The sequence below is a fragment of the Orcinus orca genome, chromosome 4 (assembly GCF_937001465.1).
Source record: "Orcinus orca chromosome 4, mOrcOrc1.1, whole genome shotgun sequence".
NCBI classification, from domain to species: Eukaryota; Metazoa; Chordata; class Mammalia; order Artiodactyla; family Delphinidae; genus Orcinus; species Orcinus orca.
In genome coordinates this window covers 134,440,013-134,512,101 of record NC_064562.1, presented here as the reverse complement: position 1 = coordinate 134,512,101, position 72,089 = coordinate 134,440,013, and the positions used below count along the sequence as shown (strand labels likewise).

The 72,089-nt window shown below is 40.1% G+C and overlaps 1 protein-coding gene across 1 annotated transcript; it reads left to right on the top strand.

Moving 5' to 3' along the window:
• The first annotated feature begins 13,462 nt into the window (after positions 1–13,462).
• NDNF (neuron derived neurotrophic factor) lies at positions 13,463–58,678 on the top strand. Its single transcript, XM_004265092.3, has 4 exons — positions 13,463–14,007; positions 41,917–42,105; positions 47,950–48,074; positions 49,746–58,678. Exons 2-4 carry the CDS (start codon positions 41,918–41,920, stop codon positions 51,137–51,139), a joined length of 1,707 nt encoding a protein of 568 aa, XP_004265140.1. The 5' UTR covers positions 13,463–14,007; position 41,917; the 3' UTR covers positions 51,140–58,678.
• Positions 58,679–72,089: the final 13,411 nt, after the last annotated feature.

Sequence of the window (72,089 nt, the reverse complement as noted above, 5' to 3'; positions counted from 1 at the left end):
CCACATGCTGCAACGAAGATCCTGCACATAGCAACGAAGATCCCATGTGCCACAACTAAGACCCAGCGCAGCCAAATAAATAAATATTAAAAAAAAAAAAAAGTGGAGTCTACTTCCTCACCTCTTGAATCTGGGCTGGCTCTGTGAGTTTCTTTCATCAATAGAATGAGGCAGAAGTAACATTGTGTGACCTCCATGCCAGACCTCAAGGGGCTATTTCCTCATCTCTCCCCCTTTCTTGCAGGCCTTGGGGGCTCACTGCCCATTGCTCTCCTGTATTTCCTACTTCTTTAGGGTCTTTCAAGAGCTTCCCACTGCTGTGGATCAGACAAGAGTCCTTCCTGCCTTCCTCATAGCCTAGGACTATCTCACTTTCCATGCATGCAAAGCAGCAACGGCATGAGATATTATTTTAAGTGGTTCCATAGCAAATATTTTATTTATTTTAATGTGTATGAGGAAAAAAACATAACTAGCATGTGAAACAGATATTACTGTTTAGGTTGTTAATTTCCTTTTTAAATAAGCTATTTAGTAAAAAAAAAAAAGAAGGTCTACAGTTTAAACAGATCAAGTAAGTAATAGTAAAGTCTGTGTTTAAATATGGAAAACTTTTGGGAAATTCTACTGTAAGGCATATTGGCTCAAATCTCACTCAGTGAAAATACACAATCCAGTTTAGTTTCTCTCCTTTTACCAGTAGGACCCCTCTAACTTCAAAATCCTCCCCACTTCAGTTTTCTATCTTCCTTCTTTTCACTCAAATTGCCCATGAAAATGAAGCAGCTCTTTGAAGCTTCTCTAACTGATAGTGAGATGCAAAATCTTGAAATATGCTACTCTGCCTCCCAGTAAATGTAGGTGTACGTTTTTGTTTTCTCATTACGTAAGTATTGACTCTGTGATGTTACCTCTAGATTTGGTGCTAAGTCACATACCTTTCCTTTTTTCTTGGGCTTCTCGACTCCTCTGATGCACTCTGTATTTTCCGGCCCCCATGCTCACTACTGACTAACCTTAACCTAATCACTTTATTACGTGTCTTTATTTTCTCATCACTCTCTATTTTAAGTTCTTAACTACTATTTTGTCTTCTCTTCACTTTTTTCTCTCCTTTTTATCTCTACTTCCCATCACCTTTATTCTTCATTTTATTGTGTTTCTCCCCCTACATGTGTTTTGCTAGACTTGCCTTGAAATACAGAGGAAGAGCAAGTAGGGGATTTGTAAATGTATTTGCTCATGTAAAGATGAAGAGAATCAAACATTTTTGCACTTCTGAAGTTCTTTCTGCACTTGGATCCTGCTTGATTTGTATCACCTATTCCCTTAAGAACATTCTCACTAGAAATAAATTACAAAATTTCTGGTCTAGAATTGATCGGATATAAGATTATCTTTAGTTCTTGAATGAGACTTTGTGTTTAACACAAATTACATATTCCTCATAGGTTGGTGTGCAATTTCCCACACAGATAAGGTCTTTGAAAAGTTCTTTCAAACTCAGAATGATTTTTCTATGTTTTGACAGATGTACAAATGAGTTCTTTGGAGTTTAGTGTTTCAAATGACCACTGAGTTTCCAACCTATTTGAATTTTCATGATGTTATTCTCTTTTAATTGCAGAAAAATGTCCAGCCCCTAAGTTTTGTTTCTTCACCATAGGAATTCCCTCAGATTTTGACTGAGTAGTCTAAGGTTTGGAGATTGGAAGTGATATGATACCAGTATGATTAGCACATTCATAGAAATTTATAGACTTAGAAATATAGACAGTTACTGATAAAACGCTAGGAAGACAAAAGAGAAAAATTCAAGGTTCTAAATAGGCAATATTTATGGAGAGAATATGTCATATAAGGATCGATCTGAAGAAATGAAGCAGGTTTAGACTAGATAATCTAAGTTTACATTAACAAAAATCAAAATTTTCCTTTGTAACACCAAGAGTTTTCAGATTCACATCAGACTCTACCAGAATGAAAGCTGTTTTCCCAAAATACTTTCAGTGGTTCATTTACAATTTATTATCTAGAAAAATGGCTTTATTCCTTTTAAATGACTCAAAATAATGCAATAGTTTCCTTCAACAGAGCATAAGATTGTTGAGAAGTTATTCTCAGGGAACAAGAACCACCTATGTTTCTTATTACCTTGCACATACAGATTTTGAATTTTACAGGGTAGTGATTCATATTTGATGTAGTTTTATAATAGAATCTGATTTGGCACAATGGATTAAATATTAATACATTTGTTTCATAAATGCTGCAGAGGGTATGGAGAAAAGGGAACCCTCTTGCACTGTTGGTGGGAATGTAAATTGATATAGCCACTATGGAGAACAGTATGGAGGTTCCTTAAAAAACTAAAAATAGGGGCTTCCCTGGTGGTGCAGTGGTTGAGAATCTGCCTGCCAATGCAGGGGACACAGGTTCGAGCCCTGGTCTGGGAAGATCCCACATGCCGCGGAGCAACTGGGCCCGTGAGCCACAACTACTGAGTCTGCACGTCTGGAGCCCGTGCTCCGCAACAAGAGAGGCTGCGATAGTGAGAGGCCCGTGCACCGCGATGAAGAGTGGCCCCCACTCGCCGCAACTAGAGAAAGACCTCACACAGAAACGAACACACAACACAGCCAAAAATAAATAAATAAATTTATATTTAAAAAAAACTAAAAATAGAACTACCATATGACCCAGCAATCCCACTACTGGGCATATACCCTTAGAAAACCATAATTCAAAAAAAGTCATGTACCACAGTGTTCACTGCAGCACTATTTACAATAGCCAGGACATGGAAGCAACCTAAGTGTCCATCGACAGGTGAATGGATGAAGAGGATGTAGCACATATATACAATGGAATATTACTCAGCCATAAAAAGAAATGAAATTGAGTTATTTGTAGTGAGGTAGATGGACCTAGAGTCTGTCCTACAGAGTGAAGTAAGTCAAAAAGAGAAAAACAAATACCGTATGCTAACACATATATATGGAATCTAAAAAAAAAAAAAAAAAGGTTCTGAAGAACCTAGGGGCAGGACAGGAATAAAGACACAGACGTAGAGAATGGACTTGAGGACACAGGGAGGGGGAAGGGTAAGCTGGGACGAAGTGAGAGAGTGGCATGGACATATATACACTACCAAAGGTAAAATAGATAGCTAGTGGGAAGCAGCCGCATAGCACAGGGAGATCAGCTCGGTGCTTTGTGACCACCTAGAGGGGTGGGATAGGGAGGGTGGGAGGGAGGGAGATGCAAGAGGGAGGAGATATGGGGATATAGGTATATGTATAGCTGATTCACTTTGTTATAAAGCAGAAAGTAACACACCATTGTAAAGCAATTATACTCCAATAAAGATGTTTTAAAAAAAATACATTTGTTTCCTAGATGTGGCATTTAAAAGTAGAAATGTGACAAAATCCAGTGTTAACTGGTCTAATCCAATGAGGAATTTAATGTTTGAGTCTGTTACTGCACACTGAGAAACTTAACAGATTTTTTAACATTATGTTATTCTATCCAAGAAAAGTTTCATTTTCTCAAAGGGAACTTTGGATATGCCACACTACTAAAAACTAGTTAAAATGGATGTTGATGTGACTGGACTTGGCTTGTTCTGAATTCTTTAGTTCATTCCCCACATTTGTAAGGGACTACCTTGAATCGATTCCAAAAGGGGGCCAAGAGGGTGTCATAGCCAATAGCACTGCCTGGGTTCAAATTTCTTCTTGGCAAGAAACAGGACAAGTTCTGACAGCCTCAGTAGCCTCATCTCTAAAATGGGCATCATAACAATACCTACTGATGCTGGCTCTTGCGGGGACTAGTGAGCAGTAACAGTAGAGGTGTGTAGAAACCACCTAACAACAGGGATTAGACGGACAAAAGGTTAATGCGGGGATGCCTTTTTCTTTTTTTTTTTCCAGTAATTGACGTCTAGGGTTAACAAGATCCTTGTAATGGAAACTGGTTGAATCAAAGGTATATATACTCATGTCTGCTTTTTATGAGCTGCACATGTGAAGATTTTTAAAAATTATGTTAGCCCTCCTAGCCACACTGTTTTTCATGGACAAGCCAGTTTGTCAAGTACCATTAGGGAAGTACCCATACTGTGTCAACTGGAGGGAGTTTAAATGGTTTTCAAGTAAAAGACTCAGGCAGCTAAATCAGGTTGGACTAGTCCACTTCCCTCTGGTTTAATCTTCCAGACTTGTGACCTGAGAAGTTTGTGGCTAGAATTCGTACACTTTGTGAAAACAGTATGTGTGATTAAATTTGCTCTTATAGAGTGCCAAGGAGCCACCAACTCAAATTCTGTGGTAAAATCTTTTTTTTATTATTGTCTATTAACATGACAGAACCAAAAAGAGAAATGAATATGTGAAAACAGTTGATAGAGAGGTTCCAAGTAATATACCTGGACAGTCTGGGGAGCTGGTTAAGAGCAGAGGATTTGGGGTCAGACAGAATGAGGTTCAGGTCACTTGTGTCCCTAAACCTCAGTTTCCTCATCAGTGAAATGTGGAAAATAATGTTTTTCAGTCTTTGTTTTAAGGAATAAAGTAGATAAAAATTTGTAAAGGGAGGAGTATTCATTTTATAAACCTGAAGTTGCTCATTTTGGTCATCCTAATGCCCAGGTTCTCGATGATTCCATTCATTTCATTTTTTTTCACTTACAAATGGCCTTCTGATTAGGCAGGGGCAAATGTTTTATGCGTTTTCAGGCAAGTTGAAGCCAGGGAATAAGAATGGGCAGTTATTTAGTGCCTATTTATATATCCGGCACTTTACATATTCAAAACTGTTTAATTCTGACAATAAAATTCCTCTCAGGGAAATTTTATTATTCCCATTTTACAGATGATAAAACAGAGCTTGAGAGAGATTAAACAACTTTCCAAGTCACCCAGTCTCCAAGTCGTTAAGGGGCAATGTAGGAAACTGTACACAAGACCTCTGATTCAGAAGCCTGTGTTCCTTCCACTCTATCGATGCCATTCAGCTTCAAAACATTAAAAAAATAACTGGGCTTTGTGACCACATAGAGGGGTGGGAGGGAGACGCTAGAGGGAGGGGATATGGGGATGTATGTATACATATAGCTGATTCACTTTGTCATACAGCAGAAACTAACACAACATTGTAAACCAATTATACTCCAATAAAGATGTTAAAAAAAAAAAAGAAGAAAAAAATAGAGGGCTCTGGAGAAAAATCAAAGAGAATAAAAGCTGATTCTTTGATATAAATATAATTGATAAATCTAAAAAAAATAAAATAAAATAACCGGGCTTTGTGTCTGAGTGGCCTTAAGGTAGTATGACATCACTGGCATGTAGCTATCAGGCGCTTGGGCCAATCTTCCTACGTGAAAGAATTTTCTTTTTAACTGTGTCTAAACAAGCCATGCGAGGTAGAAAATAAAGCAATTTTTAAATTATCCCAAATTATAAGAACATATTAATCACACAATCCTGGACTCACTGTTATATCTAAGAATACCTCCCCACCCCTATTCCTTTCAGCCCTTTTTCTGCCCCGGACTGGCCTAGTGTTTTCGCGTCTCTTTTTGTGGGTGTGCACATATCATCAGTACCCTCACTACAGTGCTGCTAGTTTGTCTTGCATGGTCTGCTCTTTCTACATAATTGACACAGTGCAGGCTACTGAAAATGGCAATCCATGTCGATTTGGTCAACCAGCCTGGATCAAAGTACAGTGGTGGAATACCACAGGCTGAGACTCAATGTCACCAGTGGATTCCTTCTTCTAGAACATAGGATGCACTCAGGAAATGTTTTTCTGGATTGACATTAAAAAATACTTTAGTGTTTCTATCACATAACTGATAAAGTGTAGTATGTCAACTAGAAAAATTGTTCACAGGAAATGCAATGAACGAGCAGATATATACAGTGGACCCTTGAACAACACGAGCTTGAACTGTGCAGGTCCACTTATACGTGGATTGTGGATTTTTTTTAATAAATACTACAGCGCCACATGAACCTAGGTTGGTTGAATCAACGGATGAGGAATCACGGATACGAAAGGCCGACTATGGGACTTGAGCATCGGAGGATTTCAATATTCACAGCGGGTCCTGGAACTAATCCCCCAAGGATACCAAGGAAGACTGCACTTTGAAGTGAAACAATAGGGAATTTTATGTAAGAGGAGCCTATTTATTATAATCAAAAGAATGCCTCTTTTACAAACCAGGAGTGTCCTTCTTAAGTGTGGCAAACAATGCTTGCTTTAATGTTTTATTTGTTTAGGTTATACTCCTTGCCAAGAGGAATGAAGCCCAAACCTCATCTTATAACGTGGTCACTCCAATCTACCCAACCTACGTATCCGATTTCTTTTTCTATATTAATTCCATTAATTCCATTATCAAACCCATCCCAGCTAAACTAGTCTATTTTCTGCCTCTTAATGCATCTTGGTATCTCCTTCCTCTGAACCTCTTCCAATGACACTTCTGTGGCTTTGATGTTCTCAGTCTCCTCTCCCTTAATTCAAACTTTTCCCAATGGTGAAAAAGTTACGTCCTGCAATTTTTACTACTCCCTTGGAACTATCACTTGGTGTCTGATGTTGGGACCAATATTTGAAAGCCAACTGACTTGTCGCTATTGTGCTATACGCTCTCTGAGGGCAGGGGTGACATCTGTCTTTTTAATAATACATCCTCAGGATCAGTCAGGCAATAGGCACTCAATAAATATTTATTGAATGTCTAAAGGAAGGAAAGAAAATATGTCTGAACTCATCTTACAGACTTTTCCTGGGCAAACGCTATGCTTTAGATTTTTTTTTTATCTCTTTAGCATTGAGTTCAGTGCCTTGAACAAGGTAACAATAAAAACATTCTTTTTTGATGCACTAAGTTAATCTTTGGAAAGCCACGCAAAATTGCGTTTGAGGTTTCTAATAAAATTTTTAATCTTTTTTTTAATCCAGTGTTTCTTTTGTAAGATAATGGTAATTCTGATTTAAATTAAATGTATTTAAATGTACTATAATGGTTTTAAAATATCCCATTCTAGTTCTCACACAAACTAAAACTCAAGAAAAATATGTTGATCTTATCTATACCTTTAAAATTAAGGTAATTTCCTATAGTAGTGGGTTTCTTGGTAACACTTTCTGAATATGTCATAGACTATGCTGTTCCCTCTTGCTTCAAACCCTCATTGACTCCACTCCGCCATCCTTTAACCCAAGATGACTGACACGTTCTCTGGGTCTCTATATTTTAGATGTTACTTCTCCCAAGAATCTTCCCCTGACACTCCACTCCAATTTCTCATGGATTTGCACAGCACCTCACTACTCACTTATTACATTACATGGTAATTACCTAACTCTCCACTAGACTAGATTCCTGAGAGCAAGTGCCCTGCTTATCCTTTTCTTCCCAGCAGCTAGCATAGTGCCAGAAATATAGTAGGTGCTCAACAAGTATTTATTAAGTGAATAAATGCCCTCATGAAGAATGAGGGGTAACTCAGGCTTAAGGTTTCCACTTAACATTGGTTCTGTGTGTAAGTGTCATCAGATTAGAGGTAATCATTAATTTTGAAGGAAATTTAGAGTCCTACTTCAAGGAATTGTGTAACAGCCTCTGCCATGTAGAGGGTGGAGTAGGGAAGGGATTGAAAACTGAGCCAACAAACAAAAGAATGCCTGAAACTGATTCAGTAGAATGCCCAGGCATGGCATGATACTGTTTTATCCAAACTTGTATTTGTATGATGGTTTCCACCAGTTCTTTTGTTCCAGTCCCCAGTGTAGAAATGTCCACCACAACACTCTATAGAGTTAAGTATATGTATAGAAGGGTCTACGTATATTTGTGTAAAATAAGAAATATGTTGGACAAAAAAATGCATGTGAGGTGTTGGCCAATCATTAGGCAGAATACTATGATAAGGCTTTGATGACCTTTCAATCTATTTTCATGATTAGGCCTGTTCTATAAGGCAGTGGTTCTCCAGAACCACTAAGAATCACTGAGGATCTTAGAATCGTTGAGGATCCCAAGCAGTTTTTGTTTATGTGGATTATTTCTATCAGTATTCAACATATTAGGAATTAAAACAGAAAATTTTTTTAATTTATTTTAAAATAACTATAGCATGTCTACTATGTTAGCATAAATAGCATCATGTTTTTCTGAAAATAACGTATATTTTCCAAAGAAAGTAATCTAGTAAGAAAAGTGGCATTGTTTTATATTTTTTGCAAGTCTCTTTAATGTTCGGCTTAGTAGAAGACAGCTGGATTCTCCTATCGCTTCTGTATTCAATCTGTTGCGATATGCTGTTTTGTTTGAAGCAAATGAGGAATACCCGGTTTCACACAGATATGTAGTTGGAAAATGAAATAACAGTTTAATAACATTTTCAAATAATTCTGGATATTTTTCTTTGGTGCTATACGAAAACTCAACAAGTGGTAGTTTCTTAAACTTTATAATTGCAATTTGGAATGTGAAACGACATCAGTTAACGTTTCATACTCTTATATTAAAATTCATTGGTCTGTCTTGGGCTTTGAATGGATCTGTAACTAATGCATGATTTTAGAACATCACACATTATTGGTCATTTGGAAAATACTGGTGCACTGCATAAGCAGACTTCCAAATATCAAGACATTTCATTGTACAATATCAAAAAACCACATTAATTAAAAAGGCCACAATCCTATTAGAAAAGAGTTTATGTTTATGAGCCTGTCAAGCTCATGGTAGCAGATACAAGTTTTCTAATTTCTATATATTTTTTTTCCTTGAAAGCTCAAATTTTTCATTGAAAATAAATACTGTCAGTTGTTTACCTTGAAGTGACAGGCTCACTTAATTTGTTTTGAAAAAAAGTGTCTGCCAAACATCAACTGTGAATAACCATAGCTTGTCTGTCAGTTGTTCTTTCAAGGAAAAATATGTTTCATGAAAAAAAACAACAAATAGTTTAGCTCACAACTCAATTACACAAGGGTCTTAATTCAGGACAAACACTGTATGCAGCAGAAAAGCTTTATGTGTGTCTCTCACTTTGCTATACAGAATATTAAAAAGACAAAGTCAAGGGTTAAAATTTAATGAAATGAATAATTTCTACTGCATCAAAGGCATTCTTAGGAGAAACTGACATTTGTAGCAGTGGAGACGACAGTAACTACTAGTACGGTTTGGTGCCACTGCCTTGATTCATGCTAAGATGTTAGCAGTTTTACCCGCTATTGCTTTTGTACTATTGATATTAGCGCAAATGTCAACACAGTAAAAAAGGCAAATTACCATCTTCGAGCTAATATGATAGTACCTTGGCCTTACAGATCTCCCTGAAAGGGTCTCATGCCCCACCCCTCCACGGTTCTGGGGACCACACTCTGAGGACTGCTGCCTTAAGACAAGGGCTTGAACTAGGACTTCTCTTAAATAGACTTAAATTACACTCTTAAGTTTATAATAGTCTTGGACTTTTAATTTTTTCCCAATTGACTGAATATTTATGAATTTCATAGTTTAAAGGTAAATTGAGGGCTTCCATGGTGGCACAGTGGTTAAGAATCTGCCTGCCAATGCAGGAGACATGGGTTTGAGCCCTCCAGGAAGATCCCACATGCCGTGGAGCAATTAAGCCCGTGCGCCACAACTACTGAGCCTGCACTCTAGAGCCCACGAGCCACAACTACTGAGCCCACGTGCCTAGAGCCTGTGCTCTACAACAAGAGAAGCCGCTGCAATGAGAAGCCCGCACACCGCAACGAAGAGTAGTCCCCACATGCTGCAACTAAAGAAAGCCCACGTGCAGCAACACCCAATGCAGCCAGAAATAAATAAATAAATTTATTTTAAAAAAGTAAGTTGAAATATAAGTAATCAAATATCTGCCAAACACTTGAATACAGTATAGTACCTAATCCTCACAAAACATCTGTATGTCAGCTATAATTTGTTCCATTTCTATATTGGAAAAAAACAACACTGAAGCTCAGTGAGATTAACCTATTTGTCCCACAGCAAATAATTCTCAGGGTTTAGAATTAAATGCAAGTCTGTCTGACTAAATAACGCATGTTCTAACTGATATGGTACATCTCCCAAGTCTCTCAAAACACACTGAGGATCCGTACATGTATAAATATAAATACCCACAATGCCATTGGCTTTACCAATGACACATTTTTTGAGAAGACAGCTATATTGATATATGCAAATCCTGATGTTCAAAATTAGGAATATTTGGGGGAACTTTCATAAAAATACCTTTCGGGGCTTCCCTGGTGGCGCAGTGGTTGAGAGTCCGCCTGCCGATGCAGGGGACACGGGTTCGTGCCCCGGTCTGGGAGGATCCCACATGCCGCGGAGTGGCTGGGCCCGTGAGCCATGGCCGCTGAGCCTGCGCGTCCGGAGCCTGTGCTCTGCAACGGGAGAGGCCACAACAGTGAGAGGCCCGCATACCGCAAAAAAAAAAACCAAAAAAAACCTTTCACAGAGTTTTTATAGAACTTTCCCCATAGACTCCTCAGTCTGTCATTAATTGGCTGATTTAATAAGTCACTTTAACATCTTTCGGACTCAGTTTCTCCCCAATGGCAATTTTAAATCACTATCTTAATGCCTGGTTTATCTGAACTCCCATCAACACTGTGAGATTCACCAGGGAGATACTGGTGCCACCACTGCACTGAGGCGGGAACAGATCCTCAGAGAACTTCATAGACTATTCTGCCTTTCTCTCTCCACCTGCTTTCGCCTCAGCACTGTGCAATTAAGACCAGGTATATCAAATCAGGAAAACAAACAGAAGTACAACTACAAAAATGCTTTTCTCATCATCTCTCTCCTTCCCTCCAGGGCCAAAGTACCAGGGAAATGAGCTATGTTCTCTGTCCCCATGATCTCACCTTCTCTACCTGCTATTATCTGGATCCATTACACACATACAACAGAAACTACAATTGCTTAGGTCAAGATCACTGAGACATTCTGAAAAGAGTAGCAGTTGCTTTTTAGCCCGGTTGTATTGTTCACCCTGCCGCCTTCCACCTTGGTCACCAGTCCTTTCCTTCCTCGGCTTCATCAATGCCGCTCCCTCCTTGGTCTCCTCTTCCCTCTCTGGTCTCCATCTGTTTCTTTCAAAGGCTCCTCTTTCCCCATCCAGCCCTAGAACACTGGTGTTCTGCCATGTTCCATCCTAGGTCTTCTCTCCCTGGCTGCCTTCCCCCTGTCCCTGGCTTCAGGAAATATCTGAATGCTGATAATTCCTGATGGATCCTGCAGCTTGGATCTTCTCTCCTAGGAACTTTGTTTGTCTGGCTGCTTACAAGGTACTGCACTCAGGTGTCCCAAATGCACCCCCTACTCAACAAGTTTAAGACAGAACTCATCCCATTCCTCCTAAAATTCCTCCTCTCTATACATTGTTTCTCTTGACAAATGGCACAGTCCCCTGCCTGCTTGCCCCAGCCAGAAATCTGGGAGGCAGTCTAGACTACTCCTCCTCTGCATTACCCTCCATGTGCAATCGACCACTAGGTCCTGCTTTACTATTTCCTAAATATCTCTAGAGCTGTCCCGATCTTCCAACTGGTACTTTCACTGCCCTAGTTAGGGCCTACTTTTTCCTCTGGAAATAACCTCTTCACTGTTATCTATTTGTCTTCCACCATGATTCCAGAGGTAACTTTCCAAAACTCGTATGTGATGACATTTGAAAACCTTAAACTCTGTCCTTGCTTAAAACCCTTAATAGTTTCCCAACCACGTACCACCTCCAGAAAGTTCTGGCTCTCTGGGCCTGTAGTGTGTGGTGTGGCCTGGCCTTGCTTGCTTCAGCGGCAATTCAGCCACATCTAACTTCTCCCAGTTCCCAGGACACACCGTGTACTTTGAAACTTTTCTAACCTTTTCACTTGCTTCTTTCTGTTTGTGGAAGTCCTTTCCTCCCCCATCCTTGTTTGCCTGGCATTCTCTTCCTCATGCTTCAGAACTCTACACTAAAATCTCTACCAAGAGTAACTTCTAAAGGGGAATTAGCTGCTTCCCTTTCCATGCTCCTACAGGAACAGGTACAAACACATATTATAGCACTAATCACATTTTCATTGATGCCTCTGTCTCCCCACAAGGCTATAAACTTCTTAAAGGCCCAGCACTATGTCTTACCTTGAAATCTTGGCACCGAGACATGTATGGTACACAGCAGGCGCTTAATGTTTGCTAATGAGTTCTCCAATGACCTGTTTGGGGCCATACCTCAGAAGTGCAGAAGCCACTCTTCCAGAACTTCTGAGCAGAGATTCAGAGATCCCTTTTTCCTACCTCATTGTCTCATCTGCTAAAAACGTTTGCACAGTGATCTCAACGTCGCTTTTAGCGCTTAAAAATTCTAAGGCTTTTATAAAGCGATTTTGTGGAGTAAATCGGTTTCATAAATCCACCTACTGCAGTGTTCTCATCCAGGAGCCACAAAACTTAAGGAGCTGCATTGGGCTGCCCTCTGTGACCAGGTATTTAACAAGAATATCACCTCGGTAAGGTTGATTTTCATCTTGTCTTCATTTTTCTGTGGCAACGAGAAGCGGGCAAGTATTTTTCCTGCTTTCATTCCTGACACTATATCTTAATAAACTATATGTTCTGAGAACTTAAAGTGCAAGGGTCTACAAACCAGGTTAGCCGAAAACTAGGTTCGAAGTTGCCAAAGTGAGGTCACTAAATCACTTAGTCCCGCCCCGCCCCCCCCCCCCCCCCCCCGCCCTCCCGCAGCCTTTTCCTGCGCCCAGGCCAGGTTGCAAATTAGGTAACTTCTTATCATAATTACCTAGTCAGCCTTAATGGCTTCACACACTCCGCTCAGTCTCTCTGGTCCTGCAGGGCCGCTTTTCAATTGTTAAAACAGCTGCTGAGTTTCAAACCCGAGGAGGCTCGGAGTGCGCAGAGGGGGAAGCGCTCTCCGGCTGAAGGCTGTGGTAGGCAGGCGGCCGGGTGAAAAGTGGGACAGGAATGCACAGTTTGCACACTCTGCTTCCGCCTCCAACCTCTCCATTTAGCTCGTCTCCCCACCCCGCCCTCAAATCAACCCGAGTTCCCCCTTATTGTGCACCCAGGTCTCCCAGACAGGGCGATGGTCCCGTTATGCGTCTCTCTTGGTTTCGTAGCTTTGAGGGGGTCTCGGTGGGCCTCCCTCTGCTTCCCCGCGGCTGTCTGGGAGGTACGGAGGGGAGTACGCCCCCCGCGACGCCGCCCGCGAGGGTCCGTTTGGGAGGGGGGGGAGGGTGTGTGTGTGCGTGTGTGTGTAGGCGCGCGCGCGCGGTGGCGCGCAGCGGGAGGGAGGGAGGAACAGAGCGGGAGGCAGCGGGCAGAGAGGGAGGGGGCGGGCGGGCAGCGGTGGGGCGGGAGGGGAGCGGCTCCGGGCTTCAGCAGTGACACTCGGGAGAGATCACACACTCCCAGCTCCGAGCCGCGAGAGAGCGGAGCGAACCGAGCCGCTCACACGCCGCCGCCCCGTGCGCCCAGCTCTCCCCGCGCGGCGCTCCAGCCTGGAGCCGGTGCCCAGAGCGGCCGCCCGTTGAGCCCGCGCCGGCTCCCCTCTCAGCTGCAGCATCCTCCCGCCGCCCGGCCCCCGCACTCTCCCTGCCTTTTAAAAGGACCTTCTGCCGCTCCCTCGCTCTGCCCCGGAATCCCCCCAGTTCTGCGCTTCTCCCCGCGCCACTTCGCAGCAACTTCGGCGGCCGCGCGCCGCCAGCCCTCGCCCGCCTTTGAAGTTTGCAGCGCCGGCCGCAAAGTTGGGACACTTCGGCCCATTTCATTTTTCTCCTTTATCCGCTTCCTCCTCCACCCACCTCCCCCAAGTCCCTTTGGTTCCTGAGTACTGGTGCTTAGCATCTTGGCCGGAGCCGGGGACGTGGCCCCATCACACCTCGGGAAGGGATATTTCCTCTTCCCCGCAGGAAAACATTTTTTGTAAGGTAAGTTGCGAAAGAAAAACCCCCGACGTCCGACGCCTTAGCCCGCCACCCGAGACCTGGCGCAAGAAGCGTTCGCACCCGAGGGCTCGTTTGGGATGGGGGGTGGAGGCGCGCGTCTCCTCACTTGGTGGGGCCCCGCTAGGTTCTCGGTCACAGCAGGGCGAGGGCGCCGGCTCCCAAGGAGCCGAGGGCGTGAGGGGTGTGGAGCAGGTCTCCCTCAGTTCTCCAGGCTGGCTTCGTGGCTGGGCGGCCCCAGCGGTGCTGGGAGGAGACGCAGAGAGTGCATAGGCCGGGGGCACGGGGTCCGGTGCCCAGGGGGCGGCGGAGTCCGGGGAGCCGCCCCCGAGCCCTTATCCCCGACTCAGCCTGGACACTTTCTTTGCCCGCCCGCCGGGAGGGCTGCTGCCTCCCTCCCCTGGTTCATGCCCTCCGCCGGCCGCTGGAGAAAGCCTGCGGGGCTGGTGGGGTCTTGCAGGGCGCGTCTGTGTGTGAGGCGAAAAGCGAGAAGTCAGGACAGCGCGCGGGGCTCGCCCGCCGGCGGGGCGGCGCAGGTTCCTGGCGGGCGGTCCGGAGCCGCGCAGCCCCCGGGGGCGTTGGGATCTCGCCGGCCTCGCCCGGCGGACCCCCCACCGCTCTGGCTCCTCCTTTGCCCTCTGCGTGGTAGGCGAGCATCGTTAGAGAAACTTCCTGGAGCTCAGCGGGGTGGCCTGGGACCCGATCCTACTTTTACCGGGAAAGCAGAGCGGCCACCGAGGGGACGCTCCTTCCCGCCCCAGCTGGAGCGACAGGGCATCCGGCCGTAGCACCGTCTATGAGGGAGTCTGGCGCTGCCTTCAGGACTGCAGGCGGGGCAGCTCCGACCCTCAGGAATCCGAACGATTGGCTCTAGGCCCCAGCTGTTCTCTTGGGGGCACTTCGCAAACTTCTGAATTTGGGGTGCTGTTTCGTTTCCTCGTGCGCCCTTCTTACCCCTTCCTCGCTGCACACTCCCGCCCCCAGAGGTCGAGGCGGGAGAATTCCCCGCAGCCCCCAGCCCCCGCTCCGCGCGGGTCGCCAAGGCCCCTGGAGCTCACCGCGGGCACCTCGGCGCTGCCGCTGAGCTGTCCTTCGGGTCAGGTCGCGGTTCCTCTCCCGGTCCCCTTCGGGGCGCTGTCCATCTCCTGCTCTGTAAAAGCAGTTCCCTGAAACCACCAAGACCTTGAGCGGGAAATGAACCTGAGAAAATGTTTCTGGGTTGGTTTGTTTGTGTGTTTTTAACAAAGTTCTTTTCAGCAACTTAGTTGGGTTGTAAATGTTTATTCCTCATCCCTCGATCCCGCTAAATCACGCAAAATGCATATGTGTATATATTCATTTCGTTGCTGATCGCTCCGAACACGCTACCCTCTCTTCCCCCCGCACCCCTCCTCCTCCTGCCTCGTTTCCTGAACCCTTTTTCTTTTCTGAAGGAGGGAATCTCCGCACCTCCTCCTCTCTTCCTCCCACCCGATCCCTGAGCGCCTGTGAGAACCAGGGGAGTTATCAATGGAAATAAATAGGACCCCGCTCCATTCTCCGCCCCCTTCAAACAAGTAAAATCCTCCCTGGGCTTGCAGAAGTAGAGATAAAACATCCCTCCCGAGGGAGCGGTTTTGAGGATTTGATGGGATTGAATTGTGTTATTATCCTGAAAGACGTGATGGATGGATGCGAGAGCAAATATGCGTGCAGAGCAGAGGGTACTGAGGGCGATCAGTATTTATTATTACTCATTATCGTTTATTAAGAGTGATAATAAGGCCGTAACCCTGGCTGAAGACTATGTTTATATTTGGTTTTAATTTTACGTCAGTCTCTTATTACAGTGGTTTCAGAAAGTGAAAACACCAAAAGGGTATTAATTCCTCACACTCATGCTGCACATGGAATTAATCAATGTCAAAAAGATACTGTCGTTTTACCAAAGTTTTAACCCATGAACTTTATAAGGTTGCAGTCTTATAAATGTCCTCATTTGCCTCAATCTGTCTCCTTAAAGTTCAAAAAACTTGGCAACATAATTAATTATGGTCCCAATTCCCATTTTCAATCTAAACCTATATTCAGGATTATATTAAACTATCCCATCATTTATCCTTTAAAAGTGACTCTGATGAGTTTAAATTCTTGGATGGGGAGCTGGGAATGAGGGCCCCAGAAGTTAGAGAAATTAATACTATTTCAGATTTCTCTCAAAAATCCTTCACTAATTCCTTAAAAAAAAAAAAGAAAAAAGAAATTACAAGTTTTTTTCTCTGCACAGTTCTTAACTTCAGCAAATCTACTTAATCTTTACCACACACTGGGAACATAACAGCTTGCAGCTCTGTCTGTATCATTGTTTTCATTTTTATGTCAGGCTGTTTTATTCATTAACCTGTATGTCGAAGTCACAGGCTCAGCGTGACAGTAACACTCTGTTTTAATTAGTAGCTATCATAAAAAAAGAAGCTAGAACTCTGTAATGGGCCTAAATTGGTATGAATTATGTGTGGTTTAAATTACGCATTTATTTCAGCAGAAATGAAACCATGAATATAAAACATCTTTTAATCACTTGCAGATACAGCTTTTATCTCTTTAAAATGTAGCAAAATATATAATTGAAAAATACCCTTGTAAGAATGAGGGAAGCCCCCGCCCTCAGTTTATTTGTCCTGGGTTTATTGAACATCCGTGTGGTGAAGTATGAATGTTAAAGAGTAAAGAATAATGGCATGCTGAGGGAACACTACATTCGAAGTAGCCACAGTGGGTCAGTCTTCAGATAACTTAATGCAGCAACTTTTTCAGTCGGCTTCATGAGCCTGGTGATTCAGATTTTAGTTTCCTCACTTGGATTTACTGACCAGGCTCTCTGTGTGATAGTGGGGGAAATGTGTTGTAAAGCTCTGACAAATTATTTGAAATAAAGGGGGGAAAGGTAGAAATAAAGCATAAACTGTCTGTTATCTTCCTATGTTCATTTTTCTATTCAGTCTATCTAGACGTCAGAATTTTTATTTTAAAACCGACTGTGTTTTTGTTGTCATTGTTAGGACAGAACTTATTTTGCATTTTGCTACGATGGATGAGTAGATATTGGAAATGGAACGGTTGTGCCTGAACTAACAGATAGTGTGGGAGTAGTGTGATTCCACATAATTTGCATTGATTGAAATTATTTTAATCCCTCTTCCTTAGTTTTCCCAATGATTATGTGGTTGATTCTAGTAACCAAGCAGGGTTCTCTGACACTTACTTGTTCGTTGTCTTCTTGTCAGGCGTTGCTTTGGGCACCAGCGCATCCGTAGTAGCAGCCTTGTATTAATGAAACTTGCCAGGGTCAGTTGCCATCAGCCATTCACCAGAAAGAAGGCATTTCCTATGATCTGTACTGGGTCAAAGGCAAGCGTAACCTGCAAGAATCATTCAGAGTATTCATTTGACCTTGAAATGATATCGAATACCTCTAAATATTTATTTTGGAACGATTATTCTGAAGAATGTAATTTACTCTTCCGCATTGGTTCACAATCATTTAGCAGAAGCAATAGCTTTAAAAGTTACGGTTGAATAGTCAGTCACACCAAGTCTGTGCCTTGAAGACTTTTAAAATTAAAGTCCTCCAGTATTTAAATACCCCATTTAAAAATACTTTGCAATTTAAGTCCTGAATTTAGGCTAAATTCTGCTCTATTTTCCCACTGTATTACAATGCAAATTGACACCTAGGATACACAGTTATGTTTCCACATTGTCAATTTCTACCTAGGAAGAAAAGTAAATACTGCTGTTGTTATTGTGGTTAAAGAAAAAAAAAGAGAATCGTATAGTATGACATGGAAAAACAGAATTGCTAATATTTTATTGAATTACACAGTGGTATATTGACCATAAATTCAATTATATTGCTGGGAAAACCAGCACCCTTTTAGTGTGAATCTGTGTGTGTTTGGTTGTGCGTACAGACTTATGTATCTATTGCCACTTCTGAGATGACACCTGAGATTTGCTGTTCTATATCCCACCAATGCCCAAACCAGTATAGGAAGCAGGTGGTTTCGTGGCTGCTTATTTCCTAAACACGCTTCTTAAACCCAAAGATGCTATATCTGCACCTTTCCCCTTCATTTTGGTATTTTACCAAAAACTGCAAACCAACAAATCCACACATTTTAGTCTTTTGAGATATTTGGAACACGTGAAATATATAATTTTAATTCACCCCAAATAAAAAAGGCATTGCTTGCTTTGCATTTTAAAAAGTAAGAGTGAAGCATTTGATCAGTATGGAATAAAAGCAAACTAGCAGTATATTTCTGCAGACTTTTCCCTTTGGGATGAAGAATCAGATTTGACTACAGAACAGCTGGATATTGGGTCCTGTTACAATGTCAATTTTTTAAAGAACTCATCAAGCTAGATTTGATTTAAAATTAACTTTAAAGTCTGCAGACCTCAAGTTTATAAGTATAGAAACTTCCAAAATTACATGTTATTACTCCTTCAATAAGTTCCGGATCCTTTGGAAACTGATTTATTTTAGTAAGTTGGTGAATAGTTTTTGGTTTTCATTTGTTAATTTTTTCCTGTAGCAAATTTGGACATGACATATATTTACTGTTTCATATATCTCTCTGAAGTATTTATTTTTAGTTTCACTTGTAAAAACTCTGAAATGAATCTTTTCTTTGAAAAAGAAAAATGTGGCAGAATGCATATGGTTATCAAATATCTCTTTAAATTATTCTTTTGAAAGAATTTGCTGCCTTTTATATAGTTATGAGAAAAGAAAAAACATTTTTAGAAGTAACGGGGTTATATAAAGTTTGGAAGGAACACAACAAAAAACATGATTACACATGATTGAAAATCAGTTCATTTGAGTGGAACTCTTACACACTGCCTCTGCAGTGTGGAGATTTTATATATAATAACCAAATAACAAAAAAATCAAGTTATGCACTCGTGTCTGTTTTCTAGTTGGAATGATTTCACACAATAGCACAAGTAGGGGAGACCGACTGAAGTAAATGGTGACTACGTAAGATTTTTGTCTGTTAGTGTTTCTTCTCCCTAACATGAAATCAGGGTAAACGCCCTCTTCTTCCAGCTGTGTGATCAAAGAGCCTATATTCCACAATCTAAAGACATAGCCAAAAAATATGGGCTATATTCAAATGGGTGTTTTACCAACAACAAAAGATTATCATAAGTACATCTTGTTCGCTGAGGCATGTCCTTATATACACAGATCTAAGTAAAGTATAAGACTGAAATTTATCATTTTCTAAAATAATTAGTAAAAACTGAACCCATAATTAGAAAGATCTGTGAGGTGTGACACCTTTTTGAAATTACCATGATTATTTTTAAAGTTATAGAAACTATGAACAAGTGTTTATATGCAAAGATAGATAATACCATATCTAGACAGTTGACAAAATGATAAACATTGTGGTAGTTACTTGGAGATATTATGTTTAAAAGGGAAAAATCTAATGTAAAAGGGCTTGATTTATTTAGGATTAATTCCTCCAATATAGGTGCCTCTTGGAGTATAGATGGTTACAATTTATAGCACATCGCCGTGAAAAGTAAACCCTAGCAATGCATGTGAACCTAGGAGATGGCTTTGATTACTCTCTTTTGTTCAGGTCATATGTACTCTAAGCCCATAGGCCTTGCCAAGTGTAACATTATGCATTTTATTCCAGTAATAAAATGTGTTTCTGATTAAATTATCAGTCATACCAAACACACACACATACACACACACGAACATAAATGTACTTGATCCTTCTTAGTTATCTTGTTTAAAATACATTTAAAGGTAAATAATAAATACTAGTATATCTATCATGATTTAAATCTAAATATTGTTCATATGTTGATAGCACTCAGTAAATGTTGTAATTTCATATTAGATTACAGCATTCACTAAAATTCACTGATATTATCAAAAGCTTCAAATAGAGATTGATTCAGAAGTAACTGGATCCTGTAATTGAAGAGATATTTGTTGCCAACAGTGGTGACAGAGATCAGAAACAGCAGTGCTGGCTAAAACACCTGGCAAACTGAGAAGAGACAGCAATCACTTACCTCTTGGCCTCTCCAAGTCTCAGTTCTGGGGCTGATCCTTCAAAATTTGCTAAAATTGCTATGAGGGACTTCCCTGGCAGTCCAGTGGTTAAGACTTCGCCTTCCAATGCAGGTGGGTGCAGGTTCATTCCCTACTGGGGGAGCTAAGATCCCACATGCCTCACAGCCAAAAAACCAAAACAAAACAGAAGCAACATTGTAACAAATTCAATAAAGACTTTAAAAATGTTCCACATCAAAAAAATTCTTTAAAAAAATTGCTATGAAAATATATTACTTTTTAATGGAAAAATAAAACTGCCTTTTAAATAGGAGATACAAATTTAACACTCTAACAATTGCAGTAGCAGGATTAGGTACTAGTAGATGAACCAACAGACGGGTCTCCTGAGAGATGGCCTGAGAGGGACCCTGCCCCAAATGTCAGTATGGTCTCTCATGGTACTAAAACACCACCTAAAAAAAGATGATTTTTCATTTTTAAAGTAATTTTGTTTTTCAGCATCCCCTATAAATATGAAAATATCCCCAAGATGGGAAACAGGGTAAGCTGCAATTGGCCAACATCTTCCAAAGATGTTAATGGCTAGATAAAGCCAGATTGAAATGAGGCTAGTTTTAGACAGAATTTTAGAGAGGAATGATGTATATCTTGGGCTGTCTTAGCCTCTCCTTCTGTAGACAACCTACCCTTAGTATGTACCTGTTCTATGGTCTCTTCCTCTGGTAATCGATTCTCAGTTTCTTATACTCTAGTATAAGTTATACTCAGGGCCAGCTTCATGGGCTGCAGTTAGGAGGAACCCCTGTGCTCAGTTGAGTAGTCTGCTGTTGTCATCTTGAAATTCTTAATTTACGAACAAGAAATCTTGCATTGTGTCCCACAAATCATGGAAGTCACCTTCATTCTCCTTTGGTGTGAATTTAAGACAGAGTCTTAATGTCAAGGAATTGGAAAGGACATTTGAGATTATTTTTGCAAGGTTAGGTCCAGTGAATATTTGATTTAAAAACATGTCTTTAACTAAAATGAAAGAGACAGGATACTTCTTTAAACAATTGAGGTAAAGGTTTCCCATTGCCTCCAAAATTATACTGAGTAGTTATCCAGCTTCCAATAGTGTCAGTCTTGTAAAGCAAAATTCCCTAAAACAGAGTGTCCTTTTCCCCTCATTACAGAACACACGGTGTCTCATTATGATGAAAGGAGAAAATATCAGATGCTTTATTTATATTTACTTTTATGTATAAAGAAGGAAAATGTTAATATTATTTTCAATATATCTATTGAAAAAGTCACTCTCAGCATATCAGATGGTCATTGAACAATAAAAACAACATGGCAGAGGTGACAGCTTCTATGACGTAAAAAGACAAAGTAAAAATGACATTCTAATCAACTTTTACGGGAAGTCAGCCCTCGCCACAGATTAACTAGAAAAAAATTTTAAATATACAATTTCATCCACTATAATTAATTATGATACTTATTCCAGTATAGAATACCTTAAGTTATTTTATGTAAATGAAATATATCTATATATTTTAATCAGAATTCTAAGAGATTTGGAGACAACCCATTACAGAGCCAGAGGTCTTGAAAGGAGGTGGACAGGTAGCTGGAAGAACCCTCAATTAAATTAGCCACCATTATCTTCAAAGGTATTCTTAGTTATTTGTACAAACATTTCATAAGTCCTCTGTTATCGATAATTAGATATTATACTCCATTGTATTCTGAAATTTCAGTATTTTAAGAGCTAAAAAAAGTTATCTAACCTTCTTAATGCTCTCATAAAAATGTATATTGTGTTACCTTTTGAAATTTTTATTTGAAATTTTATTAGTTTTCAGTATGGTTAGTTATTAACTGTGTTAAAGTTGTTTCTGTGCTTTGGATTTCACAGAGTGAATGGAAAAGATTCTGTTTACTAATAATATTATAGCCCTTGACTGTTTACAAGGTGCTTCCACATCCATCGTTTTCTTTCATCTTCACAGGAACTCAGTGAGGAAGTTATTATATCCTCTTTCTCCTGAGAAATCTGAGGTTTCGGATTAAAAGACTTACCGAAACACACACTTTTAAAATAAAGTGATGACTCTTTGATTTTAGAAGGAAAGTTGATAGAAATGTCTAAAATTTTTTAATTTAGATTAATTGCCAAATTAATTTGCAAGGACACAATTTGCTTAGAATTTTTTTAAATATAATGATTCAAAAATATCATTAATTTAGTCTAAATCCACAAGACTTTAATCGTAAGCTTTTTATGTGCTACATGTTTGTTTGTTTTGATATTAGTTAACTTATTACGGAATCTTTTAGGGGAAAATGATTACGTTTTCCAGTTTTAAATCATTATTTAAGGTCATGCCTAAACAACTTTTCTTTGAGAATAAACACATTCTAGTTGAAAATAACACAAAGGTCCAGCAAGGATAAATAGAAAAACAATGCCCCACACCTGTCCTTCTAGAAGGTTAAAGACTTTTTTTTTAATAAGGAGAATTTTTGAAAGTGAAATGGGGTATCGATTTCTGACTATATGTGTAAGTTCTGGTGTAAACCTGCCCCGCCTCCCCACAATCCCAACCTCTGTTTGCACAGATTCTACCCCAATCACAAAAGGCAAAGGAGTTCATCACTTTGCTTTATTAAATCTACATATAGCCATGGAATCAATTCTTGAAGGCAAATCTCTTTTCCTTTCTTCAGCTCTCCTCTTATGGTCTCACTGACCAGCCATCCAACCCTTGGTGTTAAAATGCCCTAAGATACGCTATTGGTTGCATCTGATGTGTGTGTGTGTGTGTCTGTGTGTAAGTGTGTGTGTATAACAGACAAAGTCTTTAACATACTTTAGAGACAAGTTGTCTGGAAAAGGAAACAATAAAACATTTTCCTCAGAAAGTGGAGACTAATAAGAAAATTAGGGATTAAAATTGAGTTATAAGTGTATTAGAGGCATATAACCTATGATTTTGACACATATTCCAAGTATATGTGGCAGGTATAGTACTGAAAAATCAATAAGCTACAGAATCCCTTTTAAAATTAGTAGTAATTAATAGTAATTAGTAGTAATTAATAGTAATTAGTAGTAATTAATAGTAATTCACACTACAGTTACTCCATTAATAATGTGACATTTTTGAGAGGTAAGATTTCAAGTTAGTTCAGTGCTAAGATTGTTTTAAACAGTGATTTCCCAAAAACTTGGATGAAATTTTATTTTTCAATGGAATAATGAGAGCTATTATAGACATATATGATAAGATATTCCAAATATCCAAAAAGTTTAAAGCCCTTTAAAACACAGTGAGGAATAAGTAAGTTCAGACAATGAAAGTATTTATACACACCCCCATATTAACACTTCAGCCACCAGATTCAGTCTATAATTGAAAAAATGTCTCTACATTTAAAGTTTATTCACACTTACAAAGCAACGACCACAAAGAGGCAGTTTGGAAACATCTTTTCTCTTGGCAGGTTCTGTCTTGTAATGAGCACTGAACACTGTTGACCCCCAACACTCACCAGCTGCAACCTTTCCTCAATGTTTCCCTTAAAAAGTTTTTAATAAGAATAAAAACCACACCTACCTATACCTCTTACTTTTCGGGGAGGAAAGGAATGAAGTAATTGTGGGTCTGAATACCCATATTGGGTCAGTGTTTTGTGATTTGTCATCTCGCTAATTGTTTCAGGCTTATATGTTTGTATTATTTCATCATAATTTGCTATAGACTCTTTATTAAAAGTGACTGTGAGATCAGTCCACATCGTCTGCCTTTTGACTGTCCTGTTCTTCAATCATCTCTTAATCCAGGAATAATAATGCAGAACATCGCAGGGACTGAGCCTAACCCTCAACTCTCTAATCTCAGCACATGCATCTTAAATCCTTTGCTGGATCTAGTGCCTAAAAAGCTGGCGCACACTCACCTTTGAATCAGTTTTAATCCAGCTTTGTTTTTATTAAACAGTACTGATGTCCTCAGATAAGGCATACCAAGGATAACAAAAAGAATATTAAGAGTTTCTACTGTCTGTGTGGTTGTTTTTAAAAACCCAACATCTTGGCCTTTCCTCCGTGTTTCTAGTCAGTCTCTTATTAAATAGGAACCTAACCTTTTACCTGATAGATTAGATAAATAAAGGTAGAATAATCTGATGCTGAAACTCCCCCTCATATCTCATATCTTGTTTTAAGAGCGAGTCAAAACCTGTATCTTTTGCCATTGAATACAATTTTGCAACTAGTTGGGTAGCTGGATTATAGTATTTGTAAATAAATAGAGCCTTCTTTACTTTCAAAAGAGCATTCATGTCTACGATTTTTTAATCTTATAACAATCCTGGGAATAATTGTCTTCATTTTGTAGATGAGGAAACTGAGACTCAAAGAGATTGAGACTTGCTCCAAGAACGAAAGCCGATAATTATTTGGTCAGAACTTCTCCAACCCAGATCTTCTTACTCTCAGTCCAGTGATTGTTTTCTATTTTAAATAGAAATTTTGGCAGCCTTTTAACTGTCCCCAGACTTGAATAAATAAATTAATACATACATAAAAATTACATGACAGGGGGAGAATGGATAAGAATAAAGAACAAGCCAAAAATTAAATTCAAGTTTTTGTAAAAATATTCAATCCTGAATTGATAGGAACCCAAGATGTGGGAATAGTCACCTGAGACACTGAGACAGGAGACAGGAGGGTGAGACAGAGAAAGACAGGAGAGAATCTCTAAATTACTAAATTGTCAGGAACCAGTGTCCTTGGAGAATATTACCTCATCTGTCCAAAGACATGGCTCTAAGTTTATAGTTTGTTTTTGGCCTTGGATTTTAAGGCCAAACAATTTGAAAACTTTAACTTATTTCTTTTTACAAGAACAACATACTCGCATGCCCTCCTTTTTTCTGGAAATAAGAATAATCTAGGGTTAAACCATTTTGACTCTTTAAGGTCCCTGGTATATCTAGCTCACTCATCTCTCTTTCGATTACGTTATCGTGAGTACAGTTATTTCTAAATCGCTGTTTTGATCTCGTCCTGGGCTTTGGCACCGGAGACCCCTTTAAATCCTCTTTGGTAGCAGACAAGCTTTAATGCTGTCATATCAAAACAACTGCCAGGGGAGAGGAAGGAGTAAAGCTTTAGGACCATCAGATACTTGGGAAAATATGGGATTGGGTCCATGGAACCACACCGCTTCCTAGTCTGTGATATTTATTATTCTATGGTAATAATAAATAATTTCTTCTTGATAGCATTTATTTACTAGGACTGTATTTGCCAACTCCAGTATGTATCACTATATGAACAAATTAGAAACTTTGGAATAACTTTGAACCTTCTCACAATTTCCCAAATGGTAAATGGTCCACTTGTCCATTATTGGGCTTTAAGATGAACCTAGACATATTCCCCAAAGGCAATAAACCTGTCTGTCATTCTTTTTTTTAATTTAAAGGAGGTAGAGAAAAGAGAAAGCTGTGAAATTGTGTGGATATAATAATAGTTCTCAAGGTAAGAGGAAGAAAGGATGTGGACAACCTGTATTTCACCCATGCTTCTCCCTAAATAGATGTTTAAAATGTTAAACTTTGGTAATGAATGAAAATTAGAAATCAGAAAGTTCAAACAATGAAAATCTTGGAGATGAAAATCATAGTGCTGATCTTACCGGATTAATAGGATTGGAAGAGTCAGAGCTACTCAAAGTACCGTCCCTGAAATATCAGCACCTGCATCTCCAGGGAGCTTGTTCGAAAGGATGAGTCTCAGGGCCCACCCCAGACCTTTGGAATCAGAGTCTGCATTTTACCAGGGAGGCTGGGTGATTTGTGTGCATAATAAGGTTTCAGAAGCACTAGTCTGTACCACTCCTATTCTCTGATCAGAATGTATCCCAACCAAACATATTTTACGTGTTTACAGAAGACAGAGGCCCTCCTGAGTAATGCACTATGTTATTCTTACCAGGACATTCTTGTGTTCTTAAGGGCAAAAGAAATGCATCCTTATACGAAGTCCCGGCACTGCCTAGCACACACCATCTGTCTGTGGCAGCCACACCAGCAGATGTCTGTGATGTCCACCTCAAAAGATTAAAGATATTCTTCCCAACTTTTTAGGTTTCACACAGTAACTATTATAAGTTTAGCGCCCATAAAATTGTCAAAAGCATCCGTAACTTATTTCCTATTTAGCTCGTATTATCTCTTGTGAAGCAGATTCCATAAATCAGCAACAACAGTCAATTTTATTATTTTCATTTCCCTTTATTCGTTACACACTCATGAAACATCATGGGCATCTGCTAGGGGTTGGGTTCCGTGATCAGCATATCACTGTTATAGAGAGAGAGCATGTGTCCTTGCCACCCTGGGGGGGTGTCAAGAATACGTACAGAGAATTCAAAATGGTTTGCAATAGAAGTATGAGCGTGGAACATTTAGTGCACAACTAAATTTCTCTGTGGCTGTAGATGCTGGAGTCTTGAAGAATGAGTGGGATTTTGCCACCAGAGAGGGGGCAGTGGTATCCTGGCAAAGGAGGTGGCAGCTCCTCCGCGAGCTGGGAATGTGAGCAGAGTGCGGGGAAGTTGTAGGAAGTGAGTTTGTAGAGTGAGGAGGGGCCTAAAGGACCTCGCATGCATGCCCTTCATTCTGTACTTCATGGGAAGCCTCTGACTTTTTGTTTTAAGCAGAAGAGTGAAACAGATTCCATTTATAAAGGGGACAGTACAGTGCTGTGCGGCACGATTGAGCAAAGATGCAGGAAATGAGTGTGAGAACAGTCAGGGGAGATGCAGTAAGTGGACAATTTGAGACGTTGGCCGTTCGGTTAGAGGAGAGAGAGCAACTTTGAGAGAAGATGCAGCAGGGAGATCGTCAGGACTTGATGGGTAACGGGACACGGGGATCAAAATATCAGATAACGTTGAGGTTCTAGTTTAGCTGCTGGCAGGACCGGGCTGCTGAGGTAATACTGATGTGCACTGATGTCAAGGGAGCCCTTCAGCAGCCTCACCAGGAGCTACTGTGCCTTTTCAGACGACAAACATGGAAACCAAGGCTCAGAGCAGTTCCGCTTACTTCATCTGCCCACAGTGGCAGTGGTACCCAGGGTTTCCGACAGAGGAAGGAACCCAGATTCAGATTAGAGCCTGACTCCTGAGTCTGGCTTGGCGAGGGCAGCCTTGAGCCACTCCACACCGTTGAGGGTTAGGTGCCTGGGAAAAGAAGGAAGATGGGTCTGGAGCTAGCAGTCAGCCTTGAGGGTTTGGCCAATAACCACGCCCAACTGCCTTGCCCAGTTCAGAACATTTAGGGATTTTTCTGATGGGAGACATTTCTGATTACCTTCCTCTTCCTATAAGCTTCTTGAAAACAGTATAATTAAGCAAATATTTATTTAGTGCCTATTTTATGCAAGAACTAAAAAAGTCTATGCAGGGGATATAAAGAGTAAAAAAGTAATCTTGGTCTACGGGGCACTTTCTTGAGTAAATTCATGTTATGTAAGCCTCGTGATGAGCTTTTTTTTAGGGACAAGAAAAAATATAAAAATAGCTGTAATTCAAGTGAGATAAAGTACAGAAGAATCAAAGCCTCTGGTTTCGCCGGAGGACTGTGATTCTGCCTTATCCGCCTCTGATGTCCCCAGGGAACTTACAATAGGCACTTAATAAACACTAGCTCATTGACTGACTGACGGTGTACAGAGAGAGCTCAGATAACAGACCATCTAAGTAAACACCACCCTGCTGCAATCCTATTAAGAATCTCCCTGGGGAAAGTCAGGCAGCATCCTTCCTCCGTCAGAACACCTCCTCCTTTTTAAACTGCGCCTTCGCCCTTCAGTTTAATGGCTTTATCAGGTAAATCCTTATTTTACTGAGTCCCAGTCTCCTTCCCTATAACGCCGTGCCAACCACGGAGACTAGCTGGGCTAGCCAGAGGGCTTCAATCCCTCTTTTATCTGCTAAGGGGCCTTAACAATATTTGGCGTCACCCTTCCTAGCACACCCTGGGTTTAACATTGGCCAGTTGTCCCCCACCTGAGGTGATGGTCACGGGCCTCAGTGCCTGTCTTCTGGTCCCCAAGGCTTGCCAGTGTGGAGGCAAAGCCTCTTGGTTGCTGAGGGTTGAAGTTAATGCACAGGTGAGGCAGATTCCCGGATGTGAAGCCCAGGAGATGAAATAGGTCCTTCCCCTCTGTCTTCCTCAGTTTCCTCATCTGTAAAAGATCCCTTCTAGTCCCAACATTCTGTGTCTCGCCATGGCTTATTTGCTCCATTCAAGTCCCTGCTGAAATGTCACTTCCTCAGAGAGGTCCTCCCTGACCACTCAGCCTAGAATCGCTCTGTCCCCCCAGCTTGCCCCTCTCTGTGGCTCCCCTCCAGCCTCGTCACCGGTTTCATTTTCGTCATGGTGCTACTGCTCTCTGGAATCAGTATGTGTAGTTATTTACTTATTCATCATCTCTCTCTTACCTGCCGAAGTGTAAGCTTTGCAAGCATGAGAACCTCATGCACACATCTTGTTCACTACTGTGTTTCTAGATATCAAGCGGTGCCTGGTACAGAGTAAGTGCCCCAAACTGTTTGTTGGATCAGCCAATGAGATCTGCATTTCCATCATGCTTGCTGTCCTAAAAAAACTTTCTGTTCTCATTGCCTTGTGGATGAGTACCGCTTTTTATTACATCACTAGAAGCTCTGTTATAAAACATTTCTTTGATCAAAACTTATGGAAGATGCAGCCCATGTGTTCAGCAGACATAGCTGGCAGAACTACCAAAGCAAGTTTTTTTTTAAATTTATTTATTTTATTTATTTATATTTGGCTATGTTGGGTCTTTGTTGCTGCGCGTGGGCTTTCTCTAGTTGCGGCGAGCGGGGGCTACTCTTCGTTGCGGTGCGCGGGCTTCTCATTGCGGTGGCTTCTCTTGTTGCAGAGCACAGGCTCTAGGTGGGCGGGATTCAGTAGTTGTGGCACATGGGCTCAGTAGTTGTGGCTCGTGGGCTCTAGAGTGCAGGCTCAGTAGTTGTGGCACACAGGCTTAGTTGCTCCGCAGCATGTGGGATCTTTCCGGACCAGGGCTCTAACCCGTGTCCCCTGCATTGGCAGGCGGATTCTTAACCACTCTGCCACCAGGGAAGCCCCCAAAGCAAGTTTTAAAACCAGGTTTGTCCTGAGAACAGGAATATCTTTGAACTTGAATAATTTAAGTACCTGATTTTGTTAGTAGGGTAAATAGAACTAAAAAAGCCTTTTAGATTTTGAAGTTCCTTTGAGAAGGTAGTATGTCTGCCCTGAGATAGATGGAAAGGACATAAATAGTCAGGGTTGTTGCTGATGGATGAGTGATGAGATGATCACTTTTTAGAGTCTTTTGTTCCTGCTACAGTATTTTGCTTTTGTCTTTTAGTTTTATCCTTGCTGTCACTAACACACAAAACCAGTAATGGTCTCATTTCAGAAGATGTAGTGATTATTCAGTTTGGCCCATCGGTCAATCAATATTTAGTGAACACTTAATTTGCGTATTACAAAATATCTGAAATGATTGCTAATTTTTCTCCCTTAGACTCTTATCTTTCAGAGCCTGGCGTCTGTCCTAATGACCCTGCCGAGGTCACATCTTTGCTTTCTCTGCTGCTTTTTCCTGCCTGTTGGTGAGCTCACGGCCTGCCTCTCCCTTGCCCACGCCTGTGTCGTCAGCCTCCTTGTCATATTATCCCTCTGTCTTGGGATTCCTCTCGTGGTGCTGCTTGCCAGAAAAGTGCCTGGGAGCCTCTGCTACGTGACATTTGGCAGGTGTGGGTTCATCAGAAAGTTCATAAGTTTTATCTAGCCTATCCGTTGGGACATAGTCTGATCATATATGCCAAATGGCATTGGTTTCTTGTCAAATTTTCTTCATAACTTCTGTATCTGTCTCTCTTCGTTTCCTGTGCACTTACCACAAACAACCCCTTACCAGAAATTTTGACAAAAGAGTTGACCTCATGCATCCTTTCCTTTGAAGCAACTACTGGGGTGTGTGTGTGTGTGTGTGTGTGTGTGTGTGTGTGTGTGTGTGTGTGTGTGTGTGTGTGTTGCCTTTCCCCAGTATGTCTCACCACCTTCCCTGTATCCAGCGGATCCCATTTCCCACCCTAACAACTGAACTCCTGCTACTTCCCACCTTGGCCTGCGCTCCTTTATGTTTGTCATAACACGAAGAGAACACCTTCCTCTTTTCTCCTCTTTTCTAATACTTTATCCAGTATAAGAATTAGCTTTCAAAAACTGCATCAAGATGGCCAGCAACTCAAAAATTATTTGATGCCAGCTGGAAATTCTGCTTGACTCATCTCATTTCCCTCTGTTTTCTTCCATCTCTTCATTACTTAGGTTTTGTCATTTTATTGTACCTGTGTTACTATAATCAAGGTGTTATCTTCGATTCCTCTCTTTTCCTCACTTCTTACCTCCAACTCACCTGCACATTCTGGTGGCCCTGCCTGTAAAACATATTCCCAATCTCTTCACTACTGTCCATCTCTGCCACGAGGTTTAAGCCATCAGCATGTCTACCGTGGACAACTGTAGTAGCCTTGCCTTCATCTGATCTTTCTGCTTTTACAGAGATGAGCTTGGTTTTTGCTTTGACAATGATCCCTTCCCTAAAACCCATTTTCTACACAGTAGACAGAGTTACACCGAAAAACCATGGACCAGATCACGGTCCTGGCCCAGTTAAAGGGCTTTCCATCACACTCAGGATAGAATCCTAACTCCTTCATATGGTCTGCACGGCTGTGTGTGATCTGCCCTTTGACCTCCACTCTCCCCTTCACCCACTCTGTTCCACACTGATAGCCTTTCCTCTCCATAGTGCCCCAGGCCTACTGCCAACTTAGGGCCTTCGCACCTGCTGTTTCTCTGCAGGAATGCTCTTTTCCCTGCCATTTGTTTCACTGCTTCCTTTCCTTCATATCTCAGAGTAAATGTCATTTTCTCCAAGAAATCTTCTCTAAATATACCATCTAGAGTGGCCCTCACCACACTATCTTTCACACAGGCTTCTTTTAATTCTCTGCATAGCAATGACTACCAGCCAATAGTGCTTTCTGACTTATGCATCTGTGTCGTGCTATCACCCCCATGAGAACATGGATTCATGAGATCATCCCTGGCCCCAGAAGAGGGCCTTGCGTGTAGCAAGGACTCATTACATATATGTTAAGTAATAAAATAGTGAATGAGTGATACGGACATGATTGGACTCTGGTGTCTGGGTTGTGTAACTTTTGTCTTTATGAGTAGATTATAAATTCCTAGGATATTTCTTTTGAGCCCTTATGTCACCCAGTTCAGTTTAGAATATGGAGTCAGTGCTTGGAAAATTCTTATTCTCTTGATTTTTAGCTCTTTTGACCATATTTAGTTTTTGGTATCCTAAGAAATCTATGGAGTATCTTACTGAAAAGTTCCCTTCTTGAATAAAATAACTGTAAAAATATCAAATCTATAATTCATATACTATAGTCCCAACCTCCAGGAGGTCTACAACAACTCACCTCCAGTGTTTTAATGATTATTTCCAAGAAAGTAGAATTGGGTTTACTTGCCAGTAGAATTTCACATTAATATTCTTCTGTAGTGTTACCATGGCTGTGGAACCCCTTTCTCAAGGTTAACCTACAACAGCAACCATTCAATACATGAAATGGATGGACATGTTTCTGTAAAGGTAGGTTGATTTTTCTTTACTTCTGTCCTTAACCTGTTATTTCTCATCTTAGAATTAGATACAGAGGAACCCAAGTTGCATTGTGTCCTTGAGGAACTTAGTTTCTGCCCTATGCTACCAGCTTTTGTGAGAAACAGGCTGAACTAACCCTAGACTCAGGGGCTCACAGCTACAGGGTACCCTGGAGAACACCTGGGCCAACAAGCCATCAACATGAATAGCTCTCCTGCCTGCAGTGGAAGTGTCTTGACTCTCAGTCTGTGATTTTTCCACTGAACCATGCTTCTTGACCTTGGGGGTGGCAGGAGACTTTGTGTGGAAAAGAACGGTGATCTTCGAAAAAGTAGCTTGTCTTGATGAAATATTTGTCCTTGCCTCTGCGGTCTTTCTCTGTGATCTTAGGGACATGATGTGAAATTTTAAGGACCCTCTTCAGAATGCAGTTCCCTGCTGATCTCTCTTCACCTCTGCCTAAGAATATTTTCTTCCTTACTTCTTACTAGACCATAAACACCTCAAGAGGAGAGTATGTCTTGTGTTACTGGCACACCGTTCTGTGTCCAGCACATGGAGGGGGCTCAGACGACATTTGTTTACTGATGCAGTTCTATTTCTCTGCCTCAACTCCCTGACCTCCCCACCTCCATCTCCCTTCCCCAAATCTAGTTCATTCTTCTCCCTTCATCCTACTTCCACTCTGATTCCCATTCTGTCCTCACCAGCTCTCGGTGACTCTTCACTCCAACTCTGTTAAGCACTTATTATCTCAACTACCCTTTTCCTCTTGGTATGCGTTAGCTTACACTGGAGGGCACTTTTATGCATGATTAATGTCCGCTTGACTCGATGGTAAAGAGTGGGACGGTATGGATGTGTATTCAATATTGTTGTACTCTCAGTGTATTTTTGGCGTGTTTTACACAGCAGGGACTCTGCTGACCATGACGATTCACTTTTGAGGCTGACATGTGCTGCTGTTAGATGCTGCTGGTACATTGCCACGTTCCATCTTAGCTACGTTTCTGTTGAGGATGGCGTGTGTCGTTTCTTAACTGCTTTGGAGAACATTGCACAGGAAGTCATTTCCATTTTGTTGCAGATCAACAGGAAATAAGGCTTAGTTGCCAAACTAAAGTAAGAAAAGCAAGCGAGCATATTCCTCCTCCCTTAGGGGCTTTCATTATTCCAGGAATCATTAGCTTCTCCCAAGACAGTGGAAATGAGCCCAGGTATCTCAATTGCACCTACAGAGGAAATTTGGAGAGGAGGAGGATATTCAGTATCTTGTTCCAGCTTTATTTTGCATTATCTTCTAAATTGCTTTTGAATTTATCATATCTTCGAATCACCTAACTAACAGATGCATTTTAGGAGACCTGCTCCTTCCTTTAGTAAAATGAGTGTGGCTTCCTGAATCAAAGACTACTCTCTATCTCTAGTACATTTATTTTGGCCATCTCTATTGTTCATGATTCTTTCCATTGGCATTAATTACGGTAGGAATACAGGGTCACTTCCTTTCAAACCTTATCCTCTTTCAAGCTGTTCTTATTATGTAGGCTTGGCCATCTTTTAAAATTAGAGTGCCCTAGCCTTGGCCCTGCTGTGAACTGCACACCATGAGGATCAGAGGGAAGGAGATGACAGAATGGAAACTGTATTCAGATCTTTGGCATGTTTTAATTTTACATTGCTTTTTCATACTAATTTAATTTCCTTCCAGAATGAAAGTTGGCAATCATTTAGAGAAGTGGTAGAGGAGGTTGGAATCATTGCAGCTGAAATGCCTGTGAAGGTCCCTAATCCATAGATTATTGACATAATGAACTCTAAAACCCTTAATAATCATTCCACTCTGTAATGACAGCCTGCATTTAGAGAGCTTTAGCCTATGTGTTCTGTGCCCAAGGCTGGCTCTGCTCTGTTGGGCTATAGGCGTGAGAAATATTGCAGCTCACCCAGCACGGCAGGAAACCCCTCCTTAGCGCAGACCAGAAGCCCTTGACTTCTACCTGCTTCTTTCACCCTTTTCGAATATGGAAACATACCAAACCACAGAACGCTCTATTTCCCTCAAATTTGCAACCGTAGTAGAGGCTCTTTGTATATTTATAGGAACAACCAACTAATTTCAGTTAACATTTTCATTGTTTGCAAAAGACGGCAGAACAAAACGACTTCTGGGAATTCAGCTTTTTTCACTTTTTTCTGCCTTTAGGGAATCTGTAGGTCCAGGCTGGACATTCTACTGCGTCAAGTGCACAGACAGACCCCCCCGCCCCCGCCCCCCGACCCCGCCACCTCTCCTTGCTCACAGATCACATCCTGGCAGGCACGGGGGCCATCCCCCCCCCGACCAAGGCTACGTTTTTTGTTTTTTTCTTTACAGCTAGATCAGATGCTTCAGATTTATTATCAGATGTGGCATGGATGATTCAAACAAAAACAAATGCCCTTGAGTTTAAAAATAGAAGTTAAAAGACTAAATATTTGCACTTAAAAAGGAAAAGAAAATAACAGAAATCTCTGCGGCAGACCATTCCTTGAAATTATCCTCACTAAATTATAATCATGCACTTTCCACTCTCTGTAATTAAACATTAGATTTTATTTATTCCAGATGCATTTGTCTCAAGTAAATTCAGAACGCCCCATCCTTCTTTTTGGTCATTGTAAGTTCATTTCATGTTTGTGGCCTACACATGATTGGGCGCATTGGATAGTTTTTAAGTGCATTTTAATGACTCTATGAATTTTCTTTTTAATTGTATGCTATGTGTGGCCTGTTTATCCCGATGAATCTGATTATTAAGTTTTATACCATGTAATGTCTATAGGAGCTCGATGACATTTTTTGCAAATACGTTCACATGTTCTACAAGGAATTTGCAGAATCTTGGTGGTTGGTGGTAAAGGGATGGAGGAATTTGCTTTGATCATATAACTCACAGGTAGGTAGAGCTGCCGGCTGCTGTTCTGAGAAATCTACAGAACTGAGAAAGGTTGCAATGCCTTAATTTATATGACATCTTCTATTCACAGAGCCTTGGAAGTTCCATGAAAACCTTAAAGAAGTTTTTATTTACCAGCCTTGCAAATTTCTTAGATTAGTGAAATGATGTAACTAAACAGCAGTCTATAAATATTAAACGCAAGCATTTTAATGGTTTGAAATATTCACTACTCTTAAGACAAGGTTCTCAATTAGGATTTGTGGTTAAATTCATTGAATACCTATTTCAAAGCAAAAAAAAAATTAACCAGATTTATTTACTTACTCTCATTGTTTACACAGTTTCAAATAATAATTTTTTTTTTTCTTGCGATACGCGGCCCTCTCACTGTTGTGGCCTCTCCCGCTGCAGAGCACAGGCTCTGGACGCGCAGGCTCAGCGGCCATGGCTCACGGGCCCAGCCGCTCCGCGGCATGTGGGATCCTCCCGGACCGGGGCACGAACCCGTGTCCCCTGCATCGGCAGGCGGACTCTCAACCACTGCGCCACCAGGGAAGCCCTCAAATAATAAATTTTTATTTTCACTAAGTGAATCAGTGGATTAACCAAGATGATAAGTTGACTATGTAACTGAAGATAACTTTTGCAAAATGACGGTAGTAGAGCTGCTGCTGACTCCCTGGGGAAAGTTTTATTTGCTTTTAGGCCTATTGTGGTTTTTTTGTGGTGATAGAGGTCATCCTGGGTGGTTAGTTGGTACACTGATAAATTATTCCAGGCCCCTTTAATTTTTTTTCTTGCATACCATTTGAGCATTTTACAATTCTCAAGCATTTCCACAGGTTTGTGGGAAAAGGTTGTGCCAGGTCAGTTTGACTGTTTAAAAGCCACGTAGAATAAAATTGGGGGCTTCCCTAGTGGCACAGTGGTTAAGAATCCACCTGCCAATTCAGGGGACACGGATTCGAGCCCTGGTCCGGGAAGATCCCACGTGCTGCAGAGCAACTAAGCCCGCGAGCCACAACTACTGAGCCCAAGTGCCACAGCTACTGAAGCCCGCGTACCTAGAGCCCGTGCTCCACAACAAGAGAAGCCACCGCAATGAGAAGCCCGTGCACCACAATGAAGAGTAGCCCCCACTCGCCGCAACTAGAGAAAGCCCACGGCGTAGCAACGAAGACCCAACGCAGCCAAAAATAAAAATAAATTAAACAAATAAATTTTTTAAAAAAAGGTCATGTTAATGCTGAAAATAAAGTCTTAGAATTATTTATGTGTTTTCAGTTACCCATTAGCTGCTCTACTCCCTACCCATTCTGGGACAATACAAATGCTTTATATCTCTACATTGGCATTTTGTTTAAAACTGATCTTCAATTCACCCACTGCGGTCCACGCTCCGCGTTCTCTCTGTGGGGTAGGGCAGCAGAGAGCCCAGCAGGGAAGGAGGCAAATGGGAGAAGCAGCTCCAGTCATCACAGCCCTCAAACATTCAAAAGCAGCTCCCCTCCACCCTTCTAGAGCTGTAGTGTTCACTCGCTCGCCAGAGAGGGGGCAGCAAATATAAAAATAAAATTGCATATTTAAAAGGTTCTTTTAGAACCATTGCTCATGTACCTTTACTCTAACATCAACTAATTGGATTCATATAGTGTATCTAAATAGCTTGAATTTAGATATCTCTGTGTGTGTGTGTGTGTGTGTGTGTGTGTGTGTATAGTCTAAACTAATAATAGTTTAGTTTATTAGTTAAACTAATAAACTTTAATAATATTTAAAGTTATTTACTTTTCAGTGCCCAAACCTGTCTCTACCTTTCCAGGTATAGAATACATTGTTAATCTCATTGGACAATTATATTTCAAAACAATTTCTCCTTTTAATCCAGGACACATTGGCATTCCAAAGGTTAAAACTACCTCATATCTCCAATAATCTGGATTCCCAATAATCTAGATTAAAGTTTGAGGTATATCAAATCATTAGGTCATTTTTGTTTTCTCACTTCTGTTTTGGTAGGATAGGAAGGAATGTTCGAATATGGGGAAGGCCTCTGACAATATGAACAATCTCAGAGTTTTAGATTAGCATCTATGAACATGATTCACCAGAACTTTTCAATCGAAACAAAGTCAATCTTCTCAGTAATAGAATAACACCACCTAGTTTTTCTGGGCTGAAAATCATTGTGCAACCAAGTTGATTGATCTGCCTAGTAAAATAAAAATATTTGGAACTATCCTAGCAACTTTCTACTTCTGTTGGAACTAGACCCTCGACTGTAGAAAGATAGCAAGATTTCTTGCTGTGCAAACACATTTCCTAGATTATCCACAAGATGTCCATGACAGAAGTAATAATGCTGAATGAGAAATTCTAAGAAACGTTATTTACTTTAAACTTTAAACCTAGATAAGCTCTAGATACCTAGAAGTAACAAAAAGAAATGAGAGGAAAAGTTATGCCATTAGAGGGCACTTTTGTAATCTTAGAAGAAAAGTCTGTTCTTATAGACTGGATTACCCAAGGCTTATTCTTAAGCAGAATGTATTTTTCAGTTGTTTATTTAAAAGTGACTAATTCTTAAGCTGAATGTCTAAGAGAGAACATTTTTTTTGGTAGGGAAAAAAATCTGTAAAATTCCATCCTTTAAACAATACTTACATAAAGCTTTAAATTTGAATAAGTGAATATAAATTGTGAAAACATGCACAGTATGTCTGCTATATTCAATGCTTCTTTTAAGTACATCTTGTTAAAAAAAAATGTACATCTTAAGTACATCTTGTTAAAAAAAAATGCTGCCTGTAACCTGATCAAATTGAACAAATTATTAGGCTTCCCTAAAAACGGAGTATGTTTTTCCCCAGCAATACATGGATGTTATTAGATAACATTTTGAAAACAATAATCCTACAGAATATAAAGTCCTGTGTTTGGGGAATCATACTAATTTTTTCCAGTTTTATTGAAAAATAATTGACATACATCACTGTGTAAGTTTAAGGCATACATCCTGGTGGTTTGATTTACATACATTGTGAGATGGTTACCACAATAAGTTCAGTTAACACCCATCTTCTCCTGTAGATACAATAAAAAGAAAAGGGATCATACTCATTTTAAACACTTTTCTGAAAAGTATCTGTTTTGCCCATAGTTGATGTGGCAATTTAAATAGCTAAAATTGTTTCAGAAACGGAAAGTGTGACCTGATAGAACTTTAGCTGAGGATATACGATTTTTTTTTTTTTTTAAAGAAAGCAAAAGATAGTTTAGTCTATTCCCTATTGGTGATTATCTAAATAAAAATGTCTACCTGAGCCAGTGTGAAGTCAATAAGCCAGTAAAATAATTTAACAAGTAAAATTTTAGTGTCAATAACTGTGAAGAGTATGAGATTTTACCCTCCTTGCAAGCTAACAAGTTAGCCTGCCATAGTTTCATGGATGCTAGATGGCATGAGACTCCTGGGTCGGCGACAAAGGACTTTATTACGCAGCAATAGCAGGAGCCACAGATCCACAGCAGCAGCATTTTCTCCCACTGCCTGACCCCCCAATTCTCGTAGGATGATTGAAAGAGGGCCTGATGGCATCAGCCCATATAGTGGCGTTTATTATAAGAGAGCAGCCCTGAGCTTAGGGAACCCAGATTTTTATAATGGGTAACAATCATGCCTGCTCTTTGCTCCAGAAGCTTTATCTTCCAAGGCTGTTTACTATACAAACATCCTTGAAAAGATAATCTGGAACAAAGGCAGTCAGTTCTTCTGCTCCCCACATATGCACAAACAAGCACAGAAACCCATGGAGTATTGTCTTTTTAACACTCTGCATAATCCTATCATCTGAAGTTGTTCACTTTACTGAATATTACATGGCTAAGTAGCTGACGTGGGGGAATATATAATAATCATATTTACCACACTCCTGATAGTTTCTATTTCTCATATCATATTGTATTCACTATGTGTTCTTATGTGTCCAAGCCTCAGTTTGATCATTTTTGAGATGAGATGAGATAAATAATAGGGCCTACATCATAGGCTTGTTGCTGGCATTCATGAGATAATAGACATGAAGCACTTAGAAGAGTGCCTGGCATGCAGCACATACACAACAAATTTATTAATATTGTTATTAACTCAAAATTCATCTCTTCTTATTAGCTGATTTAATAAAGAGAAAGTTCCTCCCACAGGCAGCTGAGGATGCTGGGAAAATTCCCACCAGTCATAACATGCTAGCTGTCTAACTCTGGGGCTGACCTAAATATCCCAAATACCCAGGGGCATTGGGCAGCTTGTCCTGTTCAGCTGTGCAGTGGTACTGTGCAACTGACAGCTTTGCGTGCAAATATGGGGCTCGTGGGAGAAGGCTGCCCTTGAGCGGTTCTAGGGCAAATACGCCCAAGTATCTCACACTCAAGTGCTGCCATGGCATGTTTGCTCTAAGTTCCTAATAAATATGGAAAGCCAAATTCTAACCCTTTCTAAAGAGACATATTTTATTATCTGGCCTCTTCTGCTCTCAGGAGGCAAACTTTCAGAGATGCTACTACAAAGTAAACTGAGTGTGTTTTATTATGCTGAAATAATAAGTATTTCTTTATAGGGGCGGCATATCAAATTCTATTCAGATTTTCCATTTCTGTTGGCTGCAGGATGAAGGGCATCAGAGGAGAGGGACTGAGGGTCGTGAGTGGTGGTCCCATTCGGTCTACTCCACCATGTCCCTATTTGTTTTGAATAGGTTCACTGAGCTTTGATTTTTGATCCCCCCAGCCATCTTTTGTAGATATAACCTTTGTTTGCTTTTAGTAACTCCCATGACCTCTCGTTTACATCCCCAGCTTTCCTTGGATTCCACCTTGACAATCACCTGGATATCTGAGGGACAGGTTATTTAATGAAACTCAAGGAGGCCTGTTCTTATTCCTAAACTGCTAGCTATTTGGGAAGAGGATTTCAGTGTTCAGTCTCAGAATCATCATTTGTTTTCAGAGTTTAGAGATCATCCATCCAAACCCTTCATAAAATTGAGGTCCAGAATTTTAAGTGAATTGCCTAAGATTACACTTCTAGTTAGCAGCTGAAACTAAAAAGTCAAGTTTCTTAGCTCTCAGTCAAACTCTCGTTCAATGGCAATACAATTGAGAAATAGGACGGGAAATAAATGTTTGGGCTCTGCAGTCAGATTCACTTGGGTTTATATCCTTTCTCTGCTTATGTTAAAGGAGGTTTATACTTATATAAGAATAGCACCTACTTCACAAGGTTATTGTGAATATAAATGCAACTTCGCACCGTGTTTTGCACATAGTAACTCCTAATTACTGCAGATATTTATATGGAAAATTGCAGAGCACATGGCAGAAAGCAAATTTTGAAAAAGTAAGTTAAAGGAACTTTCTGAGCAAGCTCACTGGGAAAAATTACTTCTCAAACTCTCATAGAAAAAAGAAAAGCTTATTCCCTTCAAAAAAATATTTTCAGTTGTATGAATCTATTTTTGGTAGCACTCAAAGAAAACTTAAAATCAAGTGATGGTTTAAGTAGAGGTGACCGCATAGCTATAGCAATGACTATTTAGAAATAAAACTGGCATTCTCTTCATTTCAAATTATTGCAAATATTTGCATTTGACTTTCTCACTATTTAAAGTACTTCAATGTAAAAACACTATATTTCCCTAATGCTTGAATTCCCTGATGTATTGTTGTCAAAGAGATAAGGGAAAACAACTCCTTACCTAGTTTTTTCTGTGAGGAAAACAGGCACCAAATCCTCAAAGGAAGCAAAGCCTTTCATTAGCACTTGAGGTGAAAAGAACTCGTCTACCTGCGTCTTCCTGTTGGGAAAGGGAAACATGTAGAAGATGGTGTCCTTGAAACAATCCCTAAAGCAAGGTGCCCTAGAGAATGATCCATGATTGCTTATAGGATTTTTAATTTTATTTTTATTTTTTTGCGGTACGCGGGCCTCTCACTGTTGTGGCCTCTTCCGTTGCGGAGCACAGGCTCCGGACGCGCAGGCTCAGCGGCCATGGCTCACGGGCCCAGCCGCTGCGCGACATGTGGGATCCTCCCGGACCGGGGTACGAACCCGTGTCCCCTGCATCGGCAGGCGGACTCTCAACCACTGCGCCACCAGGGAAGCCCTGCTTATAGGATTTTTTATGAAAGTCAGTGATAAATGTCAAAGTGTAACTCAATGAAAACTGGAGTGGTAAATATATAACTCTGCTGGAGGTTTAGACAAATGACCTAAGTATAGAACTTTCCAATGGTCTTTTATTTTTTTTGGCTGCGCCACAGGGCATGTGGGATTTTAGCTCCCCGACCAGGGATGGAACCCTCTCCCCCTGCATTGGAAGCGTGGAGTCTTAACCACCGGACCACCAGGGAAGTCCCCAGTGGTCTTTCTTGATTTGAAGTGGGAATCCAAGCCCACTTTTTAATATGGTAAAAGTTTATATATAAGTGTTGTGTTGAAGAGTCTGGTAAATCTGTAATATTAGACACTGGCAAATAACTCACCTTGGGATTTTAGACAAATTGCTTATCCTATAAGAAAGTTAAACTTTATAATCTCTTAAAATCTCTGATTTATGAAAATCTGATTTGCAGAATAATTCTATATATGATCCTTAATCAAATTTTAAGGAAGAAGAAAAGTAACTGTGTAGTGGTAATTTTCAGGCTCTCAGTGGGTCTCTGTGACTTATGTTATGGTTTAAGCTTTGAGACATTTGTATGGAGATGTCTACAATGACCATATTGGCTTCTGCCATAATGAAGGGGGAACTTTTCTCCCTGAATACCCAAGGAAGTCAATGCACCAAGAGTCCTTTTGTTTCAAAATCTTTTTAATATCTGAAATTCTGGTGAATTCATTATCAATTTGTTGAAATACTTTGAAAAAAAAGAACTGGAAAGTCGCCTTAAAGCTCATGTGCATGTATCCAAAATACATAATACAGCTCTTTCTGTCAAAACCAAATAGTCTGAACCCTTCAGAAAGTTCACAACTTGCCCAAGTGTTTTGCCTGTAAAATTAATGTAAGCAATTCTTTTTTTTGCCCCAGGATGGTGCCTCTCCACTGGTGTATGCTGTGGCTGCTGTTACCACTCAGCTCCAGGACCCAGAAGTTACCCACTCGAGATGAGGAACTCTTTCAGATGCAAATTCGGGACAAGGCATTTTTTCATGATTCGTCAGTAATTCCAGATGGAGCTGAAATTAGCAGTTATCTCTTTAGAGACACACCTAAAAGGTATTCTCCCTGCAGGACTTCCTTTATCAATAAGCTCAGAACGGGTGTCTCTGAAAAAGAAAGTGACCTTTTAGACTTAGTTTAGGTAATTTGCAATCAACCTCTGGATAGCATTGCCTATTTTTCTCTAAGTAAGAAAATAAAACGGCAGTGCAACGTCTAGCCATTAGACGTCTCTTTGATTCTCGCTGATTGTGATCTTTTGGGTGGAGAGAGAAGTCCTTGCATGTCTAACGTTTTGGAATGGTCATTTTCTTTTCTTCAGGATGGTAGGAAATTTCTAAGAATGATTCTACACGATTAATGCAATTAATTGAACACATACGATTCTTCAAGGGTTTGCATTGGCTTGTAAGGATAGTATTTCTTTGATCAATATGATTAGTTCTGAAAGCATCAAACCAAACAGAGATAAAAACTGGCCCCTCGGGCTTCCCTGGTGGCACAGTGGTTGAGAGTCCGCCTGCCGATGCAGGGGACACGGGTTCGTGCCCCGGTCCGGGAAGATCCCACATGCCGCGGAACGGCTGGGCCCGTGAACCATGGCCGCTGAGCCTGTGCGTCCGGAGCCTGTGCTCTGCAACGGGAGAGGCCACAACAGTGAGAGGCCCGTGTACCGCAAAAAAAAAAAAAAAAAAAAAAAAAACTGGCCCCTCACTTATCTTCACCGCAACATCAACATATTGAACTCACATAATGCTTCTAAGTATTTTGACCTTTAAAACTTACATATATCAACATATATCAATCAATCAATCAATCATATAAACTAATTATATTTAAAGTTACTTACTTTGCAGTACCCAAACTCCTCTTTATCATATTTCAAAAACAGTTTCTCCTTTTAACCTAGGGCACCTTGGCATTCCAAAGGATAAAACTATGTCATGTCATCAATAATCCATTTTCCAAAGATTGAGGTGTATCAAATTATTGTCGTCTTTCTCTTGTCACTTCAGTTTGTTTTTTTTTTTTTTCTTGGTACGCGGGTCTCTCATTGTTGTGGCCTCTCCCGTTGCGGAGCACAGGCTCCGGACGCGCAGGCTCAGCGGCCATGGCTCACGGGCCCAGCCGCTCTGCGGCATGTGGGATCTTCCAGGACCGGGGCACAGAACCCGTGTCCCCTGCATCGGCAGGCGGACTCTCAACCACAGCGCCACCAGGGAAGCCCCGTCACTTCAGTTTTAATTGACAATAAGAATGGAACATGGTGCTCCTCTTCCACTGAATGGCACAGACATGTTACCATCCGGTCAGTCTGTGTGAGAGTAGATAAACAGTTTTCATATTTTGACTGGTGTGACCTATTGTTTGGGTATCATTTCAGCACCATCTGAATGAAATTATTTGTTTGAATGGAAGTAATAGATTAGGAACTGATTTGTCAGTAATATATAAAATAATTATGACTCTTTCAATGACATTCCTAAGACTGAAGGCACAAAATGCAAGGATGATTACACTAAAGGAACTTGATGTCTTAGTATTTACAGAGACTTAGTCTGTGAAAAGAAGGAAGGGTAGAGGAGACAGTTTTAATGATTCAAATTAGTCTTAAATATCAGCTGAATTCATGCCGAACCATTTTGCTTGTCATATTCTTTTGTCTCTTGAAACTTTTGAGTGAATCCAAATTTTTCTTTAAAAAATTACTTTGATTTCCCAAATGTACTTGTGCACTGCTTTGCAGTGTTCTTTAAAACACAGCGTTCCTCATTATGTAATCATTTCACTTAATCAAATAAATGGTTTATCTTTGATCTTCCAGTCTCTTAAAAACTAAATAAGTTTTGGTTCTAAGCGCTGTCTTAAAATTACATTTTTTTTTCTTTGAAGCAACATGTTTTTACTATAAGACATTTCAAAACAACACGTGCTCCTTTCCTCCTTCTGTTTTTATTTCTTTCATTTGTTCATTCTTTTGGGGTTCCCCCCCCCCCACAAATCATGATTGGAGACTTCGATATCTACATTTGGATGCAATGTTAACAATAGTTAAATAAAGAGTTGTGGCCACAGTCATTTCTAGGGGTAAAATATGTGATGGGAGAACCCACATAGACATTGTTGATATTACAACTAAAGATGAAATTCCAGATAAAGTTTGGAAGCAGAGAATAGCAAAAGAAAACAAATTCATTAATTATGCTTATGTTTATACATAAATTCCAAAGTCTAAATGGTTCACGGAGTGTTTATCCCTCAACTCTGGCATTATAATTTGGAGCATATTCATCACATTTCTGTCTCCCTCACTAGCCAGTAAATACCTGGTGCTCATAGATCGTGCCGTATCATCTCTGATTGCAGCTCCCTTCCATGAGTGCACTGTGCATGGTAGACAATAAATGTTTGTCAAATTGTTAAAGTTTATTCAGATTGTCTTTTATCCCTAATCATAAGTGCTTCCATATGAAAATGTTGACTTAGAGGGACTCTCTGATGTTTCATATGTAAAATGATTACCCTGTGGAATGCAAGCATTGTTTTCTCTGTTATTGGTTGCTTATGGCCTGTATTAAAGTTACTAAGACACAGTTGCATACTTTTGGAAATAAACTACTTTCTTGATTGAAATGAGAACAGAAGATAATAGGTGAACGTGCACATTGATTTCAGCACTGGTTAGCTCTGCTACCCACATAAAAACCAAAAACAAACAAAACTAAAAAGTTTTGAATACTTTTAAAATTACACGATGCTAAATAAATTATTTTGTCTTACCTAATTCTTTGTAATGTTCATAGGTTCAGTCATGTTTATGTGGTTAATATCACCTATGCAACCTGGCCAAAGGAACAAAATTCTACTCTCCAAAAGTTGACTGAATTTGAAAATTAAACCATCTGACACCTCTCTTTAGGGATGCTTAAGTCCATAAAATTTCCATATAGTAAAGAGTGCAATCATCTAGTTATTTTGTTTGGATGATTGCCTAAGTTTACTATATTCCGAACAAGCTTTTTTTGCTTTTATAGGGTCTTCACTTTATTTGTCCTTCCACAGCCCTATTTCCACCCTTCAGCTCCTAATTCATCTTGGAATAATGAAGGGGGAAAAGCACATATATTTCCATTCAGATTCAGTATCTTCAGGTAGAAACAGACTAAGTGTAGGTATCCTAAGGCTAGAATAAGGTAGGTGTTATGATTCTTGGGTTCTGTTTGTTCATTTAGTAATGCATTCATTAAGAAGAGTTTATCAAGTACCTTCTACCTGCAGAAATCTGTGCTAAATGCTGAGAATAAAATGACATGGAAAATGAACCCTAAGTGGGCCTTTGTTGGGAAAATGACATTAATCGAATAATAATATAAATATATAGTAACAAATTGCAATAGGTGCCCAAAGTGAAAAGTATAGGACACTCGGAGTATGTGAGAGAACCTGAGCCAGAACAGTTAGAGAAGGCATCCCTGAAGAAGTGACATTTAAATATTAGTAAGGGCCTGTACATCAACTATATTTCAATTAAAAAATTATTTATTTACAAATATTAATAAGGACTAAGGGGTGTATTTCAGGCAGAGCAAACAACATCCCAATGGCTCAAAGAAGCTCTACGTGGTTCGAGCACAGAAAGCAAAAGGGATGATGACATGACAGTGAGGTAGGCGGAGGCCCCACTGCTGGGGAAGTTGTAGACTCTCTGAACAATTAAGGACTTTTTTCCCCAAAAGTGAAAAGCTAAACTTATTCATTAATCCAACAAATATTTATTAATAATTCTTTTAGTCTCTAAGTCTTCATCAATGAACTAAATGCCCTGCCCTCTTGTAGCTTTCATTCTAGTTGGGGGAGGTGGAAAAATAAAAAAACAAACAAAGGTATATCTAATACATCAGGCAGTGATAAGTGCTTTGAAGAAAAATGAAGAGGAGTAGAACAGCTTCACGGGTAGGAAGGTGATGTCTTACATAAGGGGTCAGAGTCGGTCTATGGCGAGATGGTGACCGACTCTAAGAGAAGAGAGTTGATGCAGTGACTGAGCACGTAAGGTCAACAGCTGGAGGATGAGCATCTCAGATGGAGAAACAGCAAGTTCAGAGGCCCTGAGGCAAGAGTGTGCCGTAATCATTCCACAGAGAGCAAGGAGCTGAGTAAAGAAGGGAGAGAATAGGAGACGAGTTTAGAGATTTGGTTGGGGACGCAAATCATTGCAAGTTCTGAATGAGACAAGAAGCTCCTAGAGGGTTTGCAGCGAGTGTGTTCAGACTTAGGTGTACATGGATATCTCCTCCTGGAAGGAGGTAAATAAACTAAGGGGGTCAAAGTGGAAACAAGGCCAGTCAGAAGGCTATTGCAATGCTCAGACAAGAAAAAATGGTGGCTTGATCTGGTGGTAACAGGGAAAGTGGAACAAAGGGATGGACTCTGGGTATATTTTAAAGATGAAGCCAAAAAAAAAAAAAATGACTGCTGATTCAGTGTATGTGGAGTGGAAGAGTAAGAAAAAGTCAAGAATGCCTCTAAAACGTTTTTCCTGAGCAACTGGAAGGTTAGGGCTGTCATTTACTGAGTAGAGACAGACTGCAGGAGAAGTTGGTTTGGCGACAGAATGAGAAGTTTGGATTAGACATCTTAAGTTTGAAACTTTCAGTAATCTCTAAAGGAAGATGGTGAGAAGATAGTTGTCTCTAAAATTTAGCTAAGAGTTCAGGCTGACAATTTACATTTGAGAATCATTAAAATAGAAGAGCTTAAAGCTGTGAGCCTGGGTGAGATCACACAGGGAATGAGCACGGGTAGAAAAGAGTGTCCTAGCACAGGCCCTTGGTTCACCCCATGGGTTAGAGGTCGGGGAGGTGAGAAGAACTGCAGAGGAGGCTGATGGAGCAGCTGGCCACGGTGGTCAGTTTGGAGAGGGTGTTGGGGCAGATATAGAGAGAATCGAGAGGCAAAGAGGTACCCAGGAGGTGCAATCTCTAGGAGGTGAAACTTGTTTATTTTTTGCCGTGAAACCAGTGAGGAAACCACTGTTTCCTCCCTTGCAAGATTATGGGCTTTGAAAGATAAATGGAATCATCTAAGTTATTCAGAGTAAGAATATATAGCATTGTTATACATAGGCAATATTTTTATTCTACTTAAAAGTTCTTTTGAGACATCATTTAAAAAATCTAAGGGGAAAGCATAGAGGAGAATGTTTTGTTCTTTTAAAATGTTTTCAAATCACTAGGTTATTAATTCAACAGAAAATCTTAGTGACAAAGAAATGTGCCTTTCCACTGACTGACACAGTTATCTTTACCTTTTAAAAATATTTCTCAAATGGTCATTAGATACCTCTCTCCAAAAGGATATGGAATAGTAAAACTGTGAACAAAAGTCAAGATTGTAAAAGCCTGAATACAGTGTTATTTTGCCAGAGACCAACATGCATTTTAGAAGGACACTGCTGTGAAAATGATCTCTTGGAATGGTTGGCGCTTTAGAGTGCCCTTGGGGTAACTTATAAATTTATCGCCAAATTTATGGAAAATGCAGTACCTGTAGGGCAACGTACCTGGAAATTCCTCTTGGTTGTGACTTACTTTGCACTGGTGTTAAATAACACCCCCAAGCTGGTAAGTTTTGATTCTTAACTCGAGTAACACCCAAACTCCACATTTTGGTTCAATGTCTTTCAATTATTTCAGACTGTGTCGATGGTAAATCTGGTCGCAGAACCTTGGGCTATTGGACTTCCACGGCTACTGCTGAAAATATCATGATTTATGTCAGATAGCCAGTTTGATTTTCTGTTAAGTGAATACAAATTAAACCAAGCGATTTTTCCCACTAATCTTGGTTGTAAGTGTTAGGATGAATTACCTCGGTCTGAAGTGGTCCACTTTCACCCAGGTATTTCTTTGTGGTGGAAGAAGACAACACGCCATTGTCAGTCACAGTGACTCCCTGCGATGCGCCCTTAGCGTGGACGCTGAGCCTCCAGGAGCTGCCAGAGGAGGCGAGCGGGGAAGGCTCAGGTAAGCGGTGCGGCAGACCTGACCCCAGACCTCTGGATGGATAGCTGAAAGGCTTATGAGACAGACAGCCTTCTCTTAGTAAGAAAAACCAGCACGGATGCGTGGGGGAAGCTGGAGATTTGGGGTTGGAGATGAGGGAAACAGAGGATGACATCAGATGGCGGTGATTTGGTGAAATAAAAGGTTGAGAGAGACAGGTGTGTGGGCTGAAGGAGTGAGGAAAGGCAAGGGGTGAGCATCGGCTTCCCTGGCTGTGGTTTGCAGTCTTGCCTAACCACCGGACTCACCACTGGGAGCTGTATATGCTACTGACGCCTGCATCCTACCTCTGAGGTTGTGATTTAATCGCCCTGGGGTGGGGTCTGGACATTGGGATGGTAAAAGTTCCCCTCCAGGTGAATCTAATATGCACCCAAGAATAAGAGCCTCTGATCTCTGGGGAGTAAAGGGTCGCCACAAAGAGAGAACAAAAGGCCATCGAGCCCCACGGAAAGTCCAGGATGAGAAGAAAGTCAGGAGGAATAGGTCAGGCATTTGAAGAAGATGCAGATGGTGGGAAGCAAATGACAGATACGAAGAAATGAGTAGAGTCTGTATGAGGCCCTGGGTTGGCGCTGCTTCCCTTTAAGGGGCAAAGGCATCCTAGCTTGAAGTGAAGGCTTGAGACTGGTGCCATGACAGGATGGTAGCCAGCTGGATACGTACAGTGATGTGGGAACTCTGTAATTAGGAAAATATTGAAAGGGCATATGGGGAGTGGTGAGATTGAGATAGAATGAGTAGTCACATGATGATTGTGTTAATTGCGTGGTTTAGGAATATGAAATTCTACATACCTCACTCTCAACCTGCAGTGATCAGCTGGAAAAGATCCATTCCCACTCTGGCTACACGGTCCTTCTCTGGGTCTTCTAACACCGATATCTGTGTGACATCTGATATGAATAGGAACAAAAAATGGAAAACGTTATTTTAGTTTCAGTACTTTCCCTGTATTCCTCCTGAGCGCGTGTTCTACACGTTGAAAATTAGGTCCTCTTACTGGTGCTTTATAGTCTATATTTTAATGAGGTTGTCCAGTCCTACTAACAAAAGTGAAATTAGTGAAATGGCTAGCCATCCAAGTGCAAACTGACAGAACCCTTCTGGTCAAAGCAGATTGACAGTAGGGATTAGTCTCTAAGAGGTTTGCAGTCTTTGACCTAAAAATTCTACCAGCTGGAATCTATCCTGAAGAAATAATGTAAAATCAGAAAAGCCTTACATATATAACAGCATTATTATAATGGTCAAAAATTAACCAACAGTTTCATTTTTATGATATAATATTAAGTGAGAAAAATGGAGGTTTCTCTAGGTGCATATATGCATGATCATAAATGTTATAAAGTTGCAGAGAAAAATAAGAGAAAATAATAACAACTCCATAAACACGTGTAGAAGGAAGACTGATAGAAATAGACCAAACTGTTAATAAAGGACTATATGGATTTGTATTAATGGATGATTTTTTCTTATCTTGTTCTCTATCTCCCAGTTTTCTACTGGGAACATGTATTCTTTTTATAATGGAGAAAAACTAAATTAAATTGTCTTAAGAACACAATTTAAGGTTGGCAAGCCACAGCACATGCCCTGACGTGTAGGCTGTGCTTCTCTTGTGTCTTTTAGGTGATCCAGAGCCTCTGGCTCAGCAGAAGCAGCAGATCATCAACGAGGAAGGCGCAGAGTTATTCTCCTACAAAGGCAACGACGTGGAGTATTTCATATCTTCTAGTTCTCCATCTGGTTTATATCAGTTGGAGCTTCTTTCAACAGAGAAAGACACACATTTCAAAGTATATGCCACCACAACTCCAGAGTCTGACCAGCCCTACCCTGAATTACCTTATGACCCAAGAGTCGACGTTACCTCCCTGGGATGCACCACGGTCACTTTGGCTTGGAAACCGAGCCCCACGGCCTCTTTGCTGAAACAACCCATTCAGTACTGTGTGGTCATCAACAAAGAGCACAATTTCAAAAGTCTCTGCGCAGTGGAAGCGAAGTTGAGTGCAGACGACGCTTTCATGATGGCACCAAAGCCCGGTCTGGACTTCAGCCCTTTTGACTTTGCCCACTTCGGATTTGCTTCGGATAATTCAGGTAAAGAGCACAGCTTCCTGACAAAGCCGTCTCCAAAACTGGGGAGGCACGCCTACTCGAGGCCCAAGGTTGACATTCAGAAAATCTGCATAGGAAACAAGAACATCTTCACCGTCTCGGATCTGAAACCCGATACGCAGTACTACTTTGACGTCTTCGTGGCCAACAGCAACAGCAATATGAGCACTGCTTACGTGGGCACCTTTGCCAGGACCAAGGAAGAAGCAAAACAGAAGACAGTTGAGCTGAAAGATGGGAAAGTTACGGATGTGTTCGTTAAAAGGAAGGGGGCAAAGTTTCTACGGTTTGCTCCAGTCTCGTCTCACCAAAAAGTCACCTTATTTATTCACTCTTGTCTGGACGCTGTCCAAATCCAAGTGAGAAGAGATGGGAAACTTCTTCTGTCTCAGAACGTGGAAGGCATTCGACAGTTTCAGCTGAGAGGAAAACCTAAAGCCAAATATCTCATTCGACTGAAAGGAAACAAGAAGGGAGCATCTATGTTGAAAATACTAGCTACCACCAGGCCCAGTAAGCAGTCATTTCCCTCTCTTCCTGAAGACACGCGCATCAAAGCCTTCGACAAGCTGCGTACCTGTTCTTCAGCCACCGTGGCTTGGCTAGGCACCCAGGAAAGGAACAAGTTTTGCATCTACAAAAAGGAAGTGGATGATAATTACAGTGAAGACCAGAAGAAAAGAGAGCAAAACCAATGCCTTGGACCAGATACAAGGAAGAAATCAGAGAAGGTCCTCTGTAAATATTTCCACAGTCAAAACCTGCACAAAGCAGTGACCACAGAAACAATCAAAGGTCTTCAGCCTGGAAAATCTTACCTGCTGGATGTTTATGTCACAGGACACGGGGGGCACTCTGTGAAGTATCAGAGTAAAGTTGTAAAAACCAGGAAGTTCTGTTAGTTACCTTGTATAGAGATATATCACTTAGAACTCCAGGAGAGACATTAAATCACTTTAAGTATAAACTGACTACTCCCACAGCTGAGAGAAGTTGTGACCTGTACTTGTACTATGGAAGAAGGGATATCAACTGGTGTATATTGATGTTTATATAAGTAATTGTTGGAGGAGACTTGGTCTAGTGTGCCCCAATGGTACCTAGTGTGTATCTGATATCCACTGATGTCAAAGAGAAAGGACATCTTGAAGGAACTGCCATCCCTTGCTTTGACCACTGCATGAACTGCTTCTAAATTATTTTATCACCTAAAAATTTTGAATATGCCATTCATTGCACACATCCACAAATGCAAATTATTCCTCTCAATAGATGCTAGAATATATATAAATTATTTTATAAAGTCTTGTTTTAATTGTCAGTGTTTCTATGATTGTAAACTATTAAATTCTTTTCCTGTTAAAGTACAGATCTAATCTAAGTATATTAAGTGGACAGCCCTTTAGTCAGTTCTATTGCTATTGTAAATTCTTTTTTTTTTTTTTTTTTTCCCGATATGTGGGCCTCTCACTGTTGTGGCCTCTCCTGTTGCGGAGCACAGGTTCCGGACGCGCAGGCTTAACGGCCATGGCTCACAGGCCTAGCCGCTCCACAGCATGTGGGATCTTCCCAGACCGGGGCACGAACCCATGTCCCCTGCATTGGCAGGCGGACTCTCAACCACTGCACCACTAGGGAAGCCCTATTGTAAATTCTTATCTGTTGAGTAAAATGTTTAAGTACTGTATGTATCTCATGTACAAAGTTGACATACATTATATTCATGTATATAAAATTAAAGATATTAGATTATATACTGTTCATTTTCCCAAGCAGCTACCTTGGTGTATTCAATTTCTATTCTGTCCCCCAAACTGCGCCTTTATGTAATTTTGCACCAGGTTTGACCCTTTTTTAATAGTTAAAAGGCATGCTGCATCTCTCTAAAGTTACTGTGGCATTAGAGACAGTTATTGAAATTTGTATTTTGACATTGAATAGGAGCTAGCTGTTGTGAGAATTGAGAGCGCACCAATGGACTTGGAATAAGACAAGCCTCAAAATACTGTAGCTCGATAAGTATTCAACAAATCGTCCTTAACAACCTAAAATATATTACCTCTCTTTTAAAAATAACCATCTATTTTAAGTACAAAATTGGGATATGCCAAATATTTTCCAGCTGCTTGAATATTAGCAAAATAATTGTTTTGATTTCTAGTGGGAACAGCTAAGCAACCACCAATTAGGACTTTAATTAGTCATGAGAAAAATATGGAAGCTGCTGGTTTGTAACATTAACAGTCTGTTACTTTTAGCTTTGATTTTTCATGAATCTTCAAAAAGTAATCTAGGTGTAAGATAAAATTTAGGCAAATAATAATAGGAACCTTCATTTATCAAAAACTCTTTACAGAGGGCAGTTTTAGATAGTTTCATTCTCCACAGGTTCTATACATGATGTGTCATGAAAACACTGGAGGATTTAGAAGAGTCTGGGATTTCCAGTCAACTAGGCTATGCGGCTTTAGGAAAATCTGCTATGTCCCCTTGTTCCTCTTTCCCAGTTATAAAATTAAGTGGTGATAGATGTGGATAAGATGATATCATAGGATACCTTCTATCATGACACATTGTCTTTTGTAGAATTCTATGATTCTAAATGAGAAAGTGTCTCTGTAACTACAAGTGGGGCAGGTGTAATTCCTTAACCACTGCATTTCCCCTATGTGCTGGCACCGCCTTTCATGTGGTGGGCCTCTCGCTGCTGCGGCCTCTCCCGTTGCGGAGCACAGGCTCCGGACGCGCAGGCCTGGCGGCCATGGCTCACGGGCCCGGCCGCTCCGCGGTATGTGGGATCTTCCCGGACCGGGGCACGAACCCGTGTCCCCTGCATCGGCAGGCGGACTCTCAACCACTGCACCACCAGGGAAGCCGGAGTAGCATTCTAATGGAGTATAAAGTCACTATGGCTTGGAGAGTATAAGTGGTGGTCCTTAGGAGAAAATATCCCCTCTAAAAATGTGTCATCCAATTCATCAGTGTTAAGATATCAAAACAAAATTTATCATATCTGTATGAAGCATTGTGACACCTGAAATAATTTTTTAAAAGGAAGAAAGAGCATGTCCCCAGTGGCCACATAACCAACCAACTTGGATGGAGAACTTTAAAACGGACAATATCCCAGAGACCTTCTTATCCTAAGTTATAAATACGGTGCCTTTGGAAGGAGAATCTACTTTCTCATATTATTCACAAATATATTATTACAGAGCAATGTGCTAAATGGGACTACAGTGAATCAAAGAGTTATTGCAGCTTCTGAAGGTGACGGACTTAACTCCCAGATATTGCTAAATGCCTGGGGAACGCTGGGAGCCAGGCCAAATCAATTTAACCAAGCTTTTATTTTTTAGCCAACTGGGATGGCGGTTTCTATGTACTCTGGATATACCAGAGAATTCTTTCATGGCCCCAGTGAAATTTGCCTTTTAAAAATTATGGGAAAATTAAACACACATTGTGAAACTTCTATCACTCATAAAGGAAGAGAGAAACCTATTAAAAACAAAGCTCTCTTATTTACTAATGTGTTTAGATTTTAGGAGCATTCAGGTGAACTGAGGACAAGAAAGAAAAATTTGTTCTTAATTAACAAAAGAACTAGAAAGCTAATATGAAAGCACCACCTTTTCTCCATTAAGCTCCGGGATAGCTGTACTGAGAACAGGGCATTTAGAATACCAAGTATAGCCATAGTATCTTTGAGGAGGGAGGAATCTCTGAGGACATTTTATTTGAGTTCACTGTCTTTATTTTTCAGGTGCAAAAGGAAATTGAATACCAGAGAAATAAAAAGAAAGTTCTCATAGTCGAAACAAATAAGTAATAGAATTGCTTGGACTCCAAAATCCTTACTAGAATATAAATCACCAATTCTTAGGGAAAAGAAGTCACTTATGGATTATTTTCCAAAAGGAAATAAAATTTTTGTCTTATTTATGACTTCAAAGCAACTCATTCTTAAAGACCATTTCAAATTTCGTTAAGACTGTGTGTGTAACCCATAACTGACAACTGCAAACTTGTAAGAAAAAAAAAGTTATGATTATTTTTAGAGACAGAAGGTATTCTAATCTAGGTTTGCATGTACACACAAACTGAGGCTGTTAAGTTCATTAGTCAATTATTTTAATCTAAAACTATTCAGAATCTATACAAGTTTATAGCAGATGATTTTCTTGGTTAAATTATAATCAATGTCTAGATTAATTTTTTAAACATCAGAGGATTAGTGCTGGAAAGGATATATGCATTGATTATTTTAGTTACTCCGAATACACTTGGAAAAGTTGTGATCTTTGTATCCTGAAAAGCCAAATGAAGCAACGTCAAATAAAAAATCACTTAGATGAACTTTAGAGTTTGAAATCAGTTTTAATGGTTTTTGATAGTTTGGGAGGTCCAGACACCATTGAAAACACACACACACACACACACACACACACACTCACACACTCACACACACACAAACACACACACACGTTTTGAATACAATTCAAGGAATTTGTTGGACCTGAAACCAACAGGAATCTCTTCCAACACATTACTAATGCCTCTTAGAGATCATCTAGTTCAACTATCTCAATTTATAGATGAGGAAATTGAGGCTCAGCTAAGACTAGAACCCAGATTCCTGTACTCCCAGTTTAATGTTCACTCCAGGAGTTCATTTTAAACACTTCTTCACTCCAGAAGACATGCAGCCGCTCACCCAGACTGTGCACCTTTGTCTCTCTTCACTGGCTGGCTTCAACACAAAAACCAGCATCTAACTTGAAGAACAAGGTCCTTTGGAGCATCTCCAGCCACTTCCTTCCCCACTTAGATATGGTGCAATAGAGATAAAGTCAGCTGGGAACTTGCCTTTGGGTCCTTCCCCCAGGACCAAGCAAAGTGACTGCAGCCCGATTTCAGCTGTACTCTGTTTGAAGTTGTCCGCAGGACCTGGGAGACATCAGGGCACACTCATCATTGTGTTTTTCCCAGAGAGTTTTGGTCCGAAAAATATGCAGTAGCTTGGGATTTGGGTCTTTGTTGTTGTTGTGAAGGTGGGAAATGGGAGAGAGGAGAACAGAGAGAGGAAATGGAGCATGGAGCAAAGTATAGTTTTATCTAATTTCTTTCTCAAAGTGGTCTGAGAGATCAAGGGAAGTTGATCTAATACAGCTTAATTTTATTAAGGTTTTGGATTCTGTTCTACACACAACCTGACACCGGAAAATTTAATAGATCACCATCCGCTCTATTAAAATTGCGTCCCGCTATTTGCTAGGAATGGTTGATCATGTATCTGGGTAAGATTTCCTTCATTTCTGTTTCTTTGCATTCCCCTTCCTCAACCTTTGAGAAATAAACTTAGTAATCAAAGTTTAGAGATGAAATTACTTAGAATGGCTTTTCATATCCACCCTTATACCTCTTTCAAAGATATTTTACAATATTCTTTCAAAGTATAAAATATATAGAAGGCTACTGATTGCCATCACAGAAAAATAATTGGTGCCAAGATGGAAGGGTGCAAGGCCTTAGGGGTGGTTATGTTGCTATATTGTCATTATTCAGATTCTAATGAAGATAGTGTGGCATCTAGTGTTAGAGGGGGAAGAGAGTAGTGCCAGGAGGGACACTGCATCCTAGTAAAAGACCGCTTAGAAGACAGAGAGAAGAATGAATGTAACTTGTCATCCCATTGCCCTACAGGGGAGAATTTTCAGAAAAGTGTAAGGTTTTCTGGAAACTTGTTAGAAACTTAGAGTCTAGAAACTTTGAAGCAGGGACACGTCAAGCAGGCTCCCAGGATGTGGACATGTCCCAAGACTTCAGAATTTGAAATAATTTTATGAATTGAGACTAAGGTGCAAAACAAAGAAGTTACAGCAGATGGGTTCTTGTTATGGGTGATGAGATCCAGACAGAACAGTTAAAAATAATAATAATAATAACCATCTTACAACTAAGAGAAGCGATGAATGCGTTGCTTTGTTTCTTGAGTCCGGTGCTATTGTCAGAAAGTGAGCTTTAAGAAGCAATTTCAAAATGTTTCAAGTCTCTCTCTGCTTGTGTAAATACTTGCCAATATTAATATCCAATCAAATTGTCATAATTTGGAAAGGAGCAAATATCCATTTCTTGTCTATAGTTAGGCCTTGGTATAATCTTTCTACATTGTGTAAATAAGGCAGCACAGAATTATATAAACAGTTGTTTTAAGATACACTTGACAAGACTCCCAAATGTCCATATTTAATTATAATTCTGACAGGATTTTGCTTCTGAGAAAAATTATTTGTAATAAACAGAACCAAGTACATTAATACATAGCAGGGTTAGAGGTTTGACTGTTCAGTCTCATCCCTTCCCATAAAATGAACTCTGACCTATTAAATAAAATTAACATATTGCTACTTTTACCATGCAGGTTGCAAAATTTCCCCAATGCCAAATCAACAGGCAGTTTTTGGAAGCAGTTTGTTACCCTCAAAAGCCACAGAGATGTCGCACAGGCCTCTGCATTTGACTGACCAATTTTGTGCCCTTCTGTGGATCCATATGGTTAAAATACCTGGATTGTGGCTGAACCATTTAAGAGTTATAACCACAGATATAGTTTGCTGTGGGAGCAATTTGCTACGAGCAACTGGTGTAGTCACAAATATGGCCCATTTCCAATGGTTGTGTTCCCAAGTATCAGAGCAGCCACAAGTAGCCTTAGTGACATTTAAAGTTTCCTGGTGCTTCTGGATGTACTAAGAACTTTACTTGAGACCAGCAAAGAGGCAAGTGAAACAACTGAGAGAGACAAATAAAGGTACATATATTTTTTAAATAACCAAATAAAATTCAACCAATTTTACTATGGTAAAATGTAATTTTAAAAACATGTTTTTAAGGAAATAACAGACTCTTTTAGCTTGCGGGCCTCTCACTGTTGTGGCCTCTCCCGTTGCGGAGCACAGGCTCCGGATGCGCAGGCTCAGCGGCCATGGCTCACGGGCCCAGCCGCTCCGCGGCATGTGGGATCTTCCCGGACCGGGGCACGAACCCTTGTCCCCTGCATCAGCAGGCGGACTCTGAACCACTGCGCCACCAGGGAAGCCCTCTTTTAGCTGTTTTTAATGGTAGTATTGAATATCTCCTTCCTGCCAAATAAAGTTTGCCGTGCTTCCTCAAGTAAAGAGGCCAAGGTCTAAATTACAGGTTGCCCAATTTTGACTTTTTCCATCATGCACACGATCACGGGTTCTCTTGGCTTATCCACAGGTGATCTTCAGGTATGGAAAAAGATGACAAAGATATGAAAGCAGGGTAAGATCCCAGCACTTACATTTAAACTACTTTGCATTTTGTGCAAGTTCCATTGACTAATGGAACAGAGCCGGGCTTCAAATACAGCTGTGTGCTGAGCAAACTTCGCTGCTCTGAATACTGAACTCCAATTCCTTTGCCGATTCGATGGGCAAGCATTCCTAAGGCCTGAGTTCAAATGTGCAGATAAATACTCAGTGCTGGAGGTTTTGGTGCCAAAGCCTACAGAATACTTATGTTCTGCTATGGAAATCTTGGAAAAACAGAACTTCTGTTTTTAATATCTCTGAGGATTTCAGACGGTTCTTAGACTACTTATTACCTTTCATAAAACTTACTCCTCCTTTAAAAGTCTCTTGGTGGCTTACCTATATTAAAAAAAGGAAAACAATACTTTTTGATTCCACTGAGTTTTCTCTTCTCTATTGAAGATAAACAAGCTAATAAGAGAAAGGACAGCAGTGGAAGGAGTGTAGAAATGGGACTCAGGATGTGTGGTTTTTTTAACTTCTGTGGTCTTGAGCTTTTCTCATTCGTAAAATGAGAAGGGTGATGATCTCTTAAGATTCCTTTTGGTAAAGCAGGGAAACTAACAACTGAGTGCCAGCATGTGAGATACAATTATTTTATCCCCATAACAACTCTGAGATGAAGACGTTATTGCAGTCTCATTGAACAGACAAGGATCCAAAGAACAAAGAAATTACATAATGTGCTCAGGGTCACAAACTGAATAAAAAATGGATACGTCTGGCTCCAAATGTATGCATCTTTCTATTTCCATTTGTGTGGTGTGAGCTCTAGTGCTTATTGATGAACTTACAGAATAGAATACATGAGGAGACAATTGATTAAAATGTGGAAAATTTAAAACATATTCAAAGGTTGGCCTGGACATTTATCAACAAATTATCTTTGACATGGATAACTATGAAGAGCTAGAGATAAAAGAGAAATAATTCACAAAGGATCACTAAGTTCCTTTTACTGTGTAGGATTTCTCCATTTAATGATGTCTTATACTATATCACAACAACCTTTCTTTCCATTTGTTTATATATCTCATTATACAGAATTTGCTGTAATGCTTGCATAAGATAAAATGTGTCTGTAATATGATGCCAATAAACCTTTATTTAATGCTTTTGTGTTTTAGCATATAGAGTTATCTGTGGTTGTTTGGGATTTTGTTTTGTACAGATTTACTTTCTTTTGTTATAGGTTTTTTAATTGCAGATACTTACTGGGCCTTCATTTATATGCCAGCCCCCAAGCTGAGGCATATTGTGATCATCCACACAACAGTCTTATGAGGTAGATACTATTATTCCACATTTTACTGATGAAGAAACCAAGGGTCAGAGAGGTTGAGTAACTTCCCCGATATCACACAGCTAATAAGGGGTACAACTCAGTGTCAAATCCAGGGTTATAGATAAAGCCAATGATGGAAAGGGTGATTCTCATTTCCTGCCTTTGGGAAAGGTCCTCTGACTTCCCATAGAACCCACTGGCACAGATTTACTTTTAAAGTTTGCTGGACTTGTGCTCATTCTACTAAGGACTTACTTTGTTGGCATATTGAGTATTTGATACTGACATTCTCCTGATTCCCTCTCTTACACCTTTGTTCCCATATAAATTTTTCCTATGTACCTGGCATTTAAGAAGCTCACACAGCCACTGCCTGGGTCGCAGGCTGAAAGCTGGTGAACTCTGTGTCCTGCCTGGGGAAAGAGCAGCTGACGACAGGATTCGAGTATCGCCTTTGGGGCCAGTGAGTTAGTTGATATGACTTCTTTTGTTGAACTCTTTCCTAGGCAGTGCTAAGGAGAGATGAGGGCTCTGTTGCCCCCTTAGCCCCTCCCCCATTTAAAAATTATTTTTTTCCTAATTGCTAAGGTAGTGTTTGTTATAAAAAGAAAACTACAACAACTAAAAAATTACTCAAACCTATACCATGAAACTTGAACCTTCACTCTAATTCTATTCCCCAATGAAAACTATTTTTAACAATTCTGTTTACATTCCAATACTTTTTCCTTCCCTGTGTATAAACTATTATTACCATTCAGTTTTACAAAATATGGAATTATACTAAACACACAGTTTTGCAACTGGCTTTTTTCATTGAATTTGATATTTGGGCCCACATTCCATGTCAGCTTGATCCCATTTAAACATCCTTTCTTCCCATTCTCCTCAGATATGTAAAATGTGTATCAATATGAACACACAGTGATGGTCTCTATCAGTTACATGTTAAACCATCCTCAAATTCAGGACTGAACCATCGCTGACCTCTCCTGTGTTCATTGTTGCATACGGGCGTCCTCTCCCAACAAGTGACAGACTCTCTCCTTGACCTGTAGTCAGGCTGGTCTGAGCTGCCTAGGCTTGGATCTCAGTGTACATCCTGGGAGGGCCTGCATAGCCCAGTTTTAGCAAGAATCCTGCTAAGTCAGTTTAACCTAAATCCCCCACCCTGGAATCTGATGACTCTGGACATCTGGCCAAATTTCTCATCCCCTACCACCCCCCTCAGATAATATTGTATCACCCCAGCCTGCCTTCAGCAAGAATCCCATTAGGTCAGTTTAACAAGAATCACCATACTCTCATCATAATTTTTCATCCACTGACTCCCTCCTCCCACCCTGTTCTTTGGCTGTAAATCTCTACTTTTCTTTGTTATATCCTGAGTTAAGCCCAATCTCTCCTTGCTGCAAAACCCCATTGCAGTAGTCCCTACACCTATTGCGACAGTCCTGAATACAGTCCACCTTACTATCTGAACAAGTATCAGAATGCATTTTTTTAGCACAAGTAAACTACTTCCAGACCTTGTCTTCATCTTCAGCCTTGTCAGTATCTCTGTGGGAGTGCTCACCCACCATGTGGAATACTGCTTAGGGGTTCATGCACACATGATACCCACAATCAGGCAAATATATTCAAATGTAAGTTCAAAGGAAATGTTTCCAAAGCCCAGTTGACATGATTGTTATATTCACATTTATATTTAACACTCTTGGGAGGATCTGTGTTTCTGATCCACGCTACTCAAGTTGACATTGGCAAGGAAAGCTGAGATGCTACGTAGAAATTGTCCCTGAGTCCATGTGACACAGAAGTTGGGTTAAAAGCAGGTCATTCCCTGGCTTCTCTTTTATGATCACCCTCATAAAGCTCTACCCCACCCCAGCCACTTAATACCATGAGAGCAAGGAACCAAGTCCTTTCAATTAAAGCTTCAGTCTACATGTGTCTTGGATCGTAATCAGTTTCCCGGGAGGGGTGAGAATAGTGAGGCAGGAAAGTCTCTTATCTATTCACCCGGTGCTCCCAAACAATTCTGTCGGAGATGGAAACGACACACATCTTCAAGCCACCCTGAGGCTTTCTCCTTTGCAGGCAGCTCTTTGAAGCGTTCAGGTAGGGGGCTGAATGGCAGGCACCAATGGGGGCAGAGACTTGTTCAGTATCTGGATCCTCTCGGGGTTAAATGTCATGACACTCTTCTCTGACAAGAGCTTGAGCAAATACCTTTAAAATTCCCATTTCGTGCTCATTACAAATTCAGGTTAAATGAAGTAACCATAAAAAAGTAAAATGAAACTACTCTCAAGGGATCTATAGAGGACTGAACTAAGAATTGGAAAGTACTTTTAAAGACTATATAATAAAAATGATTATTGCATTTTGGGCAAGATAAAATACAGATAAAATCAAAGTTAATGCCAACATCTGGTTTGTTGTACAAGTCCTGATTTTACATGTGTTTACAAAAATTATGTATATTTTATATAAATACACAGAGAATATAAAGTCATTTACAAAACCATATATAGACTATAACCATAAAATATAAAAAAAAAATTTACAAAACCATATATAGACTATAACCATAAAATATAAAATATGCTTTCATGTCCCAGAATGAGAATGTCTTCTAATTTTTCTTTCTCAGACTGCCTTTGTCTGGTTTTCTTATAAAGGTTTTCTTTGCTTCACAAAATTGATTGGAAAGCTTTCCTTCTCTCTCTATCCTCAGGAACAATTTGTATACTATTAGGAGTTACTGGTTTCTTGACTACTTGATAAAACACACCTGTGAACCATCTGGTTCTATTATCCTTTGGAGCGTTGTGACTATTCTATTTATTTACTGATAGTATTCTCTCAAGTTTTCTATTTTATCTTAAATCAAAAATTTATATTTTCTTTAAAACTTGTCATTTTACTTAAATTTTCAAATGCACTGCTCCAAATTTATTCATAGTATTATGTTCTTTAAATATTTTACATACTTTTAATTTTATTTCCTTTATTATTTTTAAATTATTTGTCTTATTTTCTTAAATCTTCCCAAGAGCTTGTCAATTGTTTTCTTTTTCTCAAAAAAAGCAGCTTTTGGTTTTATTACTCTTTTAAATTGTTTGTTTTATGTTTTGTTAATTTCTAATGTTATCTCTATTGCTTTCCTCCTTCTGCTTTCTTTGCATTTAATTGCATGAGTTGATTGATCACTTAGCTTAAATATTTTCACTTTTTTATTTTCTAACTGTACAGTTTAATGTATGCAAATTTTAAGAAATCATCTAGGAGGCCAGGGGATCCCAAAAGGGAATACAGATTTTGGCCAGAGGATCTAATTGTATTACAAATGCATGTGAAACCACACCACTGAAGGGGATGGTTTTGCTGAGGGCGGGCGGGAGGGGAGGGAATTGCTGACCTAAGTAAATTTGGAAATGAAATGGAATTTGTAAAACTAAGAGCAAAAGAAACTTACATGAGCACTATAGTCCAGTTGACAAAGTTGTTTCCCATGTGGGTAAGTATTAACAATTCTGGTACTGCTATAAGTATATACTGGAATTGTACAATTGGGTAAATGCATGGCAGATGGGGGAAGCCGGTTTTTCACCGTTGGAATGGGAGATTACTGATAAACAAGGAGAGGAGGCTACAATGATCCATGTGATGGTGATGAAATAGAGTTGGAGATGCCAGTATAAACTCATGTTTAGAATAATATAAATACAGATGGTTAGTATAGAAAAGTTTATCAATACGTGTATATACACGGATTAGTATACACACATGTATTTCTATGCTCTGTCAATGAGAGAGTGTAGAAGCAGTGACACCCCAGTAGCAATAAACACAGCTCTCACCCAGATCTTGGTTTCTGTCTCAGTGAAACAGAACAGAACCCTATGGTCCCTGCCCCTCATGTCCTCAGCCTGCCTTTTGTCTGTGGAAAAACTTTAGCTAAAGAAGAAGTTTAATCAGAGAAGTGAGAAAATGCAGAAACAAAGGAAAACAGTCCAACAAGACTAAATAATAATACTTTAGTCATTAAGCAAAGTCAAGGACCTTTAGTTCCTCTTCAAGGGCTATAGATAATATTCCGAGCCACATCCTGTGAGCAGTCGCATAGATACTGAAACCCCTCACCAGGTGGAAGCAGTTAACTACATGATGACCAGACTGCAGCCATGACATAAGCTGCCACGATTCTGATGACTGTGAGAGCTGACTGTGCTGTTTCTGTATGTAGCCCCCTCCCTCCATCGATAAAAGCTCTTGCCGACATCTGAACTACAGCAGCTTTCCTTTCCACCAACTTTGCCTCTTTATTGGCTTTTGAGCAGCGAGCAGCCGGACCCCACTTTGAGGAACAGCTTTTGAGTCCAACGTGGGGCTGTAGCGCTCTCGTGACATCTGGCTCCCCGGGGGTTTCCCGAGTAGAGCCGCAGCCATGACGACACGCCTGGACTGGATGGCCGCGAGGAGTCCGCTGCTCGTGGCTAGCTGGCCCCGAGAGGGAGATTTTGGGGGACATTCGTAGGAGCTGCTGAAACCATTTGTTTCCGGGATTCTCCCTGTTTCTCCCTTGCTCGGCACTGGTTGCCAACTTACACTTTTCCTTGGTGGAACGGAAACGTGCATCTGGACCAGCTGATGAGCTCCAAGACCGAGTAAGTCCACCGGTGTGCACCCGGGCAAACTTCACTTTTGAGCCCTGAGTGTCATTTGGGCATTTTGCCAATTGGTTCTGACTGTCTGATGTTGAGGGCCATTTGTGAGCACTGAACTGCTATTTGGGCGTTTTGCCAATTGGTTCTGACGTGTGTCTGACCTTGAAGGCCATTTGTGTTGGGGAGGTGTTTGTTTGGGACTCCTCTTAGAGCAGGGGTCCCCAAGCCCCGGGCCACAGACCAGTACCGGGCCGCAACCTGTTAGGAACCGGGCTGCACGGCAAGAGGTGAGTGTAGGGCAAGTGAGCGAAGCTTCATCCGCTGCTCCCTGTCACTCGCGTTTCTGCCTGAACCTTACCCACACCCCCCTCTCCTGCCCACCCCCGCCCCGCCCGCGGAAAAATTGTCTTCCAGGAAACCAGTCCCTGGTGCCAAAAAGGTTGGGTTCCACTGTCTTAGAGGATTTGTGACAGTTCTGTCTTCTGGTGTGTCGATGTGTATTCCGTTTTTGTGGTTGGTATTCTTGTTGGATTTTGTAAAATGAGAAATTCAGGTTCTGTTCATGAGAAAGATTTTAGCTATGAAATTATGACTAAAGAAAAAGAAAGATAATTTGTTTAAGCACTGTGTGGTCACCAACATTATCCTTCCAACTCCAGAGAAAATTGGTTAAAATGAAACTCTTCTGAAACTCCCAAACTGGTTCTTTTTGCATATGCAGTTATAGAAAGCCGGCTTGATAAAAATACTTTTTGCAGAATTCTGACTCTGAGAGAATAAAAATATTCCTAGGAGAAAGCTTAAAGTTAACTCTCATCATGTCCTTGAAATATAAACACAACCCACTTTGCCTGAGACCCTCAGACTTCAACCTTGGGTTAATTAGTAGAACTTCAAGCCAGAAAAAAAAAAAAGAAGAAGAAGAAAGAGGGTTTGGGTTTATTAAACATGTATCTTGTATCACATTAAAAAGAGATATTGTGCTATGAGAAAAATGTACGTTTTTAAAGGTTATAAAATATGTTCTTAAGTTTCCCAATCAAAAAATGCTGGTATGACAGTTCAACTACTTGTTTCTTGGTTTTGTTAAGGTTTTCAAGGATTAAAATTTTTAATACATAAAAATGATAAGGGAAGCATTTCTGTATGTAAAGCAAACAGGACATGTTTTGCCGGCGAGAGAAGATATAAAGACTGGAGACATTTTTGTTGAGGGGGAAAAGAAGGAGAATAATTTTGTCCTAGGTCTGGTTACTTATGTGTGGAGAAAATAAGGGACAAGTTAATATGGATCCAGAAAGCAATAAAATGTTTGTGAAAAAGGAACTTTGAGAAAAGAATTTTGTATGTTGTCAGGATTAAGATTAGATTGAATTTAATTAGGTAAATGAATTTTGTTACTAGCAGTAAACTGATGCAAGATTGAATTTGGTTTTCTCTCTATGGAAAGAAAACAAAGTTTTCCTGGAATACTGAGCTGCTTTTGTTAACAGATTGTAAGTTTCTTTCTCTAGCTAACTGAGTTTTCCAGAGGGCCCCTGAGGCATCTCAGAGAAAAATATTAGTAAGAAATTTTAAAAACTCTAATGGAAACCTATTGTTTTACTTCTAACCATACTTTTGACTCCAATGTTCAAGATGAAGAGATTGTCTACTGACAATTTATACTGAATATAACTACTTATGGTGTGTATCACTTCTGGCTTTAAGTTTACTGCTTGAAGCACATGTACAAAGTCTGTGTGACAATTGGGTATAACTGATAAAATGTATAGCCTATAAAATGTTTCCCCATCAGCATACCTCTTTATACTTGTATGTTATGTCTGATTAATTTCCCCCAAAAATAGATGACTAGGCAAACATATAAACAAATAAGTAGGCCTAGTACTGATGGACATGAATGGAGCCACTGAGTGGAAGCTGAGCCACTCTGGCAATGCTGGAAAAATATATTAATTATCAGTGCTTTCTATGAAAAGATTTACAATTAAAAGGGGAAAATGATGGACGAAATTTTCACATATTGAGGTATGGGGAAGTCATTCTGGCTTATACATGATTTAATTTGAACTTTAGGCTAACGAAAACATGCTATTTGTGGCCTGTTAAGTATACATTTTACACCTGCTTTAACCACTAAGAAAAAAAATTCAGAGAACAATACAAAGATGAATTTTGATTATTATTCTCATTGTAATAGGTCAACTCATTTTCAAATGTTCGTCTAGGTACTATGACAAAGTAATCGAAGAGAGAGGTAATGTTTTCAGAATAGAAAATATTGATACTAAGCTTGGAACTTGAGATTTGTTCCAACTCTGTGTGCATTCCCCAAATTAGGCAGCATTACCCCCCATTTCAGCAGAAACTAGCCAGAGCGGTCATCGTCCCATTCCCTCAAAGAGCTGGGAAAAATTGAAATAAAAATGGAAACTAAAACCAAGTTCCTCTGCCTAGTTTATGAAATGGAACAGGATCCTGTGGTCCTTGCCCCGTACGTCCTCAGCCTGCCTTTTCTCTGTGGAAAAACTTTAGCTAAAGAAGAAGTTTAATCAGAGAAGTGAGAAAATGCAGAAACAAAGGAAAACAGTCCAACAAGACTAAATAATAATACTTTAGACATTAAGCATAGTCAAGGACCTTTAGTTCCTCTTCAAGGGCTATAGATATATTCCAAACCACATCCTGTGAGCTGTCTTATAGATACTGAAACCCCTCACCAGGTGGAAGCAGTTAATTGCGTGATGACCAGACTGTAGCCATGACATAAGCTGCCACAATTCTGACAACTGACAGAGCTGACTGTGCTGTTTCTGTATATAGCCCCCTCCCTCCATCAATAAAAGCTCTTGCCGACATCTGAACTACAGCAGCTTTCCTTTCCACCAACTTTGCCTCTTTATTGGCTTTTGAGCAGCGAGCAGCCGGACCCCAGTTTCAGTAACATTAGTCTGTCTGGGCTGCTATAACAAAATATCATACTTGGTAGCTTATAAACACTTAAATTGATTTCTCACAATTCTGGAGGCTCTTAAGTTCTGGAGCCCTCTTAAGGCTTGCAGACTGCCAACTTCTTGCTGAGTCCGCACATGGAATGAGCTAACTTTCTGAGGCCTCTTTTATAAGGACACTAATCCCAGTCACGTGGGCTCATGACCTAATCTTTCTTTTTTTGTTTTTTAACATCTTTGTTGGAGTATAATTGTTTTACACTGGTGTGTTAGTTTCTGCTTTATAACAAAGTGAATCAGCTATATGTATACATATATCCCCATATCTCCTCCCTCTTTCGTTTCCCTCCCACCCTCCCTATCCCACCCCTCTAGGTGGTCACAGAGCACCGAGCTGATCTCCCTGTGCCTTGTGGCTGCTTCCCACTAGCTATCTATTTTACTTTTGGTAGCGTATATATGTCCATGCCACTCGCTCACTTTGTCCCAGCTTACCCTTCCCATTCCCCATGTCCTCAAGTCCATTCTCTATGTCTGCATCTTTATTCCTGTCTTGCCCCTAGGTTCTTCAGAACCATTTTGTTTTTCTTTTTTAGATTCCCTATATATGTGTCAGTGTACGGTATTTGGCTTTCTCTTTCTGACTTACTTCACTCTATATGACAGACTCTAGGTCCATCCACCTCACTACAAATAACTCAGTTTCGTTTCTTTTTATGGCTGAGTAATATTCCATTGTATATATGTGCCACAACCTCCATACTGTTCTCCATAGTGGCTATATCAATTCACATTCCCACCCACAGTGCAAGAGGGTTCCCTTTTCTATACACTCTCTCCAGCATTTACTGTTTGTAGATTTTTTGATGATGGCCTTTCTGACTGGTGTGAGTGATACCTCATTGTAGTTTTGATTTGAATTTCTCTAATGATTAGTGATGTTGAGCATCCTTTCATGTGTTTGTTGGCAATCTGTATATCTTCTTTGGAGAAATGTCTATTTCAGTCTTCTGCCCATTTTTAGATTGGGTTCTTTGTTTTTTTGACATAGAGTTGCATGAGCTGCTTGTAAATTTTGGAGATTAATCCTTTGTCAATTGCTTCATTTGCAAATATTTTCTCCCATTCTGAGGGTTGTAATTTCATCTTGTTTATGTTTTCCTTTGCTGTGCAAAAGCTTTTAAGTTTCATTAGGTCCCATTTGTTTATTTTTGTTTTTATTTTGATTTCTCTAGGAGGTGGGTCAAAAAGGATCTTGTTGTGATTTATGTCATAGATCATTCTGCCTATGTTTTCCTCTAAAAGTTTTATAGTGTCTGGCCTTACATTTAGGTCTTTAATCCATTTTGAGTTTATTTTTGTGTATGGTGTTAGGGAGTGTTCTCATTTCATTATTTTACATGTAACTGTCCAGTTTTCCCAGCACCACTTACTGAAGAGGTTGTCTTTTCTCCACTGTATATTCTTGCTCCTTTATCAAAAATAAGGTGACCATATGTGTGTGGGGTTATCTCTGGACTTTCTACCCTGTTCCAAGGATCAATATTTCTGTTTTTGTGCCAGTACCATACTGCCTTGACTACTGTAGCTTTGTAGTATAGTCGAAGTCCAGGAGCCTGATACCTCCAGCTCCGTTTTTCTTTCTCAACACTGCTTTGGCTATTCGGGGTCTTTTGTGTTTCCATAAAAACTGTGAAATTTTTTGTTCTAGTTCTGTGAAAAAGGCCATTGGTATTTTGATAGGGATTGCACTGAATCTGTAGATTGCTTTGGGTAGTAGAGTCATTTTCACAGTGTTCATTCTTCCAATCCAAGAACATGGTATATCTCTCCATCCGTTTGAAACATCTTTAATTTCTTTCATCAGTGTCTTATAGTTTTCTGCAAACAGGTCTTTTGTCTCCTTAGGTAGGTTTATTCCTAGGTATTTTATTCTTTTTGTTGCAGTGGTAAATGGGAGTGTTTCCTTAATTTCTCTTTCAGATTTTTCATCATTAGTGTATAGGAATAAAAGAGATTCCTGTGCATTAATTTTGTATGCTGCTACTTTACCAAATGCATTGATTAACTGTAGTAGATTTCTGGTAGCATCTCTAGGATTCTCTGTATAGTATCATGTAATCTGAAAACAGTGACAGCTTTACTTCTTCTTTCCCGATTTGGATTCCTTTTATTTCTTTTTCTTCTCTGATTGCTGTTGCTAAAACTTCCAAAACTATGTTGAATGATAGTGGTGAGAGTGGACAACCTTGTCTTGTTCCTGATCTTAGTGGAAATGCTTTCAGTTTTTCACCATTGAGAATGATGTTGGCTGTGGGTTTGTCATATATGGGCTTTATTATGTTGAGGTAAGTTCCTTCTATGCCTACGTTCTGGAGAGTTTTATCATAAATGGGTGTTGAATTTTGTTGAACGCTTTCTCTGCATCTATTGAGATGACCATATGGTTTTTCTCCTTCCATTTGTTAATACGGTATATCACATTGATTGATTTGCGTATATTGAAGAATACTTGCATTCCTGGGATAAACCCAACTTCATCATCATGTATGATCCTTTTAATGTGCTGTTGGATTCTGTTTGCTAGTATTTTGTTGAGGATTTTTGCATCTATGTTCATCAGTGATATTGGCCTGTAGTTTTCTTTCTTTGTGACATCCTTGTCTGGTTTTGGTATCAGGGTGATGGTGGCCTCGTAGAATGAGTTTGGGAGGTGTTCCTCCCTCTGCTGTATTTTGGAAGACTTTGAGAAGGATAGGTGTTAGCTCTTCTCTAAATGTGAGATAGAATTCGCATGTGAAGCCATCTGGTCCTGGGCTTTTGTTTGTTGGAAGATTTTTAATCACAGTCTCAATTTCAATGCTTGTGATTGGTCTGTTTATATTTTCTATTTCTTCCTGGCTCAGTCTTGGAAGGTTGTGCTTTTCTAAGAATTTGCCATTTCTTCTTGTCCATTTTATTGGCATATAGTTGCTTGTAGTAATCTCTCATGATCGTTTGTATTTCTGCAGTGTCTGTTGTTACTTCTCCTTTTTCATTTCTAATTCTATTGATTTGAGTGTTCTTCCTTTTTCTCTTGATGAGTCTGGCTAATGGTTTATCAATTTTGTTTATCTTCTCAAAGACCAGTTTTATTGATCTTTGCTATTGTCTCTTCCATTTCTTTTTCATTTATTTCTGATCTGATCTTTATGGTTTCTTTCCTTCTGCTAACTTGGTGTTTTTTTGTTCTTCTTTCTCTAATTGCTTTAGGTGTAAGGTTAGGTTGTTCATTTGAGATGTTTCTTGTTTCTTGAGGTAGGATTGTTTTGCTATAAACTTCCCTCTTAGAACTGCTTTTGCTGCATCCCATAGGTTTTGGGTTGTCGTGATATCGTTATCATTTGTTTCTAGGTATTTTTTGATTTCCTCTTTGATTTCTTCACTGATCTCTTGGTTATTTAGTAGTGTATTGTATAGCCTCCATGTGTTTGTATTTTTTTAAAGAATTTTTCCTGTAGTTGATATCTAGTCTCATAGCATTGTGGTGGGAAAAGATACTTGATACAATTTCAATTTTCTTAAATTTACCAAGGCTTGATTTGTGACCCAAGATATGATCTATCCTGGAGAATCTTCCATGAGCACTTCAGAAGAAAGGGTATTCTGTTGCTTTTGGATGGAATGTCCTATAAATATCAATTAAGTCCATCTTGTTTAATGTGTCATTTAAAGCTTGTGTTTCATTATTTATTTTCATTTTGGTTGATCTGTCCATTGGTGAACATGGGGTGTTAAAGTCCCTTACTGTTATTGTGTCACTGTTGATTTAGCCTTTTATGGCTGTTAGCATTTGCCTTATGTATTGAGGTGCTCCTATGTTGGGTGCATAAATATTTCAAATTGTTATATCTTCTTCTTGGATTGATACCTTGATCATTATGTATTGTTCTTCTTTGTCTCTTGTAATAGCCTTTATTTTAAAGTCTATTTTGTCTGATATGAGAATTGCTACTCCAGCTTTCTTTTGATTTCCATTTGCATGGAATATCTTTTTCCATCCCCTCACTTTCAGTCTGTGTATGTCCCTAGGTCTGAAGTGGCTCTATTATAGACAGCATATATATGGTCTTGATTTTGTGTTCATTCAGACAGTCTATGTCTTTTGGTTGGAGCATTTAATCCATTTATATGTAAGCTAGTTATCGATATGTATGTTCCTTTTCCCATTTTCTTAATTGTTTTGGGTTTGTTATTGTAGGTCTTTTCCTTCTCTTGTGTTTCCTGCCTAGAGAAGTTCCTTTAGCATTTGTTGTAAAGCTGGTTTGGTGGTGCTGAATTCTCTTAGCTTTTGCTTGTCTGTAAAGGTTTTAATTTCTCTGTTGAATCTGAATGAGACCCTTGCTGGGTAGAGGTTGTAGGTTTGGTTGTAGGTTTTTCCCTTTCATCACTTTAAATATGTCCTGCCACTCCCTTCTGGCTTGCAGAGTTTCTGCTGAAAGATCAGCTGTTAACCTTATGGGGATTCCCTTGTATGTTATTTTTTGTTTTCCCCTTACTGCTTTTAATATTTTTTCTTTGTATTTAATTTTTGATAGTTTGATTAAGATAAGTCTTGGCATGTTTCTCCTTGGATTTATACTGTATGGGACTCTCTGCACTTCCTGGACTTGATTGACTGTTTCCTTTCTCATATTAGGGAAGTTTTCAACTATACTCTCTTCCAATATTTTCTCAGTCCCTTTCTTATTCTCTTCGTCTTCTGGGACCCCTATAATTCAAATATTGGTGCATTTAACATTGTCCCAGAGGTCTCTGAGACTGTCCTCAATTCTTTTCATTCTTTTTTCTTTATTCTGCTCTGCAGTAGTTATTTCCACTATTTTATCTGCCAGGTCACTTATCCGTTCTTCTGCCTCAGTTATTCTGCTATTGATTCCTCCTAGAGAACTTTTAATATCATTTATTTTGTTGTTCTTCATTGTTTGTTTGCTCTTTAGTTCTTCTAGGTCCTTGTTAAACGTTTCTTGTATTTTCTCCATTCTATTTCCAAGATTTTGGATCATCTTTACTATCATTACTCTGAATTCTTTTTCAGGTAGACTACCTATTTCCTCTTCATTTGTTTGGTCTGGTGGGTTTTTACCTTGCTCCTTCATCTGCTGTGTGTTTCTCTGTCTTCTCATTTTGCTTAACTTATTGTGTTTGGGGTCTCCTTTTCACAAGCTGCAGGTTCGTAGTTCCCGTTGTTTTTGGTGTCTGCCCCCAGTTACTAAGGTTGGTTCAGTGCATTGTGTAGGCTTCCTGGTAGAGGGGACTGGTGCCTGCTTTCTGGTGGATGAGGCTGGATCTTGTCTTTCTGGTGTGCAGGACCACGTCTAATGGTGTGTTTTGGGGTGTCTGTGATGTTATTATGATTTTAGGCAGCCTCTCTGCTAATGAGTGGGGTTGTGTTCCTATCTTGCTAGTTGTTTGGCATAGGGTATTCAGCACTGTAGCTTGCTGGTTATTGAGTGGAGTTGGGTCTTAGCATTGAGATGGAGATCTCTGGGAGAGCTTTCGCTGTTTGGTATTACGTGGAGCTGGGAGGTCTCTGGTGGACCAGTGGCCTGAACTCGGCT

Coding starts and splice junctions, on each gene's coding strand:
- NDNF (XM_004265092.3), top strand. CDS start 41,918: ATGGTGCCTCTCCACTGGTGTATGCTGTGGCTGCTGTTACCACTCAGC. Junction 42,106..47,949: donor TTTAGAGACACACCTAAAAG/GTATTCTCCCTG, acceptor ACTTTCACCCAG/GTATTTCTTTGTGGTGGAAG. Junction 48,075..49,745: donor GGCGAGCGGGGAAGGCTCAG/GTAAGCGGTGCG, acceptor TGTGTCTTTTAG/GTGATCCAGAGCCTCTGGCT.